Below are 72,089 nucleotides of genomic sequence, written 5' to 3'. Positions count from 1 at the left end.
GTGTTCTCTCATCACCCTGAACTCCAGTACTTAAAAACAAGACTGAAATCACATTTATCAAAAAGCATTCTTCCTTTCACCTGCCATCATCATTATCATCATTATGTATATCCACATCTATCTCATTAAAAGATTTATTTTTGAAATATTTAAGCACATAATTTGGAAAATAAGTAATTTTAAAAAGATCATAATTGTTGGAAAGTTACAGGAGTAAACAGCAAAGTTTAAGTCAAGCGCAATACATTTAGATTTAGAAATTAAGTGTAGTTTATTTTACAATACATTGCTTAAGCAAATAATTATTTATGCTTAAGCAAATAATTATTTATGGATGAGTTTAAAGTAATCCTCTTTTCACTATGATCACGATAGAAATAATTTAGATTTTAGTGTAGCTAAAACTCCCTAATAAGAAAGACAAAGCAAGTAACACATTTTATGAGCAAGCTTTTCTTTTCTAAAGAGCAAGTTTTAGGACCAAATTGTCAAACAGAGGTAAGACCTCAGATCTTCTGTCACACTTGAGTGAGTGATGATGGAGTTCGAAGATTATAGTTCTATAACCAAAACTAGATTCAAGGATATGGATTAAATGGTGGAATTCCATAGAAGCACCAGATTCAGTTTTGTTTCAATGGGACTAAAAGTCCTTTGATCTTTGATAAACTCGTAAGTACTGTTTTACGATTTGATCTTTTAAAGATGTTATAAACGAAGAAGACTTGATTCCTGCTAATAAAAACAGAGTAAAATTTAAATCATGGAATAGAATGGTGGAGCTGAGGTTGAGATACTATATTTTACTAATTGTATGACATTTGAGATCCAGTGCTGCTCACTGAATTTCCCTGTGAGGAGAGTTTGTGGTGGTGACCCAACAATAGACAAGCTACTATCCAAAAAAAGCTATCACAGCAAATCAACTTCCAGTTTCTTCCAAGTTGCAGGAGAAGGCCTAGACCATGATTTTAATCTCTTCTGTGACCTAAGTATTACAAAAAGAAGAAAATCACTACCATTTTCATTTCAGGTATACTAAAAATTTATAACAACTCCTTTTTTAAGAACTTCGCGTTAGGAATACGTTGTTTAGTTTCTCCATGAAAATGATTTATAGAAGGAACACTAAAATTCATTTCTACCCCTAAAACAATAAGATAAAAATGGGTAATCAACATTGAGAATCCAATAGACAGAGATAACAACCAGTTAAACATAAGAAGAAAGAATTAGTGAATTGGAAGATAACTACCCAGAATGAAGCATAAAGAGACCAAGGGATACAAAATATAAGGCTAGAGGGTCAGAGACATTGAAGCTACAATCAGAACAACTAACATACTTCTGGAGTTGTGGAAGATTAGAAGAGAGAAAATGGGGCAGAAGCAATGTGGATGTTTTTCCAAAAGTGATAAAATGTATCAGTTCATATATTTTTAGAAACCATCAAACTTAAGATAACTAGAATCAAATTAACATAAAATGAGAGGACATCAAAGACCAATAGAACACCTGAAAAGTAACTAGAGGAAAAGATAGATTACATGAAAGGGAATAGCAGTCTAAATGACAGCCTGATTTTCAACAGACAAAAATGAAGCTAGAGTTCAGTGGAATCATGTCTTCCGTGTATTTCAAAAGTAGTATACACCTTGATAAACAGGAACTTAACATGATACATTTTCAGATAAAAGAAAAATTATTATTATTTTTGTTGGTAGAGTAAGAGTCTCACTCTGTCGTCCAGGCTGGAGTTCAGTGGTAGGATCATGGCGTACTGCAGTCTGGAACTCCTGGGCTCAAACCATCCTCCCACTTCAGCCTTGTGATTAGCTTCACTATGCCTGGCTGAGATTTTCATTTGTTGTAGAGGGAGTTTTGCTGTGTTGCACGGGCTGGTATTGAAATCCTGGGTGCTCCTGCTCCAGCCTTAGAAAATGTTGAGATTATGGGTGTGAGCCACCCTGCCTGGCCAATAAAGGTACTTACTGAAAATATTCAGTTGAATATTCAAGAAGGAAAACAAATTAATGAAAGTGGTAAATATGTGCATAATTGTAAATGAATGTTTACTGTATAAAATAATAATGTCTTGTTTGGGTAATTATATAATTGATAAGACGTATGCAAATGGCAAAAAATAGACTGGAGGTACAGGTGACAGGAGTAAATTTAGTTAAAGTAGTTTTTGAACTTTTCTATGTCTATGAGGAGACTTTGAACAATGACCCTGTAATTCTATCGAAAAGCATATATACAAAGAAATTGAATCAATGATATATGAAAGAATGCTGTAGCAGAATTATTAATAACTGTTCAAAAAAGAAACTGGCCAAATATATATTAAGGATGGATGAATCATTACAGTAAATCCATTCAATGGAACAATATAGAGAAGTGAAAAAAAATCACACGTACTTGCAACTATGTGACTAAATTTCAGAAACATAATGTTGAGTCCAAGAAGCCACAAACAAGAAAAACATGTAGGATTTCATCTACACACAGTGCAAAGCAGGCCAGACCAAGCTATACAGTTTAGGGTTGCATACCTAGGTGGTAAAGTATGAAGAAAATTAAGGAAATAATCATTATAAATTATGGATATTGCTTATCTCAGGAGGTGTGAAGAAGGGTTTAGTTGCTTGGAAAGTGGCATGGAGGTGGACCTAGGCTGTTTTCAGTGTTCCTTGTCTTGCTCTGCATCATGGTTACTTGAGTGTTTATGATACACTGCGGTATTTCCCATTTTTGTTTTGGTTCATTTCTAAGTGTGCATTATAATTTTAATATAAAAATTTTTAATTAAGAGAAATGTCTTATAGAAATTATCATTACTCACCTCATTATATACTGAGGGGAAAATAAACTACTTGAATACATTCTTATACAACTCTAAGAGAGTTGAAGTGAGAACTTTCTTATTTAGTTGCAACGTGAGGAAATTTGAGACGGTGTTATCTGCCACCCCCAGATTTTTCCGAAGGATTTCTTCTAGCCGTAGTTTTCTACCTCACAGGAACAAATGTTTGCCATTCCCCATCTATTTTTTTCTTTTGGCTCCTGAATTCCTGATACAACAAGGTTGTATGTATTTCCCACACTCTTATTTAGCAGAGTTCTTTTATCAGTTATGTTTCTCTGCAAGAGAAACCCTCCAAAACTACATTAGACGTTTATATATCACATGTTTTGTATTTCATTTTTCTAAATGGGTTTGGTAGATGACTGTGGTGATTTGAGATGGGCCAGATGCTGCATCTTGGAGGTCCTTAGAGTTTGACCAATTTAGTCTGGATCAGGTGGGGACAATCTGCCTTCATTAGTTTCTGATTCTCCTCTGGGAACAGTGTACTAGCCAGGCGATATTCTCATTGTAAATGGAAAGAGGAAGCATCCCCAGTATGGAAGCCATCTCAAATCTCTATGCAAAGTGTAGTAATTTTCTGTTCATGAAAGTAAGTAAATGATTGAACTCCAAGTTCAGGAGAAAGGCAGTCAGTCTTTCTGTGATGGGAGGATGCTGCAAGATTATATATGAAAGGGTCTGGTAGTCAGGAATACTTATAAAATTGCTGAGTATTTTAATTAAATAATAAATATTTAAACATTAGGCTTCAGAGAAACTTTACCAAAGACCTAAGAATTAGAGATATGTTTGATAAATAAATATTATTCATGGGCTGAAAACCCTGAGTGGGAAAATAAGACTAATTTCAGCTGGATAACCTCTTGGAAACTCATTTTTTATTTTGGAAATTATGAGAAAATAATTCATTCCATTCATAGGTGGTGTGCACATGTGTTTGTTTGTGTGTGTATTTATGAGCTTGTGGATAATGAAGTCACACAAAAGTATTAACAGCAACCAGATCTTATGGAGTACTGGCCTGCCTGTGGTTCTCAAGTAAATCTTAGAGGCTTTTGCTAAAAGCAGTTTGGATTCTGTGTATTTAAATCTGGTGTTTAGAAAAGACTGTATAGGTGATGATCTTAGTTATAATCAAGCTCCCTTTAAGAATTTAGACATTTACTATATGATCTCTGTATTGGGTTATAAAACTTCCCTAACAACCAAAGTCACTAAAGACAAATAATGGAGAGGTTACACAAGGAAAAATTGCAAATACTGAAAGTTAATATGTCCTTGTTTGCATACTAGCAAATGAGAATTCAGGTTTCATGTCAACTTCAGTATGAATAATTCCGGCCTATAACAAGAACAGACAGTGAGTGAATGAGTTAATTTGAGATGTTTTGAAAAGAAGAATGTTTTCCATAAAGAGAGCATTGAATTCATCCATTAGCATGCTATGGGTGATTTCTGGCTTTACACTGGTTACGACAATTAAAAGTAAAAAGAATGTCACAGCAGATACACAAATCAGGTGCATATAGAATTTAAGGTCAGGATATTCAAGCAATCACAACCTGTGATGTTACACCAGCATTTTAAAATTTTCTTTCTGTCTGTTCAGACATGATAACTTTTCTATCTATCACTTTTTCCATTCTAATGATGGTTATATTTTTTATTGGAAATTTTGCTAATGGCTTCATAGCATTGGTAAATTCCATTGAGTGGGTCAAGAGACAAAAGATCTCCTTTGCTGACCAAATTCTCACTGCTCTGGCTGTCTCCAGAGTTGGTTTTCTCTGGGCATTATTACTACATTGGTGTGCAACTGAGTTTAATCTAGCTTTTTATAGTGAAGAAGTAAGAATCACTACTTATAATGTCTGGACAGTAACCAACCATTTCAGCAACTGGCTTGCTACTAGCCTCAGCATGTTTTATTTTCTCAAGATTGCCACTTTCTCCAACCTGATTTTTCTTCACTTAAAGAGGAAAGTTAAGAGTGTCATTCTGGTGACACTATTGGGGCCTTTGCTAATTTTGGTTTGTCATCTTTTTGTGATGAACATGAATCAGATTGTGTGGAGAAAAGAATATGAAGGAAACATTACTTGGAGGATCAAATTGAGGAGTGCAATGTACCTTTCAAATGTGACTGTAGGCATGCTAGCAAACCTTATACCCCTCACTCTGACCCTGATATCTTTTCTGCTGTTAATCTTTTCTCTGTGTAAACATCTCAAGAAGATGCAGGCCCATGGCAAAGGATCTCAAGATCCCAGCACCAAGGTCCACATAAAAGCTTTGCAAACTGTGACCTCCTTTCTCCTGTTATGTGCCATTTACTTTCTGTCCATGATCCTATCAGTTTGGAATTTTGAGCTGGAAAGGAAACCTGTCTTCATGTTCTGCCAAGCTATCATATTCAGCTATCCTTCAACCCACCCATTCATCCTGATTTGGGGAAACAAGAAGCTAAAGCAGACTTTTCTTTCAGTTTTGTGGAATGTGAGGTACTGGGTGAAAGGACAGAAGCCTTCATCTCCATAGATTCACGAGAGGGGCATGGTGTGTCTTCTAGCAGAAAACAAACTGGTGGTGTATGAAACATTTTCTATTTCTTACTGGGTTTTCTGTAATGTATGTGTATGAATAATTTCCAAATGTATACCTAGAAAAGTCTTTTACCTAATGATAGTCTAGAAAAGTATATATGTGTGTGTGTGCGTATTTATGTGTGTATGAAAAACTGAAGAACATTGACAATAACATGCTTTTTATTGTTTTTTCAAAAGAACTGCCAAATTACAGAAAGTACGACAAAAATTCCTCAGAATTATGAAGCCGTGTTTATTTTATGCATGTAGTTTTTATTTCATTTGAAGAATTTATGTCTATTTATAATTATTAAGAACTGACAGCTTATCTCCGGAAAAATATTGCTCTTTTTATTGTTATTTGAACCACACAAATATACCACAGTGTGCTTAGAATTCATTGTTTGAACCTATAACTTTTTGGATAATAATGTCATTCAATTCTATCTCAATAATGAGGATGTATCTTCGGGGTTTTATTCCATTATGAATTCCTATTTTATGTTTAGTAAAAAGCAAACAGAATTGTTGTTAGAAAACAATGCACACAATAAAATGTGAGTGACAAGCATATGTAGAGTAAATTTCATCTATGTCTACCATAAACAGTACTGAGGAATATTAGATTTAATACAAGTATGTGAATAGCTTAGAAAAAAAGTCTTCTAATAAGAGGGATGAAAAATCATGATCATGATCTTGATTGCTATTATCAGCTTTCATATGCAGTTTAAAAAGTCATTTCTTCCAACTTTTGATTTAAATAAAAGCTTTTTGTGAAATTGAGCTCTGATGTAAATTATTTTAGTATTTTTTCTAAGGCACTTCTAAGCCCCTGAATTGCTAATGATATCCTTATCTTCCATTTATCAAATTCCTTCTAAACTTCAGATAAGAGAACTCCAACCTTCTCTTTTCTAAAAAAAAACTATCAATGTGAAAATAGTATAGAAATTACGGAAAACAATTCAGTGAAACTTTCTGTAAGTGTGAAATCTATGTATTAATTATAGGATATGCCATAACATTGTAAGCTTGTTGTCAGTGATGAAATGAAAGTGTGTTGACATATTCACATTCATAAAGCATTATTAATAAGTTTATATGAAATAACAGTCATAGAATGAAAAAAGATTAATGTAATTTATTGAAGTAAAAATACATTTTGAATAAGAATAGAAAAGGGCTTGGAAAATTTTGTTTAATAACACTTTATGTAAATACAAAAATGTATATATTAGCCTGACATTACTTATTTTGGAAAGTATATGACACAACGGGAATTTTCATACACTACTCCTGGGAGTGCCATAAATATGTGCCATCATTTCAGCTGAATATGGTATTATCTGATTAAGATGAAGGATTACATCCTAAGATCCAGTATGGACACTCTTATCAGAATGCATATCACTGAGTTTCAGTAGCTAAAGTTGAGAAATCCTCCAAATGTCTACCAGTCCTCTCAATGGATAAACAAACTGTGGCATACTTATACAATGGAATACTATGCAGCAATCAAAATTAACAAACAAGACTGACATGTTTACAACAGAATAATACAACAAAGAAAATGAACAAATTTGAGCTACATAGATATTAATACTCACAGATATGAGAGGAATTATCAAGATGGAAAATACATTTAGTATAATCTCATTTACATAATGCTGAAAAACATTGTTTTTAATACATTGTAATTTTTTACCTTGGTGATAAATCTCTACAGTGAAACATATGAGTATTCATTAAAACAATTGGGATAGTCAGGAGGGAGGAAAATATCAACAAGAAGACTTACATCGGGAGTATCTGGATTGCTGGAAATTTTTTTTTTTTTTTTTTTTTTTTTTTTACCCTTTTATTTGGATCTTATCTGTGTGAAGTATCTATGACTGTGTTGGTCATTGTTGAATCAAATATCTAAATAAACTGAATCTGGAACATCCTAGTCCCCACATCAAAAGCACTGAATACAGTTGGAATGGGGAGTGGTGGTAGTGGTGGTAGAGCAACAGGGTAGCCTAGTTAGGTTGCACAAGCCCATCAAAACGCATGTGATTGTATGATTAGAACCAGGAAACTGGTTACTATAAAAAGTAATTTAGTGGACTGTAGAGAGAAAATATTACATATTCAAGCACCTCACAACAGCTTACCACCAATTTTGTTTGAGGAATTTCTTTAGGTGTTAAAATACAATAAACAACCACAGTTGTCCACTTTTTGATGTGGTTGTTGGATTTTTTCTTGCAAATTTGTTTAAGTTCTTTCTAGATTCTGGATATTAGCCCTTTGTCAGATGGGTAGATTGTAAAAATTTTCTCCCATTCTGTAGGTTGCCTGTTCACTCTGATAGTAGTTTCTTTTGCTGTGCAGAACCTCTTTAGTTTAATTAGATCCCATTTGTCAGTTTTGGCTTTTCTTGCCATTGCTTTCGGTGTTTTAGTCATGAAGTCCTTGCACATGCCTATGTCCTGAATGGTATTTCCTAGGTTTATGTCTAGGGTTTCTATGGTTTTAGGTCTAACATTTAAGTCTTTAATCCATTTGAATTAATTTTTGTATAAGGTGTAAGCTTTCTACATATGGCTAGCCAGTTTTCCCAGCACCATTTATTAAATAGGGAATCCTTTCCCCATTTCTAGTTTTTGCCAGGTTTGTCAAAGATCAGATGGTTGTAGACGTGTGTTATTATTTCTGAGGGCTCTGTTCTGTTCCACCGGTCTATATCTCTGTTTTGGTACAAGTACCATGCTGTTTTGGTTACTATAGCCTTGTAGTATAGCTTGAAGTGAGGTAGCATGACAACTCCAGCTTTGTTCTTTTTGCTAAGGTTTGTCTTGGCAATACGGGCTCTTTTTTGGTTCCATCTGAACTTGAAAGTAGTTTTTTCCAATTCTGTGAAGAAAGTCATTGGTAGCTTGATGGGGATGGCATTGAATCTATGAATTACCTTGGGCAGTATGGCCATTTTCACGATATTGATTCTTCCTAACCATGAGCATGGAATGCTCTTCCATTTGTGTCCTCTTTTATTTCATTGAACAGTGATTTGTGTTTCTCCTTGAAGAGGTCCTTCACATCCCTTGAAAGTTGGATTTCTAGATATTTCATTCTCTTTGAAGCAATTGTAAATGGGAGTGCACTCATGACTTGGCTCTGTGTTTGTCTGTTATTGGTGTATAGGAGTGCTTGTGATTTTTGCACATTGATTTTGTATGCTCAGACTTTACTGAAGTTGCTTACCAGCTTAAGGAGATTTGGGGCTGAGACAATGGGGTTTTCTAAATACACAATGGCAAATGTTATTTCCTTATCAAGGTGTGGTAACATCAATGTTAACCTTAAAATTTTTTCTTACTTTTTATTAGGTGTTATTACTCTGTATATGTATGTTACACGCCACAATAAAAAAAATGTTAAAAATTTCATGTCTAAAACACCAAAAGCAATGGCAGCAAAAGCCAAAATTGACAAATTGGATCTAATTAAACTAAAGAGCTTCTGCACAGCAAAAGAAACTACCATCAGAGTGAACAGTCAACCTACAGAATGGGAGAAAATTTTTGCAATCTACTCATCTGACAAAGGGCTAATATCCAGAACCTGCAAAGAACTCAAACAAATTTACAAGAAACAAACAAACAACCCCATCAAAAAGTGGGCAAAGGATATGAACAGACACTTCTCAAAAGAAGACAGTCATACAGCCAACAGACACATGAAAAAATGCTCATCATCACTCGCCATCAGAGAAATGCAAATCAAAACCACAATGAGATACCATCTCACTCCAGTTAGAATGGCAATCATTAAAAAATCAGGAAATAACAGGTGCTGGAGAGGATGTGGAGAAATAGGAACACTTTTACACTGTTGGTGGGACTGTAAACTAGTTCAACCATTGTGGAAAACAGTATGGCGATTCCTCAAGGATCTAGAACTAGAAATACCATTTGACCCAGTCATCCCATTACTGGGTATATACCCAAAGGATTATAAATCACGCTGCTATAAAGACACATGCACACGTATGTTTATTGCAGCACTATACACAATAGCAAAGACTTGGAATCATCCCAAATGTCCATCAGTGACAGACTGGACTAAGAAAATGTGGCACATATACGCCATGGAATACTACGCAGCCATACCAAAGGATGAGTTTGTGTCCTTTGTAGGGACATGGATGCAGCTTGAAGCCATCATTCTCGGCACACTATTGCAAGAACAGAAAACCAAATACCGCATGTTCTCACTCATAGGTGGGAATTGAACAATGAGACCACTTGGACACAGGAAGGGGGACATCACATACCGGGGCCTATTGTGGGGTGGGGGGAGGGGAGAGGGGGGAGGGATAGCATTAGGAGATATCCCTAATGTAAATGATGAGTTAATGGGTGCAGCACACCAACATAGCACATGTATACATATGTAACGAACCTACACGTTGTGCACATGTACCCTAGAACTTAAAGTGTGTATTAAAAAAAGTTTAAAAAAGCAGAAACATGAAGTACATTTCTAAGTACAAAATTAGGGTGATACAGCAAATTCTCATAGATATCATTGTAATTAGAGTTTTGCTGAATAAAGGAGAATAGAGCATTATGGTACTAAGAAATCCAAGTTAAAATTTAAAACTTTTCTTTTTTAATTTTGAGACAGGATCTCACCGTGTTGTCCAGGCTGGAGTACAGAAGCACAATCTCTGCTCAATGCAACCTCTGCTACCTTGGCTCAAGTGATTCTGCCATCTCAGCCTCCAGAGTAGCTAGGACAACAGGCGTTCACCACCACGCCTTGCTAATTTTTTCTAGTTTTTTTTTTTTTTTGTAGAGACAGGGTTTTGCCGTGTTGCCCAGGCAGGTCTTGAACTCCTGTGCTCAGGCAATCCACCTGGCTCAGCCACCCAAAATGCTGGGATTACAGGTGTGAGCCACCACACCTGTACCAAAACATTACTTAAATTAATTAAAACAAAAGAAAAGATAAGAAAGAACTGTAAATCCACCATCTTAGTGTTAATATGAGTTTGAAACAACAAAATTTGAATATTTATGACTGATAGACACCTTTTCTCTTATTTCCAATTTAATTATTTGTGATACACATTTGAAAGTGTCAGAAATTCATGAATTTACCATAAATAATAGTATGATGATATTAAATATATTAAATATGTTCAAAAATGTGTCTCTAAATGAAATATTTATATTCATATTGTTAGCATTCTAATTTCACAATACTATTCCTGTGTTGGGTAAAATTTTTTGTTACTATACATTTTTTGGCTCTGCATTAGATTAAAAAATATCATAGAAAGGCAAATTTCTTAAGGTATAAAAATATTTAGTGTGATCTTTGAGTATGTCTGTGCATATATAATGCTATATTGACTGTTATAGTAAAATAATCCAGATTTAGTCACCATAGCTAAGAATGTGAAAAAGCATTTGCAAGAATTTGACTTGCTAATGATGCCATTAAAAGATGAAATAAACTTGATATACTGTATTATTGCATAGAGTATTCATCCATGTTCGTGTTGAAAAATGCTCCAAATCCCCAAAATAGAATCCTAATTGTTGGAGGTCACTTTTGTTACAAACTTTTAAAATGCAGTAAAAGAAAAAAAAAGGAAGCAAATAAATCATTGAAAATATGTTGATTTTACATTATTCTTGATGAAATACCATGTGAGAGTATTTGTCTAGGCCTGATGCTGAGAATTACAGAAGTATCATGAGGCCATGAGGAGGAATAATAGTGTTCTCTCATCACCCTGAACTCCAGTACTTAGAAACAAGACTGAAATCACATTTATCAAATAGCATTCTCCCTTTCACCTGCCATCATCATTGTCATCGTCATCATGTATATCTTCATCTATCTCATGGAATGATTTGTTTTTGAAATATTTAAATACATAATATGGAAAATAAGGAATTTTAAAAAGATCATCATTGTGGGAAAGTTACAATAGTAAACAGCAAAGTTCAAGTCAAGCTCAATACATTTAGGTTTAGAAATTAAGTGTAATTTATTTTAGAATACATTGCCTAAGCAAGTAATTATTTATGGATGACCTTAAATGAATCCTCATTTCACTAAGATCACAATAGAAACAATTTAGATTTTAGTGTAAATAGAACTTCCTAATAAGAAAGATAAAGCAAATAACTCATTTTTATAAGCAAGCTTTTATTTCTAAAGAGCGAGTTTTTAGGACCAAATTGTCAAACAGAGGTAAGATCTCAGATCTTCTGTCACACTTGAGTGAGTGATGACGGATTTCAAAGGTTGTAGTTCTATGACCAAAACTATATTCATAGATAGGGATTAAATGGTGGAATTCCATAGAAGCACTAGATTCAGTTTTATTTCCGTGGGACTTCAAGTCTACTTGTATCAGATGTCCTTCAGTTTTTGATAAACTTGTAATTACTGTTTCACTATTTGATCTTTTAAAGATTGTTGTAAACTAAGAAGTCTTGATTTCTGCCAATAAAAACAGCGTAAAATTAAAATCATGGGATAGAATGGTGGAGCTGTTGTTGAGATACTTTGTCTTATTAACTGAAGTGACATTTTGAGATCCAGTACTTCTCACTGAATTTCTCTGTGAGGAGAGTTTGCGATGATGATCCAGAAACAGAAAAGCTACTATCCAAAAAATGCTATCACATCAAATCAATTTTTAATTTCTTCTAAGTTGCAGGAGGATGCCTAGACCTTGCTTTTATCCTCTTCTTTGACCAAAGTATTACAAAAAGAAGAAAATCATTACCATTTTTATGTCAGAAAAATGGCATGGAGATGGACCTCGGCTGTTTTCGATGTTCCCTCTCTTGCCCTGTATAAGTGTTACTTGACCGTTTCTGATACATTCCGGTATTTCCAATTTTTGTTTTGGTTCATTTCTAAGTGTGCATTACAATTTTAACATATAATTTTTAGTCAGGAGAAATGTCTTATAGAAATTATTATTACTCATCTCATTATATACTGAAGGGAAAAATCAATTAGCTGTATATACATTCTTATACAACTCTAAGATAGCTGAAATAGGAACTTTCTTATTTAGTTGCATTATAAGGAAATTTGAGATGATGTTATCTGTCAAGCGCAGATGTTTCCAAAGGATTTATTCTAGCCTTAATTGCCCACCTCACAGGACAAACCTTTGCCATTCCCCATCTATTTTTACTTTCTGCTCCTGATTCCTGACACAACAAAGATATACATACTTCTCACACTCTCGGTTTAGCAGAGTTCTTTCATCAGTTATGTTTTTCTGCAGGAGAAAACCCTCTAAAACTACATTAGACATATATATCTCACATGTCTTTGGATTTCATTTGTGTGTGTGTGTGTGTGTTCTGTTTTTTGAGATGGAGTCTCACTCTCTCGCCCAGGCTGGAGTGCAGTGGCACGATCTTGGCTCACTGCAACCTCTGCCTCCTGGGTTCAAGCAATTCTCCTACCTCAGCCTCCCAAGTAGCTGGGACTACAGGCACATGCCACCAAGCCCGCGCCTAATTTTTGTATTTGTAGTAGGGACGGGGTTTCACCATGTTGGCCAGGATGGTCTCAATCTCTTGACTTCGTGATCTGCCCTCCTTACCCTCCCCCGCGCCTGGCCTGGATTTCACTTTTCTAAGCTGGGTTTGATGAATGGCTCTGGTGATTTGAGATGGGCCAAATTCGGCATCTTGGAGATAGAGTTTGGCCAATTTAGTGTGGATCAGCTGGGGGCAACCTGACTTCATTAGTTTCTCATTCTCCTTCTGGGAACAGTGTACTTTCTAGGTGATGTTCTCATGGTAAATGGAAAGAGGAAGAATCTCCAGTATGGAAGCCATCTCAAATCTCTATGCAAAGTGCAGTAATTTTCTGTTTATGAAAGTAAGTTAAATGATTGAACTCCAAGTTCAGACGCAAGGTAGTCAGTCTTCCTGCAATGGGAGTATGTTGCAAGATTATATATCAAAGAGCCCGGTACTCAGGAATTCTTATAAAATTGCTAAATATTTTATATAATAATAAATATTCAAACATTAGACTTCAGAGAAACTTTACCAAAGTCCTAAGAATTAGATATGTGTTTGATAAATAAATATCATTCATGGGCTGAAAACTCTGAGTGTGAGAATAGGACTAATTTCATCTGGATAACCTCTTGGAAACTCATTTTTTATTTTGGAAGTTACAAGAAAATAATTTGTTCCATTCTTAAGTGGTGTGCCCGTGCGTGCATATGTGTGTGTATTTATGAGCTTGTGACTAATGAAGCTATACAAAAGTATTAGCAGCAACCAGATCTTATGGAGTACTGGCCTGCCTGTGGTTCTCAAGAAAATCTTAGATGCTTTTGCTAAAAGCAGTTTGGATTCTGCATATTTAAATCTGGCATTTAAAATGTCAATATAGGTGATGATTTTAGTTAAGAACAAGCTCCCTTTAAGAATTAAGACATTTACTACATGAACTATGTATTGGATTATAAAACTTCCCTAACAACTGAAGTCGTTAAAGACAAATGATGGATAGCTTACACAAGGAAAAATTGCAAACACTGAAAGAGAATATGCTCCTATTTGTGTACTAGCAAATGAGGATTCAGGTTTCCTGTCAATTTCAGTATGAATAATCCCAGCCTATAAAAGGAACAGACAATGAATGAATGAGTTAATTTGAGTTGTTTGAAAATAAGAATGTTTTCCATAAAGAGATCATTGAACTCATCAATTAACATGCCATGGTGATTTCTGGCTTGACAGTGGTCACAACATTTAAAAGTAAAAAGAATGACCAAGCACATTCACAAATGAGGTGCATATAGAATTTAAGGTCAGGATATTCAAGCAATCACAACCAGTGATATTTCATTGAGAGGTGAAGCCAGCTGGACTTCCTGGGTCCAGTAGGGATTTGGAGAACCATTCTGTAGCCAGCATGGGGATTGTAAAATGCACCAATCAGCACTCTGTAGCTAGCTAGAGGATTGTAAAATGCACCAATCGATCCTCTGTAAAAGGCACCCATCAGCGCTCTGTAAAATGCTCCAATCAGTGCTCTGTAAAAGGCACCAATCAACAGGATCCTGAAAGTAGCCAATCACAGGGATGACTGAAGAAAGGGCACTCTGATAGGACAAAAACTGAACATGGGAAGGGACAAATAAGGGAATAAAAGCTGGCCATTCCAGCCGGCAGGAACAACACACTCAGGTCCCCTTTAACGCTGTGGAAGTGTTGTCCTGTTGTTCTTCACAATAAACCTTGCTACCACTCAATCTTTGGGTCCATGCTATCTTTAAGAGCTGAAACCTGGCTACCACTCAGTCTTTGGGTCCATGCCATCTTTAAGAACTGTAACACTCACTGCAAAGATGCGTGGCTCCATTCTGGAAGTCAGTGAGACCACGAACCCACCTGCAGGAACCGACTCCAGACACAACACCAGCATTTAAAAATTTTCTTTTTGTCTGTTCAGACATGATAACTTTTCTACCCATCATTTTTTCCATTCTAGTAGTGGTTACATTTGTTATTGGAAATTTTGCTAATGGCTTCATAGCATTGGTAAATTCCATTGAGTGGGTCAAGAGACAAAAGATCTCCTTTGCTGACCAAATTCTCACTGCTCTGGCAGTCTCCAGAGTTGGTTTGCTCTGGGTATTATTATTAAATTGGTATGCAACTGTGTTGAATCCAGCTTTTTATAGTGTAGAAGTAAGAACTACCACTTATAATGTCTGGGCAGTAACCAGCCATTTGAGCAACTGGCTTGCTACTAGCCTCAGCATATTTTATTTGCTCAAGATTGCCAATTTCTCCAACCTTATTTTTCTTCACTTAAAGAGGAGAGTTAAGAATGTCATTCTGGTGATGCTGTTGGGGCCTTTGCTAGTTTTGGCTTGTCGTCTTTTTATGGTAAACATGAATGAGATTGTACGGACAAAAGAATATGAAGAACACATGACTTGGAAGATCATATTGAGGAATGCGATTTACTATCCAGATATGACTGTAACCACGCTAGAGAACTTAGTACCTTTCACTCTGACCCTGATATCTTTTCTGCTGTTAATCTGTTCTCTGTGTAAACATCTGAAGAAGATGCAGGTCCTTGGCAAAGGATCTCAAAATCCCAGCACCAAAGTCCACATAAAAGCTTTGCAAATTGTGATCTCCTTCCTCTTGTTATGTGTCGTTTACTTTGTGTCTGTAATTATATCAATTTGGAGTTTTGAGAGTCTGGGAAACAAACCTGTCTTCATGTTCTGCCAAGCTATTAGATTCAGCTATTCTTCAGCCCACCCATTCATCGAGATTTGGGGAAACAAGAAGCTAAAGCAGACCTTTCTTTCATTTTTGTGGAACGTGAGGTACTGGGTGAAAGGACAGAAGCCTTCTTCTCCATAAATTCCCAAGAGGGGCATGGTGTGTCTTCTAGCAGAAAACAAACTGGTGGTGTATGAAACATTTTATATTTCTTACTGGTTTTTCTGTAAAGTATGTGTATGAATAATTTCCAAACATATACCTAGAAAAGTCTTTTACCTAAAATTAGTCAAAAGAAATATACGTGTGTGTGTGTGTGTGTGTAATGTATATGAAAAACTTAAGAACACTGACAATAACATACCCTTTTTTGTTTTTTCACATGAACTGCCAAATTATACAAAATATGACAAAAAATACTCAGAATTCTGAAGCCATGCTTTTCATTCATGTATTTTATATTTAATTTGTAGAATTTACAATGTCTATTTATAATTATTAAGAACTAATAACTTATCTCAGGAAAAATATTGCTGTTTTCCATTGTTATTTGATCCACACAAATATACCACAGTGTGCTTAGAATTTGTTGTTAGAACATCTAACTTTTTGGATGGTAAAGTCATTCAATTCTAAATCAATAATGAGAATGCATCTTTGAGGTTGTATTCCATTATGAACTCCTGTTTTATGTTTAGTAAAAAGCAATCAGAATTATTGATAGAAAACAATGCCCACAAAAAACTTTGTGTGACAAGCATATGTAGAGTAAATTTCGTCTATGTCTACCATAAACAGTACTGAGGAATATTAGATTTAATACAAGTATGTGAATAGCTTAGAAAAAAATCTCTCTGGTAATAAAGGGATGAAAATTCATGATCATGATCTTGATTGCTATTATCATTTTCCATATGCAGTTAGAAACATCATTTCTTCCAGCTTTTGAATTAAAGAAAAACTGTTTTTGAATTGAGATCTGACGCAAATTGTTTTAGTATTTTTTCTAAAGCACTTCTAAGCCCTGATTTGCTAAATATATCCTTATCTTCCATTTATAAAATTCCTTCTAAACTTCAGATAGGAGAACTCAAATCTCTTCCTGAAAAAAAAAAAAATCAATGTAAAAGTAGTATAGCAATGATGGAAAATAATTCAGTGAAACTTTTTGTAAATGTTAAAATAGTATCTATGAAATCTATGTATTAATTAGGGAATGTGCCTTAACATTATAATTTTGTTGTCAATAATGAAAGTGTTTTGACATATTCACTAATAGAAAGTTCTATTATAAGAAAGAAATGTACAGTCTTGTTCACAGCTAAATTGTATATGGAGGTATTAGTTCTTTGTGTTATGAAATTTTAACAATGTTATTTAAACCTCAAGATAAATCATCCCCACAGCTGATTTATGTATTTTTTAATCATATATCTTCCTCAGTACAATGTAAGAACTGTAAAAAAGCAGATCATGTCTGTTTTGCTTTCTGTTGACTCACAGGTTCTAGAACCCAGTACCAAGTGTAGATGGTCAAAAATGATGTTTTAATGAACAAATAAATGAGTGGATAAAACAGATAAGTTGATGTGGTAAACCAATTAAAAAATGAAAAGTAAACTCATCACAAAATCTGCTTGGACCAGAGCCTATATCTTCTGTAGAGCCCTCTTTTATTCTGGGTTCCACTCGAGACCAGTAGCCTTTTGAAACTTCGTTAATGAGTCAGAGCAATATTTTCAAATGTGGAATATGTTGGCTCCAAAATCCCAATAGGCCCCCAAAATATTGTGTCTCTTTTGTAGTGATAGGAAACATATAGAGCAAAATGTTGTTCACTGTAATAAAGATAGTTTTGATGTGTGGACTGGGGATACTGAACGCTTTAAAACATCACCTATGTTGTAGGTCCCTGAATCTCCTCAGGTTTATTTGTTTTGTTCTGGTATTTTCCTTTCCTTCCATTCAACATTAGGGTATTTTACTATATTTAAGAAACTTGCCACTTCCTGATTATTGTACCAACGAATATATTATTATTATTAATTATTATTATTATTGCTATTATTTTGAACAGGTTCTCACTGTGTCCCTGAGACTGGAGTGCAGTGGCAGGATCACAGCTCATTACAGTCTCAACCTTCTGGGCTCAAGTGATTCTTCCACCTCCGCATTGCTAGCAGCTGGGACTGCAGGGGAACAACCCCACGCCTGGTTAATTTTTTATTTTCTGTTGGGGTAGGATTTTACCGTGTTACCCAGGCTGATTTCAAACTCCTAGGTTGAAGTGATGTGCTGTTTTGGCCTCCAAAAGTGCTGGGATTACAGTCATGTGCCACAGGGCCCGGTCTGTAATATTATTAATATATTAAATTAGCACGATGTTTTAAAAAATGTAAATTAAACTGAGAACAGAAGTGACATAGTCCTGATATAAAACAGTGAAGCAGTGCTATTATTCTTACAGTACAAAGCAAATTGTTTTGATTTTCCCTCTCAATGGGTGTAGATTAAGAAATATTGACCAAATCATGAGCCACATTAAAAGTACCAGAAGCTCTGCTCTGCTCAGTGAAGATAGCAAATCCTGGAAAGAATTTGTGAGTGTTGATTTAAGTTTGTGGTTGTCTGCATTCATTCTATAATTCATCTGGTTTTGGTAGAGGCCAGATAGGTTAAGTGAATAGAGGTATAAAGAGACTACTGTCCCCTGTAACTTGCAAGTGTTTTGTCATGGCAGTGACCAATTCCATTCCTTAGGGAATGCAGTTATTATATTTTATACATTGCGTTGCCAGTAGAGGAGAATTTGAGAGGCTTCCCCTTGGTCCTGCTATAATAATGACCTTTACTCTACAGCTTAGGAAGAATGTAACAGTTCTGCCAGCTGCCAGTCATGTCCGTTTCAATTACACATTCAGGAAGAAGTAATAACTGCAAACTGATTAGATCCACCTCGGGATGGACATGAGCCGAAGCTCTAGGTAGCATCTGACCTTCAAGCACTCCCACTGCAGGCTGGATGTGAGGGCTCATGCCTGTAGTCCTAGTACTTTGGGAGACCAAGTTGGGAGGATCCCTTGAGAGCAGTAGTTCCCTGTGCAGCATATGGAGACTCCATCCATACAAAAAATTAAAAAATTAGCTGGCATGGTTGTGCATGCCTATAGTTCCAAATACTTGGGAAGTTAAGGCAGGAGGATTGCTTGAGCCCAGGCATTCAAGGCTGTAGTGGGCTAGATCCTGCCACTGTACTCTAACTTGGGTAACAGAGGGAGACTCTGTCTCAGAAGAAGAAGGAAAAAAAGTGTAAGTTCTCACTGGTATCTTAAATATCAAGTAAAATGGGATCAAATCAATAATTAACAATCTTTGGTTCCTGCCTATAGCAAACAGGTAAAATTGAAAGTAGTTATGTAAAGAATAGATTAACTCCTAACAAAATTAACCAAAGACAATTTTATTTTCATCTCCTTTCTTTGTTGTTTTTTTGAGACAGGCTATTATTCTGTCTCCCTGCTGGAGTGCAGTGGCACGATCTTGACCAATTACAACCTCCATCTCCTGGGTTCAAATGATTCTCCTGCCACAGTCAACTGAGTAGCTGGGATTATAGGTGTGCGTGATCACACTTGGCTAATTTTTGTATTTTTAGTGGGGACAGGGTTTCACCGTGTTGGCCATGCCAGTTTCAAACTCCTGACCTCAGGTGATCCACCTGCCTTGGCCTCCCAAAATGCTGGAATTACAGACCTGGGCCACCATGCCCAATCTATTATCTGCTTTTTATAGGTAATTATACTGAGGCAGGCAGTAGTTGTAAAATGCAGTCTCACATCATAGCTATACGCTAACCAGCAGGGTATCTGGTTTCCTGTCGTCACAGTCTAACTAGAAGATCCCCTCTTAGAAACCATTATACTGTAAAAACTGAAAAGAAATAAAATCCAAGATTGGAGACTGATTTGGTAAATATGTGCATAATTGTAAATGAATGTTTACTGTAAAAAATAATGTCTTATTGCAGTAATTACATAATTGATAATATATATGCAAACGGCAAAAAAGTAGACTGGAGGCAGAGGTGACAGGAGTAAATTTACTTAAAGTATTTTTTGAACTGTTCTATATCTATGAGGAGATTTGGAACAATGACCCTGTACTTCTATCCAAAGGTATATATACAAAGGAATTGTATCAAATGATATATGAGAGAATGCTCTAGTAGAATTATTCATAACTGTTCAAAAAAAAGCTGGCCAAATATATACTAAGGATAGATCAATCATTACAGTAAATCTGTACAACAGAACAACATAGAGAAGTGAAAAAAAAATCATATGTACTTGCAACTCTGTGACTAAATTTCAGAAACACAATGTTGAGACCAAGAAACCACAACCAAGAAGAACATGAGGGATTGTACCTACACACAGTTCAAAGCAGGCCAGACCAGGCTATGCAGTTTAGGGTTGCATACCTAATTGGTAAAGTATAAGGAAAATCAAGGAAATGATCATCATAAATTATGGATATTGATTATCTCCAGAGATGTGAACAAGGGGCTACGGGCTTGGAAAGTGGCATGGAGGTGGACCTAGGCTGTTTTCGGTGTTCCTTGTCTTGCCTGGCATCATGGTTACTTGAGTGCTTATGATACATTGCAGTATTTCCCATTTTTGTTTTGGCTCATTTCTAAGTGTGCATTATAATTTTAACATAAAAATTTTAAATTAGGAGAAATATCTCATATATGTTTATGATTACTCATTATATACTGCAGGAAAAATAAACTATTTGTATACATTCTTATACAACTCTAAGAGAGTTGAAGTAAGAACTTTCTTATTTAGTTGCAACATGAGGAAATTTCAGATGATGTTATCTGTCACCTCCAGATTTTTCCAAAGGATTTCTTCTAGCCTTAATCATCCACCTCATAGGAATAAACCTTTGCCATTCCCCATCTATTTTTTTCTTTTGGCTCCTGAATTCCTGACACAACAAGGTTGTACGTATTTTACACACTCTTGGTAGAGAAGAGTTCTTTTATCGGTTATGTTTTTCTGCAAGAGAAACCCTCCAAAACTACATCATATATTTATATATTATATCTTTAGATTTCATTTTTCTAAGCTGGGTTTGGTGGATGTCTCTGGGGATTTGTGGTGGGCCAAATTCTGCATCTTGGAGGTCGTTAGAGTTTGGCCAATTTAGTCTGGATCAGGTGGGGACAATCTGCCTTCATTAGTTTCTCCTTCTCCTTCTGGGAACACTGTACTAGCCAGGAGATATTCTCATCCTAAATAGAAAGAGGAAGAATCCCCAGCATGGAAGCCATCTCAAATCTCTATGCAAGGTATATTAATTATCTGTTCATCAAAGCAAGCTAAATTATTGAACTACAAGTTCAGGGGAAAAGTAGTCAGTCGTCCTGTGATGGGAGGTTACTGCAAGATTATATATCAAAGGGCCTGGTACCCACGAATACTTATAAAATTGCTGAATATTTTAATTAAATAATAAATATTTAAACTTTAGACTTGAAATAAACTTTACCAAAGACCTAATAATTAGAGACGTGTTTGATAAATAAATATTGTTCATGGGCTGAAAACCCTGAGTTGGAAAATAAGACTAATTTCAGCTGGACAACCTCCTGGAAACTCATTTTATAGTTTGGAAATTACAAGAAAATAATTCATTCCATTCATAGGTGGTGTGCACATGTGTTTGTTTCTGTGTGTATTTATGAGCTTGTGGATAATGAAGTCACACAAAAGTATTAGAAGCAACCAGATCTTATGGAGTACTGGCCTGCCTGTGGTTCTCAAGTAAATCTTAGATGCTTTTGATAAAAGAAGGTTGGATTCTGTGTATTTAAATCTGGCGTTTAAAAAAGACTGTATAGGTGATGATCTTAGTTATGACCAAGCTCCCTTTAAGAATTTAGACATTTACTATATGATCTCTGTATTGGGTTATAAAACTTCCCTAACAACCAAAGTCACTAAAGACAAATAATGGAGAGGTTACACAAGGAAAAATTGCAAACACTGAAAGTTAATATGTCCTTGTTTGCATACTAGCAAATGAGAATTCAGGTTTCATGTCAACTTCAGTATGAATAATTCCGGCCTATAACAAGAACAGACAGTGAGTGAATGAGTAATTTGAGATGTTTTGAAAAGAAGAATGTTTTCCATAAAGAGAGCATTGAACTCATCCATTAGCATGCTGTGGTGATTTCTGGCTTTACACTGGTCACGACAATTAAAAGTAAAAAGAATGTCACAGCAGATACACAAATCAGGTGCATATAGAATTTAAGGTCAGGATATTCAAGCAATCACAACCTGTGATGTTACACCAGCATTTTAAAAATTTCTTTCTGTCTGTTCAGACATGATAACTTTTCTGTCTATCACTTTTTCCATTCTAATAATGGTTATATTTTTTATTGGAAATTTTGCTAATGGCTTCATAGCATTGGTAAATTCCATTGAGTGGGTCAAGAGACAAAAGATCTCCTTTGCTGATCAAATTCTCACTGCTCTGGCTGTCTCCAGAGTTGGTTTTCTCTGGGTATCATTACTACATTGGTGTGCAACTGAGTTTAATCTAGCTTTTTATAGTGTAGAAGTAAGAAATACTGCTTATAATGTCTGGGTAGTGACCAACCATTTCAGCAGCTGGCTTTCTACTAGCCTCAGCATATTTTATTTTCTCAAGATTGCCACTTTCTCCAACCTGATTTTTCTTCACTTAAAGAGGAGAGTTAAGAATGTCATTCTGGTGATGCTGTTGGGGTCTTTGCTATTTTTGGCTTGTCATCTTTTTGTCCTAAACATGAATCAGATTGTACAGACAAAAGAATATGAAGGAAACATGACATGGAAGATCAAATTGAGGAGTACAATGTACTTTTCAAATATGACTGTAACCATGCTAGCAAACTTTGTACCCATCACTCTGACCCTGATATCTTTTCTGCTGTTAATCTGTTCTCTGTGTAAACATCTCAGGAAGATGTAGGTCCATGGCAAAGGATCTCAAGATCCCAGCACCAAGGTCCACATAAAAGCTTTGCAAACTGTGACCTCCTTTCTCCTGTTATGTGCCGTTTACTTTCTGGTCATAATGCTATTAGTTTGGAATTTTGAGAGGCTGGAAAACAGATCTGTCCTCATGTTCTGCCAAGCTACTGTATTCAGCTATCCTTCAACCCACCCATTCATCCTGATTTGGGGAAACAAGAAGTTAAAGCAGATTTTTCTTTCAGCTTTGTGGAATGTGAGGTACTGGGTGAAAGGACAGAAGCCTTCATCTCTGTAGATTCACGAGAGGGGCATTGTGTGTCTTCTAGCAGAAAACAAACTGGTGGTGTATGAAACATTTTATATGCCTTACTGGGTTTTCTGTAATATATGTATATGAATAATTTCCAAATGTATACCTAGAAAAGTCTTTTACCTAATGATAGTCTAAAAAAGTATATACGTGTGTGTGTGTGCGTATTTATGTGTGTATGAAAAACTGAAGAACATTGACAATAACATGCTTTTTATTGTTTTTTCAAAAGAACTGCCAAATTACAGAAAGTACGACAAAAAATTCCTCAGAATTATGAAGCCGTGTTTATTTTATGCATGTAGTTTTTATTTCATTTGAAGAATTTATGTCTATTTATAATTATTAAGAATGGACAGCTTATCTCCGGAAAAACATTGCTCTTTTTATTGTTATTTGAACCACACAAATATACCACAGTGTGCTTAGAATTCGTTGTTTGAACCTATAACTTTTTGGATAATAATGCCATTCAATTCTATCTCAATAATGAGGATGTATCTTCGGAGTTTTATTCCATTATGAATTCCTATTTTATGTTCAGTAAACAGCAAACAAAATTGTTGTTAGAAAACAATGCACACAATAAAATGTGAGTGACAAGCATATGTAGAGTAAATTTCATCTATGTCTACCATAAACAGTACTGAGGAATATTAGATTTCATACAAGTATGTGAATAGCTTAGGAAAAAAGTCTTCTATAAGAGGGATGAAAAATCATGATCATGATCTTGATTGCTATTATCAGCTTTCATATGCAGTTAGAAAAGTCATTTCTTCCAGGTTTTGAATTAAAGAAAAGCTTTTTGTGAAATTGAGCTCTGATGTAAATTATTTTAGTATTTTTTCTAAGGCACTTCTAAGCCCCTGAATTGCTAATGATATCCTTATTTTCCATTTATCAAATTCCTTCTAAACTTCAGATAAGAGAACTCCAACCTTCTCTTTTCTAAAAAAAACTATCAATGTGAAAATAGTATAGAAATTATGGAAAATAATTCAGTGAAACTTTTTGTAAGTGTTAAAATAGCATCTATGAAATCTATGTATTAATTATAGGATGTGCCTTAACATTGTAAGTTTCTTGTCAGTGATGAAATGAAAGTGTGTTGACATATTCGCTAACAGGAAGCTGTGTTATAAGAAGGAAATGTGCAGTCTCGTTCACAGCTAAATTCTATATGACTGTGTTAATTCTTGGTATTATAATATTTTAACAATTTTTTTTAAACCTTAAGATAAATCATCCCCACACCTGATTTATGTTTTTTTTACAATCACGCGTCCTCCTCAGAACAATGTAAGAGCCAAAAAAGAAGAAATTGTTTCTGTCTTGCTTTCTGTTGACTCCCAGTACCTAAAACCCAGCACAAAGAAGAGGTGGTCAAAAATGATATTTTAATGAGCAAATAAATGGGTGGATAAAGTGGATGAGTTGATATGGTAAACCAAAGAAAAGGAAACTCATCACAGTATCAGCAGTTGCATGAATTCTCCTGTTCTCGTCTCAGGTTGAGGTTGCATGCTTATTCAGCAAAATGATTCCTCAGAGGAAAAGTTTGGCTATTCCACAATTTTAGGAGAAATATCACAATAATATAGTCTTGATGCAGCTGTGTCAGGTGTCTGAATTGGAGACAAGGTAGAACATCAAAATTAGATGGCACCTATTACAATATTTTTAAAAAGCATATAAAGTACTTTGGTCTATTTGCATATGTATTTTTTCTATTGTGAATTATGTATTTGTATTATGATATTTTATAATTATCATATAAAAATGGCATTTCCTTTCTAAAAATTGAGTTAGTAACCAGCTACTTTACTAAAATGTTTTTAATGTAATACCTGATATTAAAGTGATGACATTTATTTGGAAGGCAAGTTCAAGACAAAAATGGCAAGGACATGTGGAAATTGAGACAGGAACAAACGTGCAACAATGTGTGGTGATGTCTGGTGTGACTCTGCTGGCAGCCACTTCACGGTGAGGTGAGAGAGACAGCATGGTGGTCATCAGATGCGTGCACTTGGCTCCAAGCACTTTTCCAGAAGGGTTACAAGGGGAAACCACAGCCGGCATTAGTCCATGGAAGAGAAAGAGGAAGGAGAATGTATCTGTTCAGCTGTCATTAGTCTTGTATTTCCCATTGACTGTGGTATCCCTGAGGCAGAACCACCTTCTCTGTTGTTCTGTCTTATATCTAGTCCCTAGGTGGAGGTTATGAAAGTCAGACCTCATGCCCACAGTGTGGTGATTCATTCAAGTTCCAAATGGAGCGATGATCTGGAGCAGGCAAGGTGCTGGTCTGGGGAATAGGAGATAGTGAAGGGAATCTAAGAAAGCAGACGTCTGTGTCCAGTGCAGTCCGATCCTTTTGCCACTCAGATGTGCTCATGCCCTCCAGTCATGGCTGGCTTTAGGAGCACATGACTTGCAGAGTTGCACAGAGTTTTGTGCCTAGAGGGGCTTGTGCTTAGATGAACTCTATGCTTGGATTAATGTTCTGCATTTGCTGTTTTGTTTGTCAGACAGAGGTTACTCCTCCGCTGAAGAGGGAATGGTTTTGCACTAATTCCACAGGGATTTGCTCTCCCCTCTCCTACAGGCTTATCAGAGACGTGCACAGAGTCCTATAATGTCCACTATGCATGCCTCTAGCAGCTTTGAATTCTGCTGGATCATCTGGCACAGTGGCCAGAGCAGCTTGGACCAGAGTCTGTATCTGCTGTAGAGCCCTCTTTTGTTCTGGCTTCCACCTGAGACCAGTAGCCTTTGGAAACTTTGTTAATGAGTCAGAGCAATATTCTCAAATGTGGAATATGCTGGCTCCGAAATCCCAATAGGCTCCCAAAACATTGTGCCCCTTTTGTAGGGATAGGAAATACATGGAGAGAGCAACATGCCTTTTTCTTTAAAAAAGATTGTTTCAACATGTGGACTAGGGACACTGAAAACCTTAAAACATCTCCTATGTTTGTGTCTCTGAATCTTCTCGAATTTCTCTCTTTCCTTCTGGTATTTTACTTCTGCTCAATGTTATAGTATTTTACTATATTTAAGAAACTTGCCACTTCCTGATTATTGTATCAACTAATATATTATTATTATTGCTATTATTTTGAGACAGGGTCACATTCTGTCCCCAAGGCCGGAGTGCAGTGACAGGATCACAGCTCATTGCAGCCTCAATCTTCTGGGCTCAAGTGATTCTCCTGCTTTGGCATTCCTAGAGTTGGGACTGTAGGGGCACAACACCATGCCTGGCTATTTCTTGTATTTTTTGTTGGGCTGGGATGTCACCATGTTACCCAGGCTGGTCTCAAACTCCTGGGCTCAGGTGATCTGCCTGTGTCAGCCTCCTAAATTGTTGAGATTCCAGTTATGTGCCACAGGGCCTGGTCTGTTATATTATTCATACGTTAAATTAGCACAATGTTTTAAAGAAATGTAAATTAAACTGAGAACAGAAGTGACATAGCCTGACATAAAATAGGGAAGCAGTGCTATTGTTCTTACAAGGCAGACTTTTTTGATTTTTCCCTCATAATGGGTGTAGATGAAGAAACATTCACCAAATCACGAGTCCTATAAGAAGTGCCAGAAGCTCTGCTCTGCTCCGTGAGGACAGCACATCCTGGAAAGCACTTGTGAGTGTTGATTTAAGTTGATCGTAATCTGCATTCATTCTATAACCCATCTTGTTTGGTAGAGGCCAGATTACTTAACTGAATAGGAATTTAAAGAGACTACCATCCCCTGTAACTTTTAAGTGTTTTGTCATGGCAGTGACCAATGCCATTCCTTATCGAACGTGGGTATTATATTTTATGCATTGTGTTGACAGTAGAGAATTTCAGAGGCTTCCCCTTCGTCCTGCTGTAATAATGTCCCTTACTCTATAGTTCAGGAAGTATGTGACAGTTCTGCCAGCTGCCATATATATCCATTTCAATTACACATTCAGGAAGAGTTATTATTACAAACTGATTAGATGCACCTTGGGATGGACATGAGCCGAACGAAGCTCTAGGTAGCATCTGACCTTCAAAACTCCCACTGCAGGCTGAATGTGATGGCTCATGCCTGTAGTCCTAGTACTTTAGGAGGCCAAGGTGGGAGGATCCCTTGAGAGCAGGAATTCCCTGTGCAGAATATGGAAACTCCATCACTATAAAAAATTTAAAAATTAGCAGGCATGGTGGTGCATGTCTATAGTTCCAAATACTTGAGAAGCTGAGGCAGGAGGATTGCTTGAGCCCAGGTGTTCAAGGCTGCAGTGGGCTATGATCCTGCCACTGTACTCCAGTTTGGGTAGCAAAGGGCAACTCTGTCTCAGAAGAAAAAGATAAATAAATAAATAAGTGTAAATTCTCACTGATATGTTAAATATCAAGAAAAACAGGATCAAATCAATAATTAACAATCTTGATTCCTGCCTATAGCAAACAGGTAAAATTGAAAGTAGTTACACAAATAGTATATTAACTCCAAGGAAAACTAACCAAAGAAAGTTTTATTAACATCTCCTTTTTGTTGTTGTTGTTATTTTGAGACGGAGTCTCACTCTTTCTCTCAGGCTAGAGTGCAGTGGTGTGATCTTGACTAACTATACCCTCTGCCTTCTCGTTTCAAACGATTCTTTTGCTGCAGCCACCAAGTAGCTGGGATTATAGGCGGGTGCCACCACACCTGGCTGATACTTGTATTTTTAATGGAGACAGGCAGGTTTCACCATGTTGGCCATGCTAGTCTCGAAATCCTGACCTCAGCTGATCCACCTGCCTCGGCGCCCCAAAGTGCTTGGATTACAGGCATGAGCCACCGTGCCTGCTTTTTATAAGTGATTATACTGACTCAAGGATTAGTAGGAAAATGGAGTCTCAGATCATAGCTATACCAAGGAGGGAATCTGGTTTCCTGTTCAGGCAGTCAGACTCCAAGATCCCCTCTTAGAAACCATTATACTATAAACACTGAAAAGAAATAAAATCCAGGATGGGACACTGATTTTAACATCTATTCATTGTAAACCATTAAGTAATCAAAAATAAATTAAATAGAGAAAAATAAAACTGAATATTTATACATAGGGAAGTGTAGACTCTTCTATGGAAAACATGTTTTTTTAAGTGCTCAAGGAATAGTTATAAAATTGTTGAATATTTTAATTAAATAATTAATATTTAAGTATTAGGCTCAAGAGAATAACTTAGAGGCCTAACTATGAGAGGTTAAGTTTGATAAACATTGAAATTGGGCTGAAAAGCCCAAGTAAGAAAATGAATTTTTCATTTTACAAATTACAGGACAGTAATTTTTCCAAGCCATGAGAGGTATGTGTGTGTGTGTGTGTGTGAATGTGTTTGTGTTAATGAGCGTGTTAACAATAAGTTATCCAATTATTATTAGTTAGCAGCAACTAGATTTTAAGGAATATTGGCCTTCCTGGGTTTCCCAAAAACACCTTGGATGCTTTTTGTAGGAAAAGTTGGGATTCACTCTCCATAAATCTGGCATTGAAAAAATGGATCAACAGTGGTCATGATTCTAGTTTTGACCAAGCTACATATAACAGTGTAGGAATCCAATGCATGATTTATGTATTAGTTTGGAAAATTTCCCCAACAATTGACATTACTGAATGCAAATTATGAAAAGATTAAACAAGGAAAAAATTGCAAAATGATGAGTAAGTGTATGACTTGATTTGCATGCTGGCAAATGAGAATTCAGCTTTCACATCAACATCAGTATGAAAAATTTTATCTTATAACAAGGACATAGTATTTGAGTAGGAGTTAATTTGAGCTGCTTTTGAAATTATCATGTTTTCCATTAAGGCAGGCTTGAACTCATTCAATAGCATGCCCTGGTGCTTTCCTGCTTGACATTAGTCAGAGAATTTAAAAGGAACAAGAACATTACTGCGCAATTAGAAATCAGGTGCACATAGAGTTTAAGGTCAGGACCTTAAAGGGAATCTTGTCCATTGATATTAGGCCTGCCTTAAAAAATTTGGACATGGTATGTTTACTACTACTCATTTTTTTTCCATAGCAGTAATGGTCGAATTCATATTTTCCCATGGGTACCTTCTTTAGGCTTATAGACTATTTTGATATTTCAACATATTATTTTCTTTGAATCCTTTTAAGGAGTTGTTAAGCAATGCTGAAATTTACCTTACAGTGTGCTGTTAACTAACCATATTTCTCAAAGTCATTTGACATAATGTTTAGTTAAAGGAAATATATCTAGTATAATTACACTTGTTCATTACAAAAGAATATTTAAAAATTTAAGAAAAAATATTAGAAAAACTAATAAAGGAATATGAATGAATATGTAAAATGTATAGCTCATTATTAATAAATGTGCATGAAATCATGGTCATAAAAAGTAACAATTTTAAAATTAAGGATCCATTCTCAATTATAATAGAAAAAGGCTTATAAAATGTTAGGTTTAATGATATTTTATACAACTATAAAAGTGTAAAATGTAGTCTGATGTTACTTATTTTGGAAACATATGTAGTAATGGGAATTTTCATACATTATAGTTCTAGTATTGTAATCCTAGAATTGTAAATCAGTGTAATTACTTTGAGTTTGGCATTATCTGATTAAGATGGTGGATCACATCTGAATATCCAGTATTGCACTCTTATCAGAATACATATACACACACATGCATATCACTGAGTTCTAATAGCTAAAGTTTAGAAGTCCATCGGTGACAAAATGGATAAATGAATTACAGCATACTTGTACAATAGAATACTATACAGCAATCAAAATGAATCAAGTAGAGAGACATTTGCAAAGAATATTAATAAACAGGAAAATGAACAAACTTGAACTACATAGATATGAGATATTAAGATGGAAAAAAGATTCAGTATAATTCCATTTATATAAAGTTTACAAAGATATATTTTTAATGAATTGCAATTTATTTCATTGTTGTCAAAGTTCTAAAGTGAAGCATATGAGTGATTATCATAACAATTGGGACAATAGGGATGGAGGAAACAAAAGAGAAATGATATCAACAGGAAGCATATATGGGGAGTGTCTGGATTGCTGGCGAATTTTACTTCATGACCAAGATGTGGTAACATGATTCTTAATGCTATAATTTTTTTCTTTGCTGTACATCTAGGCTTTATTACTTTATATATATGTTATGTTTGACAGTAATGAAAATACTTAAAAAGCAGAAACATATAATAAATGAATGAATATAAAATAGGCTGAAGAAACATGTTCCTATAGACACCATGATAATTAGAATTTTTGCTGAATAAAGAAGAATAGAGCATTATGACAGTAATAAATTCAAGGTAAAATTTTAAACTTTAAATTAATTTTAAAAAGGAAAAGGTAAGAAGGAAGTCTACCTCCACATTCTTAATGTTATTCTTACTTTGAAACATTAGATTTTGCACCTCTGTCTTTTACTAGATACCTTTTTTTCTTATTTTCAGTTTAAATATTTATGATAACAATGTTTCAAAGCGGCAGAGATTAGTGAATTTCCAATGTATTTTATTAGTATAGATATTAAATATAAAGAACAATTTTCTAAATTTATCCCTAAATGAAGTAATTATACACATATTTTTACCATTCAAATATTATAATACCATGCATGTGTACACATGTATAAGGAAAAATATTTTGATGCTACAAATTTTTTGAATATTAGAAATAATTAGTAGAAAGATAATTTTGTTAAAGCATAAAACGTATGTAGTGTAACTACTCTGACTGCTATAATAAAATCACCCAGATTTTGTGACAGTAGCTGAGAATGTAAATAAGCAGTAGAGAGAATTTCACTTGTTAATGATGCTATTAAAAGATGAAATGAAGTTTATTCACTCTCTAATTGCACAGAGTATTTGTGTAAGTTCATATGAAAGTGGAACAAAGTTAAACAGCAAAAAAAAAAAATAGTATTATTTGCTGGAGGTCACTTTTACTGTAATTTTTAGAATGTGGTAAAAGAAAAAATAATAGCAAGAACAACTTTGGAAATATGTTGGTTTTATGTTATTTCTGATGAAATACAATGTGAAGATATTTGTCTAGGCCTGATGCTGAGAATAATATAAGAATCGTGCAGGGCATGGTGGCTCATGCCTCTAATCCCAGCACTCTGGGAGGCCGAGGCTGGTGGATCACCTGACGTCAGGAGTTCCAGATCAGCCTGGCCAATATAGTGCAACCACATCTCTACTAAAAATACAAAAATTAGCTGGGCGTGGTGGTGGGCAAGTGTAATCCCACCTATATGGGGGCTGAGGAAGGAAAATTGATTGTACCAGGGAGGCAGAGGTTGTAATGAGCAGAGATTGCGCCATTGCACTCCAGCCTGGGTGACATGAGTGAAACTCCATGTTAAAAATACAATAAAATAAGGCTTCAATATGAGAGATAAGTTTGATAAATACTGAAAATGGATTGAAAAGCCCAAATGGGAAAATAGGGCTATGTCTATCTGGATGATCTCCCTGAAATTAATTTTCCATTTTAGAAATTATAGGACAGCAATTCCTTCTATCCATGAGGGGGTGTATATGTGTGTGAGTGTGTTTCTGTTAACGAGCTTGTTAACAATAAATTATACAAAAGTATTCATAGCAACCAGGCTTTAAGAATTATGGGCCTCTCAGAGGTTCCCAAGAAAATCTTGAATGCTTTTGGTAGGAAAAGTTGGGATTCACTCAACTTATTACTGGCATTGAAAAATTAAATCTATTTTGGTGATGATCCTAGTTATTCCCAAGTTCCCTTTACTGGGTTACACAACCAATGTGTCATCTACGTAATGGGCTGTAAAATTTCTCTAACAACTGAAGTTGCTGAACACAAATTATGGAGAAGTGAAACAAGGAAAAAATTGCAGAACAATTAAAAAACTCTTCCTTGGCATGCTAGTAGATGGGAATTCACCTTTCACTTCAACACCTGTATGGAAAATTTTATCTTACAGCAAGGACATTGTGTTTGAATAAGAGTTAATTTGAGCTATTTTGGAAATTATCATGTTTTCCATAAAGACAGCATTGATTTCATCCATTAGCATATTGAGATGCTTTCCTGTTTGACATTGGTCACAAAATTTAAAAGGAACGAGAATGTTACTGCATATTCAGGAATCAGGTACACACAGAAGTTAAGGTCAGGACCTTAAAGGGAATCTTGACCAGTGATATCAGGCCTGACTTTAAAAAAATTCAGATATGATACATTTATTACCAATCTTTTTTTTACTAACAACAATAATATATTTGCATTTTCCCATGGACACCTACATTAAGCTTGTGCACTAGTTTTATATTTCAACATGTTTTTTTCTTTGAGTCATTTTAACAGTTGTTAAACAATCCTGAAATTTCCCTTACCGTATGCTGTTAACTAATTATATTTTTTCAAAGTCATTTGACATAATGGTTGATTAACGGAAATATCTCCAGTGTAATTACACTTGCTTATTACAAGAGAGTATTTGAAACTTGAAGAAAAAAGGTTAGACAAATTTATAATGAAATATAAATAAATATGTATAATATATAAGGCATTATTAATAAGTGTATATGAAATAACAGTCATAGAATGAAAAAGATTAATGTAACTTTTTGAAGTAAAAATACATTCTGAATAAGAATAGAAAAGGGTTTGGAAATTATTGTTTAATAATATTTTATACAAATTCAAAAGTGTAAATATTAGCCTGACATTACTTATTTTGGAAAGGATATGAAAACATGGAAATTTTCATACACTATTCCCAGAATTATAAATCTGTGACTTCATTTCGGCTGAGTATGGCATATCTGATTAAGATAAAGAGTCGGCCGGGCGCGGTGGCTCAAGCCTGTAATCCCAGCACTTTGGGAGGCCGAGACGGGCGGATCACGAGGTCAGGAGATTGAGACCATCCTGGCTAACACGGTGAAACCCCGTCTCTACTAAAAAATACAAAAAACTAGCCGGGCGAGGTGGCGGGCGCCTGTAGTCCCAGCTACTCGGGAGGTTGAGGCAGGAGAATGGCGTAAACCCGGGAGGCGGAGCGGAGCTTGTAGTGAGCTGAGATCCAGCCACTGCACTCCAGCCTGGGCGTCAGAGCGAGACTCCGTCTCAAAAAAAAAAAAAAAAAGATAAAGAGTCACATCCTAAGACCCAGTATTTTCACTCTTATCAGAAAACATATACGTACACATGCATGTCACTGAGTTTTAATAGCTAAAGTTGAGAAGTCCTCCAAATGTCTATCAGTCCTACAAATGGATGAAGTAGTGGCATAGCTTATACAATTGAATACTATACAGTGAACAAAATTAACAAACAAAATTGACATGTTTACAACAGAATAATACAAGGAAAATGAACAAATCTGAGCTACATAGAAAATAATACAGATATGAGAGGAATTACCAAGATGGAAAAATGCATTTAGTATAATCTCATTTACATGAAGTTTGGAAAACATTATTTTTAATATATTGTAATTTATTACATTGTTGATAAAACTCTACAGTGAAATATGAGTGATTATCATAACAATTGGGATAGTCAGAAGGGTGGAAAATACCAACAAGAAGATATATATTGGGATTATCTGGATTGCTGGCAAATTCAATTTTCTGACAAAGGTGTGGTAACATCGATGTTAATGTAATTTTTTCTTTTTCTGTTTATTAGGTGTTATTACTCTCTGTATGTATGTTATGCTCCACAATAAAAATCTTAAAAAAGCAGAAACATAAAGTACATTTCAAAGTATAAAGTTAGGGTGATATAGCATATTCTCATAGATAACATTGTAATTAGAGTGTATGCTGAATAAAGGAGAAGAGAGCATTATGGTACTAAGAAATACAAGTTAAAATTTAAAACTTTTCCTTTTTTATTTTGAGACGGGATCTCACTCTGTTGCCCAGGCTGGAGTGCACAAGCACAATCTCGGCTCAATGCAACCTCTGCCACCTTGGCTCAAGTGATTCTCCCATCTCAGACTCCTGAGTAGCTAGGACAACAGGTGTGAACCACCACACCTTGCTATTTTTTTCTATTATTTTTAGAGACAGTGTTTTGCCATGTTACCCAGGCTGATCTTGAACTCCTGTTCTCAGGGAATCCTCCTGCCTCAGCCTCCCAAAATGCTGGGATTACAGGTGTAAGCCACCACACCTGGCCCAAAACTTCTATTACATTAGTTAAAACAAAAGAAGAGATAAGCAAGAACTGTAAATCCACCTTCTTAAGGCTAATATGAATTTGAAACATTGAAATTTGCATATTTATGATTGATAGACACCTTTTTCCTTATTTACAATTAAATAACTTATGATCCACATTTGAAAGGGTCAGAAATTCATGAATTTCCAATAAATTATCGTATGATGGATATTAACTATATTAAACTAAATATATTTAAAAATGTGTCTCTAAATGAAATGTTTATATTCATATTGTTAGCATTCTAATTTCACAATACCATTCCTGTGTACACTGATGTGTTGGGTAAAGTGTTTTGTTACTATAAATTTTTTGGCTCTGCATTAGAAAAAAAAATCATAGAAAGGCAAATTTGTAAGGGTATAAAACATATTTAGCATGATCTTTGAGTATGTTTGTGCTTGTATAATGCTACTTTGACTACTATAGTAAAATAATCCAGATTTAGTCACCAAAACTAAGAATGGGAAAAAGCATTTGCAAGAATTTGGCTTGCTAATGATGCTATTAAAAGATGAAATAAAGTTGATATACTGTATTATTGCATAGAGTATGTGTCCATGTTCATATTAAAAAATGTGCAAAATCCCCAAAATAGAATCCTAATTGTTAAAGGTCACTTTTCTTATTAATTTGTAAAATGTAGTAAAAGAAAAAAAGCAAATAAATCATGAAAATATGTTGGTTTTACATTATTCTTGATGAAATGCCATGTGAGGGTATTCGTCCAGCCTGATGCTGAGAGTAATAGAAAAATCATGAGGCCATGAGGAAAACTAATAGTGTTCTGTCATCACCCTGAACTCCAGTAGGTAGAAACAAGAGTGAAATCACATTTATCAAATAGTATTCTCCCTTTCACCTGCCGTCATCATTATCATCATCATCTATGTCTTCATCTATCTCATGAAATGATTTGTTTTTGAAATATTTAATGACATAAATTGGAAAATAAGGAATTTTAAAAAGATCATCATTGTGGGAAAGTTACAGTAGTCAACAGCAAAGTTCAAGTCAAGCTCAATACATCCCCAGTATCGAAGCCATCTCAAATCTCTATGGAAAGTCTTGTAATTTTCTGTTTATCAAAGCAAGTTAAATGATTGAACTCAAAGTTCAGGGGCAAGGTAGTCAGTCTTCCTCTGATGGGCGGATACTGGGACATTGTATATCAAAGTGTCTGTAGTTTAATTTTACAATACATTGCTTAAGCAAATAATTATTTATGGATGACTTTAAAGGAATCCTCCTTTCCCTATGATCAGTATAGAAACAATGTAGATTTTAGTGTAAATAAAACTCCCTAATAAGAAAGATAAAGCAAATAACACATTTTATGAGCAAGCTTTTATTTCTAAAGAGCGGGCTTTAGCACCAAATTTTCAAACAGAGGTTAAGACCTCAGATCTTCTGTCACACTTGAGTGAGTGATGATGGAGTTCAAAGGTTATAGTTCTATAACCAAAACCATATTCACGAATAGGGAATAAATGTTGGAATTCCATAGATGCACCAGATTCGGTTTTGTTTCCGTGGGACTTCGAGTCTACTTATATCAGATGTCCTTCATGTTTTGATAAACGTGTAAGTACTCTTTTACTATTTGATCTTTTAAAGATTGTTATAAACTAAGAAGTCTTGATTTCTGCTAATAAAAACAGCATAAAATTAAAATTATGGGATAGAATGGTGGAGCTGTCGTTGAGATACTTTATCTTATTAATTGAAATGACATTTTGAGATCCAGTACTGCTCATTGAATTTCCCTGTGAGGAGAGTTTGTGATGACCCAGAAAGAGACAAGCTATTATCCAAAAAAAGCTATTCACATCAAATCAATTTCTAGTTTCTTCCAACTTGCAGGAAGATGCCTAGACCTTTATTTTATTCTCTTCTTTGACAAAAGTATTACAAAGAAAACAAAATCATTATCATTTTCATGTCAGGAAAGTGGCATGGAGACGGACCTAGGCTGTTTTCAGTGTTCCTTCCCTTGCCCTGCATCAGGGTTACTTGAGTGTTTTTGATACATTGTGATATTTCCCATTTTTGTATTGTTTCATTTCTAAGTGTACATTATAACTTTAATAATACAAATTTGTAATTAGGAGAAATGTCTCCTAGAAATTATTATTACTAGTCTCATTACATACTGAGGGTAAATATCGACAATTTGTATACATTCTTATACAGCTCTAAGATAGTTGAAATAGGAACTTTCTTATTTAGTTGCAACATGAGGAAATTTGAGATGACGTTATCTGCTACCCCCAGATCTTTCCAAAGGATTTCTTCTAGCCTTAATTATTCACCTCACAGGACAAACTTTTGCCATTCCCCATCTATTTTTTCTTTTGGCTCCTGAATTCCTGACACAAGGTTGTGCATATTTCCCACACTCTTGGTTTAGCAGTGTTCTTTTATCAGTTGTTTTTCTGCAGTAGAAAACCCTACAAAACTACATTAGACATGTATGTCTCACATGTCTTTGGATTTTATTTTTTTGTTTGTTTGTCCATAAAGAGATGATTGAACTCATCAATTAACATGCTATGGTGATTTCTGGCTTGACAGTGGTCACGACATTTAAAAGTAAAAAGAATGACCCAGCACATTCACAAATTAGGTGTGTATAGAGTTTAAGGTCAGGATACTCAAACAATCACAACCAGTGATATTACATTGAGAGGTGAAGCCAGCTGGACTTTCTGGGTCCAGTGGGGAATTGGAGAACTATTCTGTAGATAGCAAGGGTATTGTAAAATGCACCAATCAGCACTCTGTAAAAACGCACCAATCAGCACTCTGTGGCTGGCTAGAGGATTGTAATGCACCAGTCAGTGCTCTGTAAAATGCACCAATCATTGCTCTGTAAAATGCACCAATCAGCACTCTGTAAAATGTACCAATCAGTGGGATCCTAAAAGTAGCCAGTCGCAGGGAGGATTGACAAAAGGACACTCTGATATGACAAAAGTGGAACATGGGAGGGGACAAATAAGGGAATGCACCTGGCCATCCCAGCCTGCAGCAACAACCCGCTCAGGTCCCCTCCCATGTTGGCTCCAAAATCTCAATAGGCCCCCAAAACGCTGTGTTTCTTTTGTAGTGATAGGACATATAGAGAGAGCGCAAAATGCTCTTCACTTTAAAAAAGATTGTTTGGACATGTGGACTGGGGACACTGAACGCTTTAAAACACCACCTATGTTGTAGGTCCCTGAATCTCCTCAGGTTTATTTCTTTTCTTTTGGTATTTTCCTTCCATTCAACATTAGGATATTTTACTGTATTTAAGAAACTTGTCATTTCCTGATTATTGTACCAACTAATACATTATTATTATTGTTATTATTTTGAACAGGTTCTCATTCTGTCCCTGAGGCTGGAGTGCAGTGGCAGGATCACAGCTCCTTACAGCCTCAACCTTCTGGGCTCACGTGATTCTCCCACCTCCACATAGCTAGCAGCTGGGAAAGCAGGGTCGCACCACCATGCCTGGCTAATTTTTGTATTTTCTGGAGGGCTAGGATTTCACCATGTTTCCCAGGCTGGTCTCAAACTCCTGGCCTCAAGTGATCTGCACATGTCAGCCTCCAAAAGTGCTGGCATTACAGTCATGTGCCTCAGGGCCTGGGCTGCAATATTATTAACATATTAAATTAGCACGATGTTTAAAAAATGTAAATTAAACTGAGAACAGAAGTGACATAGCTTTGACATAAAACAGTGAAGCAGTGTTATTATTCTTAATACAAGGCAAACTGTTTTGATTTTCCCTCTTAATGGGTGTAGATTAAGAAACATTCACCAAATCACGAGCCCCGTATAAAGTACCAGAAGCTCTGTTCTGCTCCATGAAGATAGCACATCCTGAAAAGCATTTGTGAGTGCTGATTTAAGTTTATGGTAGTCTGCATTCATTCTATAATCCGTCTGGTTTTGATAGAGGTCAGATAGGTTAAATGCATTGGGTTATAGAAAGGACTACCATCCCCTGTAATTTTTCAAGTGTTTTGTCATGGCAGTGATCAATTCCCTTCCTTAGGGAATGCGGTTATTATATTTTGTACATTGTGTTGCCAGTAGTGGAGAATATCAGAGGCTTCCCCTTGGTCCCGCTATAATAATGTCCCTTACTTTACAGTTCAAGAAGAATGTGACAGTTCTGCTAGCTGTCATATGTATCCATTTCAATTACACATCCAGGAAGAGGTAATAGCTACAAACTGATCAGATCACCTTGGGATGGGCATGAGCCGAAGCTCTAGGTAGCATCTGACCTTCAAGCACTCCCACTGCAGGCTGGATGTGATGGCTCGTGCCTGTCGTGCTAGTACTTCGAGAGGCCAAAGTGCGAGGATCCTTTGAGAGCAGGAGTTCCCTGTGCAGCATATGGAAACTCCGTCTTAGAAAAAATTAAAAAGTTTGCTGGAGTGGTTGTGCATGCCTATAGCTCCAAATACTTGGGAAACTGAGGCAGGAGGATTGTTTGAGCCCAGGCGTTCAAGGCTGCAGTGGGCTATGATCGTGCCACTGTACTCCAGCTTGGGTAACAGAGGGAGACTCTGTCTCGGGAGAAGAAAAAAAACGAAGTGTGAGTTCTCACTGGCGTCTTAAATATCAAGATAAACAGGATCAAATCAATAATTAACAATCTTTGGTTCCTGCCTATAGCAAACAGGTAAAATGGAAAGTAGTTACACAAATAGTATATTGACTCCTAAGAAAACTAACCAAAGACAGTTTTATTATCATCTTTTTGTTGTTGTTTTTTGAGTTGGGGTCTTGCCCTGTCTCCCAGGCTGAAGTGTAGTGGTGTGATCTCAACTAACTACAACCTCCACCTCCTGGGTTCAAATTATTCTCCCGGTGCAGCCACCTGAGTAGCTGGGATTATAGGCGTGCACCACCACACCTGGCTAATTTTTGCATTTCTAGTGGATACAGTGTTTCACCGTGTTGGCCATGCTGCTTTCGAACTCCTGACCTCAGGTGATCCACCTGCCTTGGCCTTCCAAAGTGCTGGGGTAACAAGTGTGAGCCACTGCAACTGGCCTATCATCTGCTTTTTATAGGTGATTATACTGAGGTAGGGAGTAATTGTAAAATGGAGTCTCAGGTCACAGATGTAGCAAGCAGGGAATCTGGTTTCTTGTCTTGGCAGTGTAACTGCAAGATCCCCGCTTAGAAACCATTATACTATAAAAAATGAAAAGAAATAAAATCCAAGATTGGAGACTGATTTTAATAACCATTCTTCTTAAAACATTAGGTAATCAAAAATAAATTAAATATAGGAAAACAAAACTGAATATTTATACACAGAGAAGTGTGGACTCTTCAATGAGAAACATTTTTTTCAGTGCCCAAGGAACAGTTATAAAATTAGTGAGTATTTTAATTAAATAACTAGTATTGAAGTTTAAGGCTCAAGAGAATAACTTAGTCAAAGGCCTAAACATGAGAGATTAAGTTTGATAAATATTGAAAATGCACTGAAAAGCCCAAGAAAATTAATTTTTCATTTCAGTAATTATAGGACAGTAATTTTTCCCAACCATGAGTGGTGTGTATGTGTGCGCACGTGTGTGTGTGTGTGTGAATGTGCTTGTGTTCATGAGCATGTTAACAACGAGTTATACAAAATTATTAGTTAGCGGCAACCAGATTTTAAGGAACATTGGCCTTACTGGGCTTCTCAGGAAAATTTTGTATGCTTTTGGTAGGAAAAGCTGGGATTCACTAAATCTGGCATTGAAAAAGTGAAGATTCAACAGTGGTCATGATTCTAGTTTTGACCTAGCTGTATATAACAGTGTAGGCATCCGATGTATGATTTATGTATTAGGTTAGAAAATTTCCCTAACAACTGCCATTGCTTAACACCAATTATGGAGGGTTAAAGAAGGAATAAATTGCAAACTTATGAATAGGAATATGAACTGATTTACATGCTAGCAAATGAGAATTCATCTTTCAGTTCAACATCAGTATGAAACATTTTATCTTATAACAAGGGCATAGTATTTGAATAGGAGTTAATTAGAGCTGTTTTGGAAATTATCATGTTTTCCATTAAGACAACCTTAAACTCATTCAATAGCATGCCCCGATGCTTTCCATTTTGACATTAGAGATTTTTTTTTTTTAGAGGGCCTCTGGCCTGGTGGCCCAGGTTGGAGTGCAGTGACATAATCTCAGCTTACTAGAAGCTCTGCCTCCCAGGTTCAAGCCATTCTCCTGCCTCAGTCTCTCCAGTAGCTGGGACTAACGAGTCCGCCGCCACGCCCGGCTAATTTCTTTTTGTATTTTTAGGAGAGAGGGGGTTTCACCGTGTTAACCAGGATGGTCTGGATCTCCCGACTTCCTGATCCGCCCGCCTCGGCTTCCCAAAGTGCTGGGATTACAGGCGTGAGCCACCGCGCCCGGCCAGTCAGAGAATTTGAAAGGAACAAAAACATTACTGCACAACCAGAAATCAGGTGCGCATAAAAATTAAGGTCAGGACCTTAAAGGGAATCTTGTCCATTGATATTAGGCCTGCCTTAAAAAATTCGGACATGGTATCATTTTTACTAATCATTTTTTTTCCATAACAGTAATGGTAGAATTCGTATTTTCCCATGGACAACTTCGTTACGTTTATAGACTATTTTTATATTTCAACATTTCTTTTTCTTTGAGTCCTTTTAATGAGTTGTTAAACAATGCTGAAATTTGCCTTTCAGTATGCTGTTAACTAATAATATTTTCTCAAAGTAATTTGACATAATGTTTAATTAAAAGAAATATGTCTAGTATAATTACACTTGTTCATAACAAGAGTATTTAAAACTTTAAGAAAAAATATTAGAAAAACTAATAAGAAATATGAATAAATAAATATATAATTCATTATTAATAAATGTGCATGAAATCATAGTCATAGAATTTAAAAAGAATAACAATTTTTGAATAAATGATACATTCTAAATTATAATAGAAAAAGGCTTATAAAATGTTAGGTTTAATGTTTTCTATATATATAAAGGTATAAAAACTAGTCTGATGTTACTTATTTTGGAGAGCATATGAAGTAATGGGAATTTTCATACGCTGCTCCCAGAATTGTAAATCAGTGCAATTACATTGAGTATGGCATTATCTGATTAAGATAATGGATCACATTCGAAGACCCAGAATTTGCACTCTTATCAGAATACACACGCACACACATGCATATCACTGAGGTTTAATAGCTAAAGTTGAATAGTCCTTCAAATGTCTATCAGTGCTCCAAATGTATAAAGAAATTGTGGCATACTTATATCATGGAATACTACACAGTGATCAAAATTAACAAACAAGACTCACAGTTTACAACAGAATAATACAACAAAGGAAATGAACAAATTTGAGCTACATAGATAATAATACAGATGTGAGAGGAATTGTCAAGATGGAAAATACATTTAGTATAATCTCATTTACATAAAGTTTCAAAAACATTTTTAATAATTGTAATTTGTTACATTGGTCATAAAACTCTACAGTGAAATATATGAGTGATCGTCATAACAATTGGAATAGCCAGAAGGGAGGAAAATGTCAACAGCGAGACATATACTGGGAGTATCTGGATTGCTGGCAAATTATATTTTCTTACCAAGGTGTGGTAGCATCAATGTTAACCTTATAATTTTTTCTCTTACTGTTTATGAGGTGTTATTACTCTATATGTATGCTATGCTCCACAATAAAAAAAAATTTTTAAAAAGCAGAAACATAAAGTACATTTCTAAGTATAAAATTAAGATAATACAGCATATTCTCATAGATACCATTGAAATTAGAACTTTTGCTGAATAAAGGAGAATAGAGCATTATGGTCCTAATAAATCCAAATTAAAATTTAAAACTTTTCTTCTTTTATTTTGAGACAGGTTCTCGCTCTGTTGTCCAGGCTGGAGTGCACAACCGCAATCTTGGCTCAGTGCAATCTCTGCTACCTGGGCTCAAGTGATTCTCCCATGTTAGCCTCCTGAGTAACTAGGACCTTAGGCGTGTGCCCCCAAGCCCTGCTAATTTTTTCTATTTTTTGTAGAGACAGGGTTTTACCATGTTGCCCTGGCTGGGCTTGAACACTTGTGCTTAGGCAATCCACCTGCCTCAACCTCACAAAATGCTGGCACTACAGGTGTGAGCCACCAGACCTGGCCCAAAACTTTTCTTAAATTAATTTTAAAAAGGGAAATATAAGAAAGAACTGTAAATCCACATTCTTAATGCTAATATGAATTTGAAACATCAAAATTTGAATATTCATTATTGATAGACACTTTTTATTTCCAATTTAATTATTTATGATACACATTTGAAAGTGTTAGAAATTCGTGAATTTCCAATAAATTATAGTACAATGGATATTAAATATATTAAATTAAATATATCCAAAAATGGGTCTCTAAAGGAAATATTTATGTTCATATTGTTAGCATTCTAATTTCACAATACTACTCCTGTGTACATGGGTGTGTTGGGTAAATATTTTGTTACTATAAATTTTTTGGCTCTACATTAGAGAAAGAAACATAGAAAGGCAAATTTGTTAAGGTATAAAACATATTTAGTGTGATCTTTGAGTATGTGTGTGCATATATAATGTTACTTTGACTGTTATAGTAAAATAATCCAGATTTAGTCACCATAACTAAGAATGTGAAAAAGCATTTGCAAGAATTTGGCTTGCTAATGATGCTATTAAAAGATGAAATGAGGTTGATATACTGTATTATTACATAGAATATTTGTCCATGTTTGTATTCAAAAATGCCAAAGAAAAACAAATCCCAAAATAGAATCCTAGTTGTTGGAGGTCACTTATGTTATCAACTTTCAAAATGTAGTCAATGAAAAAAAAAAACAAATAAATCATTGAAAATATGTTGGTTTTACATCATTCTTGATGAAATACCATGTGAGGGTATTTGTCTAGGCCTGATGTTGAGAATAAGAGAAGAATTATGAAGCCATGAGGAAGAATGATAGTGTTCTCTCATCAACCTGAACTTCAGCACTTAGAAACAAGACTGAAATCACTTTTATCAAATAGCATTCTCCCTTTCATCTGCCATCATCATTTCATCATCATCTATATCTTCAGCTATCTCATGAAATGATTTGTTTTTGAGATATTTAAATACATAATTTGGAAAATAAGGAATTTTAAAAACATCATTAATGTGGGAAAGTTACAATAGTAAACAGCAAATTTCAAGTCAAGCTCAATACATTTAGATTTAGAAATTAAGTGTAGTTCATTTTACAATACATTGCTTAAGCAAATAATTATTTATGGATGACCTTCAATGAATCCTCCTTTCACTGTGATGTTACAGAAACAATTTAGATTTTCATGTAAATAAAATTACCTTATAAGAAAGATAAAGCAAATAACACATTTTATGGCAAGCTTTTATTTCTAAAGAGAGAGTTTTAGGACCAAATTGTCAAACAGAGGTAAGACCTCAGATCTTCTGTCACACTTGAGTGAGTGATGATGGAGTTGGAAGTTTATAGTTCTATAACCAAAACTATATTCACAGATAGGGATTAAATGGTGGAATTCCACAGAAGCACCAGATTCAGTTTTGTTTCCTTGGGACCTCAAGTCTACTTCTATCAGATGTCCTTCATTTTTGTATAAACTCACAAGTATTGTTTTACTATTTGATCTTTTAGGTTGTTATAAACTAAGAAGTCTTGATTTCTGCTAATAAAAATAGCAAAATTTAAATCATGGAATCGAATGGTGGAGCTGTGGTTGAGATAGTGTATTTTATTAATTTTAATGACATGTTGAGATCTACTACTGCTCACTGAATTTCCCTGTGGGGAGAGTTTGTGGTGATGACCCAGCAACAGATAAGCTACTATCCCAAAAAAAGCTATTCACATCAAATCAATTTCCAGTTTCTTACAAGTTGCAGGAGGATGCCTAGACCTTGCTTTTATTCTACTTTGACCAAAGTATTACAAAAAGAAAAATCATTACCGTTTTCATGTCAGGTATACTAAAAGTTTAAAAAGCTCTTTTTTTAAGAATTTGGTTTTAGGAATACTTGGTTTAGTTTCTCCATTAGAAAAATGATTTATATAAGGAGAACAAAAGTTCATTTCCACTTCTAAAACAATCAGATAAAAAAAAGAGTAATCAGTTTTGAGAATCCAATAGACAGAGTTAACAACCAGTTAAACACAAGAAAGAATTAGTGAATTGGAAGATAACTACCCATAATGAAGCATAAGGAGACCAAGAGATAGAAAATATAAGGCTAGAGGGTCAGAGACATTGAAGCTACAATCAGAACAACTAACATACTTCTGCAGTTACGGAATATTTGAAGAGAGAAAATGGGGCAGAAGCAACGTGGAGATTTTCCCAAAAGTGATAAAAAGTATCAGTTCATATATTTTTAGAAACCATCAGACTTCAGACAAGATAACTAAAACCAAATTAACACAAAATGACAGGACATCAAAGACCAATAGAAAATTTGAAAAGTAACTCAAGGAAAAGATAAAGATTATGTTAAAGGGAATAACTGTCTAAATGATAACCTGAGTTTTAATGGGCAAAAATGAAGCTCGAGTTCAATAGAATCATGTCTTCAGTGTATTTCAAAAGTAAAATAGATCTTGATAAACAGACATTTAAAATATATCTTTTCAGGTAAAAGAAAAATTATTGTTATTACTATTTTTATTTGTAGAGTTGGAGTCTCACTCTGTCGTCCAGGCTGGAGTTCAGTGGTAGGATCATGGCGTACTGCAGTCTGGAACTCCTGGGCTCAAACCATGCTCCCACCTCAGCCTTGTGAGTAGCTTCACTATGCCTGGCTAACTTTTTCATTTATTGTAGAGGCCGTTTTGCTGTGTTGCACAGACTGATCTTGAACTCCTGGGTGCTCCTGACCTAACCTTACAAAATGTTGGGATTACGGGTGTGAACCACCCTGACTAGCCAGTAAAGGGTCTTATTTAAACTATTAAGTTGAATATGCAAGAAGGAATACAAGTTAATGAAACTGGTAAATAAGTGCATAATTCTAAATGAATGTTTACTTTAAAAATAATAATGTCTTATTGGGTGATTATGTAATTGATAAGATATATGCAAATGGCAAAATATAGACTGGAGGTAAAGGTGACAGGAGTAAGTTTAGTTAAATTACTTTTTGAAATCTTCTATGTCTATGAGGAGATTTTGAACAATGACAATGTAATTCTACTCAAAGGTATATATACAAAGGAATTGTATCAAATGATATAGGAAAGAATGTTCTAGTAGAATTACTCATAACTGTTCAAAAAAGAAGCTGGCCAAATATATATTACGGTTGGATGAAACATTAATTCCATACAATGGAACAATATAGAGAAGTGAAAAAAAATCACATGTACTTGCAACTATGTGACTAAATTTCAGAAACACAATGTTGAGTCCAAGAAGCCACAAACAAGAAGAACATGTAGGATTGCACCTACACACAGTGCAAAGCAGGCCAGACCAAGCTATGCAGTTTAGAGTTGCATACCTAGATGGTAAAGTATAAAGAAATGTAAGGAAATATTCATCATGAATTACAGATATTGCTTACTCAGGAGATGCAAAGAAGGGTTGAGGGGCTTGGAAAGTGGCCTGGAGGTGGACCAGGGCTGTTTTCAATGTTCCTTGTATTGCCCTGCATCATGGTTACTTGAGTGTTTATGGTGAATTGCGGTATGTCCCATTTTTGTATTGGTTCATTTCTAAGTGTGCATTATAACTTCAATATACAAATTTGTAATTAGGAGCAATGCCTCATGGAAATTATTATTACTCGTCTCATTATATACTGAGGAGAAATATCAACTACTTGTATACCTCCTTATACAACTCTAAGATAGTTGAAATAGGAACTTTTATTTAGTTGCAGCATGAGGAAATGTGAGATGATGTTATCTGCCGCCCCCAGACCTTTCCAAAGGATTTCTTCCAGCCTTAATTATCGATCTCACAGGAACAAACCTTTGCCATTCCCCACATATTTTTTCTTTTGGCTCCTGAATTCCTCACACAACAAGGTTGTACGTGTTTCCCACGCTCTTGGTTTAGCAGTTTTTTAATCAGTTATGTTTTTCTGCGGGAGAAAACCCTCCAAACTATCTCACATGTTGTTTGATGTCTTGTTTTTTTTCTTTTTCTTTTCTGAGACAGGGTCTCACTCTGTTGCCCAGGCTGCAGTGCAGTGGCACCATCTCGACTCACTGCAACCTCCACCTCCAGGGTTCAGGCCGTTATCCTGCCTCAGCCTCCTGAGTAGCTAGGACTTCAGGCACATGCCACCACTCTCGGCTAATTTTTGTATTTTTAGTGGAGACAGTGTTTCTCCATATTGGCCAGGATGGTCTCCATCTCTTGACCTCGTGATCCACCCACCTCGGCCTTGCCTGTGCTCTGCCCAGATTTCATTTTTCTAAGTTGGGTTTGGTGGATGGTTGTGGGGATTTGAGATGGGCCAATTTCTGCATCTTGGAGGACGTTAGAGTTTTGTCAATTTAGTCTGAAGCAGGTGGCGGCAATCTGACGTCATTAGTTTCTCATTCTCCTTCTGGGAACAGTGTACTAGCTAGGCGATGTTCTCATAGGAAATGGAAAGAGGAAGAATCCCCAGCATGGAAGCTATCTCAAATCTCTATGCAAAGTGTAGTAATTTTGTTTATCAAAGTAAGCTAAATGATTGAACGCCAAATTCAGGGGCAAGGTAGTCAGTCTTCCAGTGATAGGAAGATACTGCAAGATTATATATCAAAGGGTCTGCTTCTCAGGCATTCTTATAAAATTTCTAAATATTTGATATAATAATAAATATTTAAGCATTAGACTTGAAAGAAACCTTACCAAAGTCCTAAGAATTAGAGATATGTTTGGTAAATAAATATCATTCATGGGCTGAAAGCCCTGAGTGGGAAAATAGAACTAATTTCATCTGGACAACAACTTGGAAACTCATTTTTTATTTTGGAAATTACAAGAAAGTTATTTGCTCCATTCATAAGTGGTATGCACATGTGTGTATTTTTGTGCACATTTATGAGCTTGTGAATAATGAAGTTATAAAAAAGTATTAGCAGCAACCAGATCTTATGGAACATTAGTCTGCCTGTGGTTCTCAAGAAAATCTTAGATGCTTTTGATAAAAGAAGTTTGGATTCTGTGTATTTAAATCTGGCATTTAAAAAAGGCCATATTGGTGATGATCTTAGTTATGACAAAGCTTCCTTTGAGAATTCAGAAATTTACTATATGATCTTTGTATTAGGTTATAAAACTTCCCTAACAACTGAAATTGCTAAAGATAAATGATGGAGAGGTTACACAAGGAAAAATTGCAAACACTGAAAGTGAATATGTCCTTATTTGCACACTAGCAAATGAGGATTCAGGTTTCATGTCAATTTCAGTGTGAATAATTCCAGCCTAGAACAAGAACAGACAGTGAATGAATGAGTTAATTTTAGTTGTTTGAAAATAAGAATATTTTCCATAAGAGATCATTGAACTCATCCATTAGCATGCTATGGTGATTTCCGGCTTGACCCTGGTCACAACAATTAAAAGTAAAAAGAATGTCACAACACATACACAAATCAGGTGCATATAGAATTTAAGGTCAGGATATTCAGGCAATTACAACCGGTGATATTACACTGAGAAGTAAAGCCAGCTATATTTCCTCAATCCAGTGCAGAGTTGGAGAAAGTTTCTGTAGCTAGCAAGGGGATTGTAAAATGCACCAATCAGCACTGTGTAAAACCACACCAATCAGCGCTCAGTAGCTAGCCAGAGGATTGTAAAATGCACCAATCAGCGCTCTGTAAAATGCACCAATCAGTGTTCTAAAATGCACCAATCAGCGGGATCCTAAAAGTAGTCAATCACAGGGAAGACTGAAAAAAGGTCACTCTGATAGGACAGAAAAGAAAAATGGGAGGAGACAAATAAGGGAATAAAAGCTCGCCACTTCAGCCACCACCAGCAACCTGCCTGGGTGTGGAAATTTCTCAATAAACCTTGCTACCACTCACTCTTTGGGTCTGTGCCATCTTTAAGAGAAGTAACACTCACTGTGAAGATCTACAGCTCCATTCTTGAAGTCAGCGAGACCACGAACCCACCTGCAGGAACCAGCTCCAGATACAACACCAGCATTTTAAAATTTTCTTTTTGTCTGTTCAGACATGATAACTTTTCTACCCATCATTTTTTCCATTCTAGTAGTGGTTACATTTGTTATTGGAAATTTTACTAATGGCTTCATAGCATTGGTAAATTCCGTTGAGCTGGTCAAGAGACAAAAGATCTCCTTTGCTGACCAAATTCTCACTGCTCTGGCAGTCTCCAGAGTTGGTTTGCTCTGGGTATTATTATTAAATTGGTATTCAACTGTGTTGAATCCAGCTTTTTATAGTGTAGATGTAAGAACTACTACTTATAACCTCTGGGCAGTAACCAGCCATTTGAGCAACTGGCTTGCTACTAGCCTCAGCATATTTTATTTGCTCAAGATTGCCAATTTCTCCAACCTTATGTTTCTTCACTTAAAGAGGAGAGTTAAGAGTGTCATTCTGGTTATACTGTTGGGGCCTTTGCTATTTTTGGCTTGTCATCTTTTTGTCATAAACATGAATGAGATTGTACGAACAAAAGAATATGAAGGAAACATGACTTGGAAGATCAAATTGATGAGTGCAATGTACCTTTCAAATGCGACTGTAACCATGCTAGCAAACTTAGTACCCTTCACTTTGACCCTACTATCTTTTGTGCTGTTAATCTGTTCTTTGTGTAAACATCTCAAGAAGATGCAGCTTCATGGTAAAGGGTGTCAAGATCCCAGCACCAAGGTCCACATAAAAGCTTTGCAAACTGTGATCTCCTTCCTCTTGTTATGTGCCATTTACTTTCTGTCCATAATGATATCAGTTTGGAGTTCAGAGAGGCTGGAAAATAAACCTTTCTTCCTGTTCTGCAAAGCTATTAGAATCATGTATCCTTCAGCCCACGCATTCTTCCTGATTTGGGGAAACAAGAAGCTAAAGCAGACTTTTCTTTCAGTTTTGTGGCAAGTGAGGTACTGGGTGAAAGGACAGAAGCCTTCATCTCCATAGATGCACGAGAGGAGCATTGTATGTCTTCTAGCAGAAAACAAACTGGTGGTGTATGAAACATTTTCTATTTCTTACTGGTTTTTCTGTAAAGTATGTGTATGAATAATTTCCAAACATATACCTAGAAAAGTCTTTGACCTAAAATTATCTTATATATATATGTGTGTGTGTATGTGTGTGTGTTTATGAGTGTATGAAAACTTAGGAGCAAGGACACTAACATGTTCTTTTTTTCATACAAACTGCCAAATTATACAAAATATGACAAAAATTCCTCAGAATTATGAAGCTATGTGTATTTCATTCATGTATTTTATATTTCATTTGTAGAATTTATGATGTCTATTTATAATTATTAAGAACTAGCAGCTTATTCCATGAAAAATATTCTTCTTTTCTATTGTTATTTGAACCACACAAATATATCACAGTGAGCTTAGAATTCATTGTTTGAACCTGTAACTTATTGGATGGTAAGGTCATTCAATTCGATATCAATAATGAGGATGTATCTTTGGGGTTTTAATCCATTATGAATTTCTATTTTCTGTTTAGTAAAAGGCAATCAGAATTATTGTTAGAAAACAATGCACACAATGGAATTCGAGTGACAAGCCTATGCACAGTAAATTTCGTGTATGTCTGCCATAAGCAGTACTGAGGAATATTAGATTTCATACAAGTATGTGAATAACTAAAAATAATCTCTTTGGTAATAAAGGGTTGAAAAATCATGGTGATGATCTCCATTGCTATTATCCATCTCCACATGCAGTTAGAAACATCATTTCTTCCAGCTTTTGAATTAAAGAAAAGCTGTTTTAGAAGTTGAGATGTTATGTAAATTATTTTAGTATTTTTTCAAAAGCAGTCTTAAGCCCCTGAATTGCTAATTATATCCTTATCTTCCATTTAGAATATTCCTTGTAAACTTCAGATAAGAGAAATCAAATCTTCTCTTTTCCAAAAAAACTATCAATATTAAAATAGAAATTATGAAAAATAATTCAGTGAAACATTTTGTAAATGTTAAAATAGTATGTATGAAATCTATGTATTAATTATGAGATGTGCCTTAACGTTGTAATTTTGTTGTCAATGATGAAATGAAAATGTGTTGACATATTCATTCATATAATGTTCTATTATAAGAAAGAAACGTACACTCTTGTTCACAGCTAAATTCTACCTGACTGTTTTAAGTCTTGGTGTTATGAAATTTTAACAATGTCATTTAAACCTTAAGATAAATCATCCCCACACCTGATTTATGTATTTTTTAAAATTATGTATCTTCCTCAGTACAATATAAGAACTGTAAAAAAGAGATTGTGTCTGTCCGGCTTTCTGTTGACCCCAGGAACTAGAACGCAGCACCAAGAATAGAAGATCAAAAATGATCATTTAAATGAACAAATAAATGGGTGGATAAAATGGGTAAGTTGATGTGGTAAACCAATGAAAAGGAAACAAATCACAAAATCTGCAGTTGCGTGAATTCCCCCGTTCTGGTTTCAGGTTAAGGTTACAGGCTTATCCAAGGAGAATCTTTCATCAAAGGAAAAGTTTGGCTCTTCCACAGTTTTAGGGGAAATATCACAATAATATAGTCTTGATGCAGCTGTATCAGGTGTCTGAATTGGAAACAAAGTAGAACATCAAAATCATATGGCACCTATTACAATATTTTAAAAAACATGTAAACAACTTTGGTCTATTTGAATATGTGTTTTTTTATTGTGAATTACATATGTATATTATGATATTTTCTAGTTGATTATTATTTAAACACAAATGGCATGTTATTTCAAAAAATGGAGTTAGTAACCAGCTACTTTACTAAAATGTTTTCAATTTAATACCTGTTATTAAAGTGATGACATTTATTTAGAAGTCAAGTTCAAGACAAAAGTGGTAAGGACATGCGGAAATTGAGACAGAAACAAACGTGAAACAATGTGTGGTGATGTCTGGTGTGACTCTGCTGGCAGCCACTTCACGGTGAGGTGAGAGACAGCATGGTGGTCATTAGATACATGCACTTGGCTCCCAGCATTTTTCCAGAAGGGCTACAAGGGGAAACCACAGCCAACATTAGTCCATGGAAGAGAGAGAGGAGGGAGAATGTTTCTGCTCAGCTGTCATTGGACTTCTATATCCTATTGGCCAGGGTTTACCTGAGGCGGAACTACCATCTCTGTTGTTCTGTCTTACATCATCTAGTCCCTTGGTGAAGGTTTTGAAAGTCAGACTTCATGCCCACAGTGTGGTGATGCATTCAAGTTCCAAACGGAAGGTTGATCTGGTTCAGGCAAGGTGCTGATGAGGGGAATGGTAGATAGTGAAGGGAATCTAAGAAAGCACACGTCTGTGTCCAGTGCAGTCCAATCCTTTTGCCACTCAGATGTGCTCATGGTCTCCAGTCATGGCTGGTTTTAGGAGCATATGACTTGCAGAGCTGCACAGGGTTTTGTGCCTAGAGGGGCTTGTGCTTAGGTGAACTCTATGCTTGGATTAATGTTCTACACTTGCTGCTTTTTTTTTTTTTTTTTTTTTTTTTGTCAGGCAGAGGATACTCCTCCACTGAAGAGGGAATGGTCTTGCACTAATTCCATAGGGATTTGCTCTCCCTTCACCTACAGGCTTGTCAGAGACGTGCACAGAGTCCTATAATGCCCTCTATGCATGCCGCTGGATCATCTGGCACAGTGGCCAGAGCAGCTTGGACCAGAGTCTATATCTGCTCTGGTCCCTATACCATGCGTGTATAGGACAGACTTCATGTAGCCCAGCTAAAATAATTAAATTGAGATTTCAGTTATCATGAAGCACAGTGAAGACAGAGATAACAACAAAACACGTTACTTTAGGCAGAGATACTCTTTTCTTGAAAACCCAAACCACATTCCATCGCCTTACATAACAGTCCTATTCCTTATCCATTCTTGTTTCTAGCATGGTTCTAACTCCTACTTTTACTAATTAATCAAAGTAATTCATAAAGAAAACTGGAAGTTACGTGATTCAGGACTCTTAAAAATAACTATTTTGGCAGATGTGCAAAATTCTCAAGCACATATATTACAAATTTCTAAGGTCATATACATCCTTTTTACACTTGCTTGAATTAGCCTACAAAACTCCCATGTTTGTTAACATAATCCAAACAAATAGCCACTCCATAAACATAAAATAAGAATAAAAGTTACATTTATTTATTTATTTATTTATTTATTTATTTATTCATGTAACCTGTGATTGGTGACCACATTTCAGTATTCCATCTTACCTAGAAATTATGGAAAGATTTTCATGAAGCCACTGAATTTAATATTTGTCTGAGGTCTTAAATTGAACTAGGAATCTTGGAAATTAAATTTAAGTTGATAGACTACAAAAAATAATTACTGTTAATATGTGGAATTTTTCATAATTTGTATTCAGTTTATTTGAAAACATTATTTTATATTTTTTGCTATTTTCACATTATGTGGGCATATTAGCTTACCTTATCAGTAAACAGATATAGGAAATTTAGGTATTTCTTTTATTAAAATGTATTTTTAAGTTTTGTGGATACATCATAGGTGTGTATATTTATTGGGTACATGGGATGTTTTGATACAGGCATGCGAAGTGTAATAATCACATAATGAAGAATGGGGTAGCCTCAAACATTTACCCTCTTTTGTTACAAACAACCTAGTTATACTCCTTTAGTTATTTAAAAATGTACAACTAAATTATCGTTCACTATAGTTACCCTGCCGTGCTATCAAATAGTAGGTCTTATTCATTCTTTCTATTTTTTTTATTGATAACCATTAACCAGCCACACCTTCCCTTTAACCCCCACTGCCTTTGCAATTCTGTGCAAATTCTGTGCAAAAAATAAGTCAGTTATTTCTGACTTATTCAACTTAACATAATAATCTCCAATTCCATCCATATTGTTGCAAATGACAGGATCTCATTTCTTAAATGGCTGAATAGTGCTTTATTGTGTATATGTACCACATTCTCTTTATCTATTCATCTGTTGCTGGACACTGAGGTTGCTTCCAAATCTTGGCTATTGTGAACAGTGCTACAGTAAACATGGGAGTGTAGATACCTGTTTGATACACTTATTTCCTTTCTTTTGGGTATATACCCACCAGTGAGATTGCTGGATCATACGGTAGCTCTAATGTTAGTCTTTTGAGAAACCTTTCACTGTTTTCCATAGTGGTTGTACTCATTTATATTCCCACCTGCAATGTACAATGGTTCCCATTTCTCCACATCCTCACCAGCGTTTGTTACTTCCTGTCTTTGGATATAAGCTGTTTTCACTGGGATGAGATGATATCTCAGTTTTGATTTGCATTTCTCTGATGATCAATGATGTTGAGCACCTTTTCATATGTCTGTTTAGCATTTGTATATCTTCCTTTGAGAAACGCCTATTCAAATCTTTCACTCAGTTTTTTGATCAGATTGTTAGATTTTTTTTCCTATAGAGTTGTTAAAGCTCCTTTTATATTCTGATTATTAATCCCTTGTCAGATGAGTAGTTTGCAAATATTTTCCCCCATTCTGTGGGTTGTCTCTTCACTCTTCTTTCATTTATGTTATTCTCTAAACAGGTTATTCTAGTTAGCAATTGCTCTAAACTTTTTTTCAAGGTTCTTGGCTCCCTTGCATTGGGTTAGACCTTGCTGCTTTAGCTCAGTTGAGTTTATTACTCACTTCTGAAGCCTACTTCTGTCAATTCATCAAACTCATTCTCTGTCCAGTTTTGTTCCCTTCCTGGTGAGGAATTGTGATCCTTTGGAAGAGAAGAGGCATTCTGGTTTTTGGAATATTCAGCCTTTTTTGTGCTGCTTTTTCTTCCTCACCGTGGATTTATCTACCTTTGGCCTTTGATGTTGGTGACCTTCAGATGGGGTTTCTGTGTGTACATCCTTTTTGTTGATGTTGATGTTATTCATTTCTGTTTGTTATTTTTTCTTCTAACAGGCCCCTCTGGGGCTGGTCTGCTGGAGTTTGCAGGAGGTCCACTCCAGACCTTGTTTTCCTGGGCATCACCAGCAGAGGCCACAAAACAGCAAAGGTTGATGCCTGTTCCTTCTTCTGGAAACTTTGTCCCAGAGGGTTACCCACCAGATGTCAAGCAGAGCTCTCCTGTGTGAGATGTCTGTCAACCCCTGCTGGGAGGTGTCTTCCAGTCAGCAGGCACGGAGGTCGATGACCCAACTGAGAAGTCAGTCTGTCTCTTGGCAGAGGTCAAGCACTGTGCTGGGAGATCTGCTGCTCTTTTCAGAGCTGGCAGGCAGGAACGTTTATGTCTACTGATTCTGTGCCCACAGCTGCCCTGTCCCCCAGGTGCTCTCTCCTAAGGAGATGGGAGTTCTATCTGTAAGCCCCTGACTGCGGCTGCTGCCCGTCTTTCAGAGATGCCCTGACCAGAGAGGAGGAGTCTAGAGAGGCAGTCTGGCAACAGTGGCTGTGCAGAGCTGTGGTGGGCTCCACACACTACAAACTTCCTGGTGGCTTTGTTCTCACTGGGAGAGGATTATTGCCTACTCAAGCCTCATTAATGGCAGACATCCCTCCTTTGACCAAGCTCAAGTGTCCCAGGTTGACTTCAGACTGCTGTACTGGCAGTGAGAATTTCAAGCCAGTGGATCTTAGCTTGCTGGGCTCCAAAGGGATGGAATCCACTGAGCTAGACCACTTGGATTCCTGGCTTCAGCCCCCTTTCCAGAGGAGTGAATGGTTCTGTCTCGCTGGCATTCCAGGCACCACTGGGTTATGAAAAAAAAAACTTGTGCAGCTAGCTTGGTGTCTGCCCAAATGGTCACCCACTTTTATGCTTGAAACCCAGGGCCCTCGTGGTGTAGGCACTGGAGCAAATCTCCTGGTTTGTGAGTTACAAAGACCATGGGAAAAGCATAGTATCTGGGCTGGAATGCACTGTCTCTCATTGCATTGTCCCTCACTGCTTCCCTTGGCTAGGGGAGGGAGTTTCCCAACCCCATGCACTTCCTGGGTGAGGCAGTGTCCCACCCTCCTTCAGTTTGCCCTCCATGGGTTGCACCCACTGTCTAACGAGTCCCAGTGAGATGAGCCATATAACTCAGTTAGAAATGCAGAAATCACCCAACTTCTGCATTGATCTCACTGGGAGTTGCAGACCGCAACTCTTCCTATTCAGCCATCTGACCAGCCACTCTGCTATTTTTTTTTTATTGGTTCATAATTTAGTTTTTCTACTTAAGCAAGTTTTATGCACCACATTTACAGTGTTATACTAGTCTGTGTTTGTCTCCTTACTATTACCAGTGAGTGTTGTAGCTTCAAGTGATTATTGTTCATTAATGTCCTTTTCTTTCTGACTGAAGTAATCCCTTCAACATTTCTTATAGGACAGATCTGATGCTGATGAAATCCCTCAGCTTTTGTTGGTCTGGAAAACTCTTTATTTTTGTTTCATGTTTGAAGAATATTTTCTCCAGTTACACTATTCTAGGCTAAAACATTTTTTCCTTCAGCACTTTTAATATGTATGCCACTCTCTCCTGGCCTTTTTCGACTGAAAAGGCTGCTGCCAAATGTAGTGGAGCTCCATTGTACATTATTTGTTTCTTTTCTTTTCCTGCTTTCAGAATCCTTTCTCTACCCTTGACCTTAGGGAAATTGTTTATTAAATTCTTTGAGGTAGTCTTCTATAATTTTTTTACCAGCAATGTTTGTTGAGAAAAAGGAATAATTCCTATTGAATTGCAATAGTTCCTTTTTTGAAATCAATTGACCATGAATGTTGGTGTTAATTTCTGGATTGTCAGTTGTGTTTCATTGTTCTTTGTGTCTACCATAATGTGAGTACCATAGAATCCTGATTAGTGCAGCTTTGAAGTCAGCTTTGAAATCAGAAAGTGTAATCCGCCAAATTTGTTATTTTTTTAACAATTTCCTTTGGTGTTCTGATCATTTGGCATTTCCAGATATATTTTAGGAGTAGTTTTCCACTTTCTGTGATTAAACATCTGCTGGGTTTTGATAGGGATTGCATGGAATGTATAACTGCAATCTATAAAGACTATGCCTGTGCTGGATTTCAGTTCAGCTGGTCATCCTTGCTTGTACAACTCGGTGATTAATTGAAAATATAATTTTGGCCTTTTATTTCTCTTATCTTAGTTGTAGCAGAAGCTACATCTGAGCTATGTGTGTTCTGCTCAAAAATGGAAGTTCTCAGGCAGTTGCGGTTGTTCATGCCTGTATCCAAGCACTTTGGGAGGCCAAGATGAGGGGAACGCTTGAGAACAGGAGTGGAAGGCCAGTCTGGGCAACAAAGGGAGACTCTGTCTCTACAAAAAAATAAAAAAAATTAGCTGGGTGTTGTGGTGCATTCCTGTAGACACAGCTACTCCTGAAGCTGAGGTGGGAGGACCACTTGCGTCCAAAAGTTTGAGGCTGCAATCAGCTGTGATCAAGCCACTGAATTCCAACCTTGGTGACACAGCAAGACCCTGTCTTCCTTGCCCCACCACCCCCCTAAAAGAGGAAGTTCTCACTGGTATTTTTTATGTATCAAGTAACGAAAGATCATATGAAAAAATATTAATTGTTCCTGCCTGTACTAGACAGGTAAAATTGAAAGCAGTTATACAAATAGTATACTAACTCCTCATAAAGACTACCCAAAGATAATATTCTTATCATCTGAGTTTTACAGATGATTATATTGAGGGAGAGAATAGTTGTAAAATGAAGTCTCAGACCATAGTTATATGAAACAGAAAATCTGGTTTCCTATCTTGGCAGTCTGACTCCTAAATCATCTCTTAGAAACAATTATACTAAAAAATGGAAAAGAAATAAAATCCAAGATTGGAGACTGATTTTATTTTATTTTTTATTTTATTTATTTTATTTTATTTTATTTTATTATTTTTTTACCCATCAATTCGTCATTTATATCAGGTATAACTCCCAATGCAATCCCTCCCCCCTCCCCCCTCCCCATGATAGGCCCCAACGTGTGATGTTCCCCTTCCCAAGTCCAAGTGATGTCATTGTTCAGTTCACACCTATGAGTGAGAACATGCGGTGTTTGATTTTCTGTTCTTGTGATAGTTTGCTAAGAATGATGGTTTCCAGCTGCATCCATGTCCCTACAAAGGATGCAAACTCATCCTTTTTTATGGCTGCATAATATTCCATGGTGTATATGTGCCACATTTTCTTAATCCAGTCTGTCACAGATGGACATTTGGGTTGATTCCAAGTCTTTGCTATTGTGAATAGTGCCGCAATAAACATACGTGTGCATGTGTGGAGACTGATTTTAACATCTATTCCTCTTAAACCATTAATTAGTCAATAAATTAAATAGAGAAAAATAAAGCCAAATATTCATATATGAAGAAATCTAGACTCTTCAATGGAAAACATGTGTTTTTCAAGTAACCTACAATAGTGACACAATTGCTGAGTATTTTAATTAAAAAATTAATATTTAAAAATTAGACTCAAGAGAAAAACTTATTCAAAGGCCTCAGCATGAGAGATAAGTTTGATAAATATTGAAAATGGGTTGAAAAGCCCAAATGGGAAAATAGGGCTACGTCTACTTGGATGATCTCCCTGAAATTAATTTTCTGTCTTAGAAATTATAGGACAATAATTTCTTCTATCCATGAGCGGATGGGTATGCGTGTATGTGTGTGGCTGTGTTTGTATTAATGAGCGTGTTAACAGTAAGTTATATAAAAGTATTACTAGCCGCCAGGTTTTAAGAATTATTGGCTTTTCTGAGGTTCCCAAGAAAACCTTGAATGCTTTTGGTAGGGAAAGTTGGGATTCACTCTACATGTTACTGGTGTTGAAAAATTAAATCTAATTTGGTGATGATCCTAGTTATGTCCAAGCTCCCTTTACTGAGTAATACAACCCATGTGTCATCTATGTATTGGGTTGTAAAATTTCTTTTTTTTTTTTTATTTTTTATTTTTTTATTTTCTATTATACTTTAAGTTCTAGGGTACATGTGCATAACGTGCAGGTTTGTTACATATGTATACTTATGCCATGTTGGTGTGCTGCACCCATCAACTCGTCAGCACCCATCAATTCATCATTTATATCATGTATAACTCCCCAATGCAATCCCTCCCTCCTCCCCCCTCCCCATGATAGGCCCCAGTGTGTGATGTTCCCCTTCCCGAGTCCAAGTGATCTCATTGTTCAGTTCCCACCTATGAGTGAGAACATGCGGTGTTTGGTTTTCTGTTCTTGTGATAGTTTGCTAAGAATGATGGTTTCCAGCTGCATCCATGTCCCTACAAAGGACGCAAACTCATCCTTTTTTATGGCTGCATAGTATTCCATGGTGTATATGTGCCACATTACTTTAACAACTGAAGTTGCTGAACACAAATTATGGAGAGGTTAAACAAGGAAAAAATTGTAGAACAACATGCCAATCCTTGGTATGCTAGTAGATGAGAATTCACCTTTCACTTCAACACCTATATGGAAAATTTTATCTTACAGCAAGGACATTGTGTTTGAATAGGAGTTAATTTGAGCTGTCTTGGAAATTATCATGTTTTCCATAAAGGCAGCATTGATTTCACCCATTAGCATATTGAGATGCTTTCCTGTTTGACATCGGTCACAGAATTTAAAAGGAACAAGAACATTACTGCACATTCAGGAATCAGGTACACATAGAAGTTAAGGTCTGGACTTTAAAGGGAATCTTGACCAGTGATATCAGGCCTGCCTTTTAAAAAACTTCAGATATGATAAACTTACTACCAATCATTTTTTCACTAACAACAATAATATATTTGTATTTTCCTATGGATGCCTACATTAAACTTTTAGACTATTTTTATATTTCAAGATTTTTTCTTTGAGTCCTTTTAAGAGTTCTTAATCCTGAAATTTCCCTTACAGTATGCTGTTAACTGATTATATTTTTTCAAAATCATTTGACATAATGATTGATTAAAGGAAGTATCTCCAGTGTAATTATGCTTCCTTATAACAAAAGATTATTTGAAATTGAAGAAAACATGTTAGACAAATTTATAATGAAATATAAATAAATATGTATAATATATAATTATATATTATATATTATATTAATAAGTGTATGTGAAATAACAGTCATAGAATAAAAACTAATTTTTTGAAGTAAAAATGCATCCTGATTGAGAATAGAAAAGGGCTTGGAAAATATTGTTTAATAGTATTTTATATAAATACAAAACTGTAAATATTACCCTGACATTACTTATTTTGGAAAGGATTTGACATAATGGGAATTTTCATACATTACTCCTGGAATTATAAATCTGTGCCATCATTTCAGCTGAGCCTGGTGTTATCTGATTAAGAAGAAGGATCACATCCTAAGACCAAGTATTTTCACTCTTATCAGAATACATATACATACACATGCATGTCACTGAGTTTTAATAGCTAAGGTTGAGAAGTCCTCCAAATGTCTATCAGTCCTACAAATGGATAAAAAAATTGTGGCATATCTTATACAGTGGAATACTATACAGTGAGCAAAATTAACAAACAAGACTGAAATGTTTACAACAGAATAATACAACAAAGAAAATGAACAAATTGGAGCTACATAGATAATAATACTCACAGATGTGAGAGGAATTATCAAGATGGAAAAATACATTTACTATAATCTCATTTACATAAAGTTTGGAAAACCTTATTTTTAATACATTGTAATTTATTACATTGGTGATCAAGCTCGACAGTGAAACATGAGTAATGATCATAACAATTGGGATAGTCAGGATGGAAGAAAATATCATCAAGAAAACACATATTGGGATTATCTGCATTGCTGGCAAATTCTATTTCTGATGAAGTTGTGGTAACATTGATGTCAACGTTATAATTTTTTCTTTTTCTGTTTATGAAGTGTTAGTACTCTCTGTATGTATGTTATGCTCCACAATAAAAAATGTTAAAAAAGCAGAAACATAAAATACATTTCTAAGTATACAATTAGGATGACACAGCATATTCTCATAGATACCATTGTAATTAGAGTTTTGCTGAATCAAGGAGAATAGAGCATTATGGTACTGAGAAATCCAAGTTAAAATTTAAAACTTTTCTTTTTTTATTTTGAACAGGGTCTCACTCTGTTGCCCAGGCTGGAGTGCACAAGCACAATTTTGGCTCAATACAACCTCTGCCACCTTGGCTTAAGTGATTCTCCCATCTTAGTCTCCTGAGTAGCTAGGACAACAGGCGTGCACCACCATGCCCTGATACGTTTTCTTCTACTTTTTGTAGAGACAGGGTTTTGCCATGTTGCCCAGGCTGGGCTTGAACTCCTGTGCTCAGACAATCTACCTGCCTCAGCCTCCCAAAATGCTAGGATTACAGGTGTGAGCCACCACACCTGGTCCAAAACTTTTATTACATTAATTAAAACAAAAGAAGACATAAGCAGGAACTGTAAATCCACCTTCTTAATGATAATATGAGTTTGAAACATCAAAATTTGAGTATTTATGATTGATAGACACCTTTTTGTAATTTACAATTTAACTACTTATGATACACATTTGAAAGTGTCAGAAACTAATGAATTTCCAATAAAGTACAGTATGATGAATATTAAATATATGAAATTAAATATATTAAAATGTGTCTGTAAAAGAAATATTTATATTTGTGTTGTTAGCATTCTAATTTCACAATAGTATTCCTGTGTACACTGGTGTGTTGGGTAAAGTATTTTGTTACTCTAAGTTTTTTGGCTCTGCATTAGAAAAAAAAATCATAGAAAGGCAAATTTGTTAAGGTAAAAACATATTTAGCATGACTTTTTAGTATATTTGTGCATATATAATGCTACTTTGATTGCTATAGTAAAATAATCCAGATTTAGTCACCATAGCTAAGATGGGAAAAAGCATTTGCAAGAATTTGGCTTGCTAATGATGCTATTAAAAGGAGAAATAAAGTTGATGTACTGTATTATTGCATACCTGTATGTGTCCATGTTCGTATTGAAAAATGCTCCAAATCCCCAAAATAGAATCTTAATTCTTGGAGGTCACTTTTGTTATCAACTTTTAAAATGTAGTGAAAGAGAATAAAAGCAAATAAATCATGAAAATATGTTGGTTTTACATTATTCTTGATGAAGTACCATGTGAGGGTATTTGTCTAGGCCTGATGCTGAGAATCAGAGAAGAATCACGAGCCCATGAGGAAGAATAATAGTGTTCATTACCCTGAACTCCAGTACATAGAATCAAGACTGAAATCACATTTGTCAAATAGCATTCTCCCTTTCACCTGCCGGCATCATTATCATCATGATCTATGTCTTCATCTATCTCATTAAATGATTTGTTTTTGAAATATTTAAATACATAAATCGGAAAATAAGTAATTTAAAAACGATCACTATTGTGGGACAGGTACAGTAGTAAACAGACAAATTTAAGTCAAGCTCAACACTTTAGATTTAGAAATTAAGTGTATTTTATTTTAGAATACATTACTTAAGCAAATAATTATTTATGCACGACCTTAAATGAATCTGCCTTTCTCTATGATCACGATATAAACAATTTAGATTTTAGTGTAAACAGAACTCCCTAATAAGAAAGATAAAGCAAATAACACATTTTATGAGCAAGCTTTTATTTCTAAAGAGGGGTTTTGGGAGCAAATTGTCAAACAGAGGTAAGACCTCAGATCTTGTCACACTTGAGTGAGTGATGATGGAGTTCGAAGGTTATAGTTCTGTAACAAAAACTATATTCATGGATAGCGAATAAATGGTGGAATTCCATAGATGCACTAGATTCAGTTTTGCTTCCATGAGACTGACTTAAAGTCTACTTATATCAGGTGTCCTTCATGTTTTGATAAACTTGTAAGTATTGTTTTACTATTTGATATTTGAAAGACTGTTAAAAACTAATAAGTCTTGATTTCTGCTATTAAAAACAGTGTAAAATTACAATCATGGAATAGAATGGTGGAGCTGTGGTTGAGATACTTTATCTTATTAATTTTAATGAGATTTTGAGATCCAGTACTGCTCACTGAATTTCCCTGTGAGGAGAGTTTGTGATGACGACCCAGAAACAGACAAGTTACTATCCAAAACGCTAATCACATCAAATGAATTTCCAGCTTCTTCCAAGTTGCAGGAGGATGCCTAGACCTTGCTTTTATTCTCTTATTTAACAAAAGTATTACAAAAAGAAGAAAATCATTACCACTTTCATGTCAGGAAACTGACATGGAGATGGACCTAGGCTGTTTTTACTGTTCCTTCTCTTGCCCTGCATCATGGTTACTTGAGGGTTTATGATACATTGTGGAATTTCCCATTTTTGTATTGGTTCATTTTTAAGTGTGCATTATAACTTCAATAATACAAACTTGTAATTCAGAGAAATGTCTCATAGAAATTATTATTACTCATCTCATTATATACTGAGGGTAAATATCAACTATTTGTATACATTCTTATACAACAATGAGATAGTTGAAATAGGAACTTTCTTATTTAGTTGCAACATGAGAAAATTTGAGATGATATTATCTTCTAAGCCCAGATCTTTCCAAAGGATTTCTTCTAGCCTTAATTATCCCCCTCACAGGACAAACCATTGCCATTCCCCACCCATTTTTTTCTTTTGACTCCTGAATTCCTGACACAACAAGGTTGTGCACATTTCCCACACTCTTGGTTTAGCAAAGTTCTTTTATCAGTTATGTTTTTCTGCAGGAGAATACCCTCCAAAACTACATTAGACATAAATGTCTCACATGTCTTTGGATTTCATCTTTTTGTTTCCTTGTTTGTGTGCTTTTGAGATGAAGTCTCACACTGTTGCCCAGGCTAGAGTGCAGTGGGGTGATCTCGGCTCACTGCAACCTCCACTTCCCGGGTTCAAGCAATTCTCCTGCCTCAGCCTCCTGAGTAGCTGGGTCTACAGTTGCGTGTCACCATCCTCGGCTAATTTTTGTATTTTTAGTAGAGACAGAGTTTCACCATGTTGGCCAGGATGGTCTCCATCGCTTGATCTCGTGATCTGCCCTCCTCGGCCTCCCCGAGTTTGGCCTGGATTTCATTTTTCTAAGCTCGGTATGGTGGATGGCTCTGGTGATTTGAGATGGGCCTGATTCTGCATCTTGGAGACAGAGTTTGGCCAGTTTATTCTGGATCAGGTGGGGGCAATCTGAGTTCACTAGTTTCTCATTCTCCTTCTGGGAACAGTGTAATAGCCAGGTGATATTTTCATGGTAAATGGAAAGAGGAAGAATCCCCAGTATGGAAGCCATCTCAAATCTCTATGCAAGGTGTTGTAATTTTCTCTTTATCAAAGCAAGTTAAAAGACTGAACTCCAAGTTTAGGGGCAAGGTAGTCAGTCTTCCTTTGATGGGTGGATACTGCAAGATTATATATCAAAGGGTCTGGTACTTAGGAATACTTATAAAATTGCTAAATATTTTATATAATAATAAATATTTAAGCATTAGACTTGAGAGAAACTTTACCAAAGTCCTAAGAATTAGAGATATGTTTGATAATAAATATTATTCATGGGCTGAAAATTCTGAGTGGGAAAATAGGACTAATTTCATCTGCACAACCTCTTGGAAACTAATTTTCTATTTTGGAAATTATGAGAAAATAATTTGTTCCATTCATAAGTGGTGTGCACGTGTGTGTATTTGTATGCATATTTATGAGCTTGTGAATAATGAAGTTATACAAAAGTATTAGCAGCAACCAGATCTTATAGGGTATTGGCCTGCCTGTGGTTCTCAAGAAAACCTTAGATGCTTTTGATAAAAGCAGTTTGGATTCTGTGTTTTTAAATCTGGCATTTAAAAAAGTCCATAATGGTGATGATCTTAGTTATGACTAAGCTCCTTTTAAGGATTCAGACATTTACTATATGATCTATGTGTTGGGTTATAAAACTTCCCTAGGAACTGAAGTTGCTAAAGACAAATGATGGAGAGGTTTCACAATGAAAACCTGCAAACACTGAAAGTGAATATGTCCTTATTTGTGTACTAGCAAATGAGGATTCAGGTTTCCTGTTAATTTCAGTATGAATAATTCCAGCCCATAACAAGAACAGACAGTGAATGAATGAGTTAATTTGAGTTGTTTGAAAATAAGAATGTTTTCCATAAGGAGATGATTGAACTCCTCAATTAATATGCCATGGTGATTTCTGGCTTGATGCTGGTCACAACATTTAAAAGTAAAAAGAATAACCCAGCACATTCACAAATTAGGTTTGCATAGAATTTAAGGTCAGGATATTCAAGCAATCACAACCAGTGACATTACATTGAGTGGTGAAGCCAGCTGGACTTCCTGGGTGGAGTAAAGAATTGGAGAACTTCTCTCTAGTTAGCAAGGGGATTGTAAAATGCACCAATCAACACTCTGTAAAAACGCACCAATCAGCACTCTGTAGCTGGCCAGAGGATTGTAATGCACCAATCAGTGCTCTGTAAAACTCACCAATCATTGCTCTGTAAAATGCACCAATCAGTGCTCTGCAAAATGCACCAATCAGTGGGATCCTAAAAGTAGCCAATTGCTGGGAGAATTGAAAAAAGGGCACTCTGATAGGACAGAAATGGAACATGGGAGGGGACAAATAAGGGAATAAACCGGGCCTCCAGAGCCTGCAGCAACAATTCCCTCAGGTCCCCTCCCATGCTGTGGAATCTTTGTCCTTTTGCTCTTCATGATAAACCTTGCTACTGCTCACTCTTTGGGTCCCTGCTGTCTTTAAGAGCTGTAACACTCACTGCAAAGGTCCGCAGCTCCATTCTTGAAGTCAGCGAGATCACGAACCCACCTGCAGGAACCAACTCTGGACACAACACCAGCGTTTTAAAAATTTCTTTTTGTCTGTTCGGACATGATAACTTTTCTACCCATCATTTTTTGCATTCTAGTAGTGGTTACATTTGTTATTGGAAATTTTGCTAATGGCTTCATAGCATTGGTAAATTGCACTGAGTGGGTCAAGAGACAAAAGATCTCCTTTGCTGACCAAATTCTCACTGCTCTGGCTGTCTCCAGAATTGGTTTGCTCTGGGTGTTATTATTACATTGGTATTCAATTGTGTTGAATCCAGCTTTTTATAGTGTAGAGGTAAGAACTACCACTTATAATGTCTGGGCAGTAACCAGCCATTTGAGCAACTGGCTTGCTACTAGCCTCAGCATATTTTATCTGCTTAAGATTGCCAATTTCTCCAACCTTATTTTTCTTCACTTAAAGAGGAGAGTTAAGAATGTCATTCTGGTGATGCTGTTGGGGAATTTGCTATTTTTGCCTTGTCATCTTTTTGTGATAAATATGAATCAGAGTGTACAGGCAAAAGAATATGAAGGAAACATGACTTGGAAGATCAAATTGATGAGGACAATGTTCCTTTCAGGTACGACTGTAACCATGCTAGTAAACTTAGTACCCTTTACTCTGACCCTGATATCTTTTCTGCTGTTAATCTCTTCTCTGTGTAAACATCTCAAGAAGATGCAGCTTCATGGGAAAGGATCTCAAGATCCCAATACCAAGGTCCACATAAAAGCTTTGCAAACTGTGATTGCCTTCCTCTTGTTATGTGGCATTTACTTTGTGTTCGTAACCATATCAGTTTGGAATCTTCAGACTCTGGATAATAACCCTGTCTTCATGTTCTGCCAAGCTATTACATTCAGCTATCCTTCAGCCCACCCATTCATCCTGATTTGGGGAAACAAGAAGCTAAAGCAGACTTTTCTTTCAGTTTTGTGGCAAGTGAGGTACTGGGTGAAAGGACAGAAGCCTTTATCTCCATAGATTCAAGAGAGGGGCATTGTGTGTCTTCTAGCAGAAAACAAACTGGTGGTATATGAAACATTTTCTATTTCTTACTGTGTTTTCTGTAATGTATGTGTATGAATAATTTCCAAACCTATACCTAGAAAAGTCTTTTACCTAAAGTTAGTCTAAAAAAGTATATATATGTGTAACTGTGTTTATGTATGTATGAAAAACTTAAGAACATTGACAATAACATACTCTTTTTTGTTTTTTCACACGAACTGCCAAAGTATGCAAAATATGATAAAAAATCTTCAGAATTATGAAGCCATGTTTATTTCATGAATGTGTTTTATGTTTCATTTGTAGAATTTATGTTTGATTTTAATTGTTAGGAACTAATAGCTTATCTCGGGAAAAATGTTGCTGTTTTCTATTGTTATTTGAGCCACAAAAATATACCACAGTGTGCTTAGAATTCATTGTTTGAACCTCTAACTTATTGGATGGTAATGTCATTCAATTCTAAATCAATAATGAGGATGTCTCCTCGGGGTTTTAGTCCATTATGAATTCCTATTTTATGTTTAGTAAAAAGTAAACAATTATTATTAGAAAACAACGCACCCAATAAAATTCGAGTACAAGCATATGCAGAGTAAATTTTGTCTATATCTACCATAAGCTGTACTGAGGAATATTAGATGTCATACAAGTATGCGAATAGCTTAGATAAAAATCTCTTTGATAATAAAAGGATTAAAAATCATGATCATGATCTTGATTGCTATTATCGGTTTCCATATGCAGTTAGAAACCTCATTTCGTTCAGCTTTTGAATTGAAGAAAAGATCTTTTTGAAGTCGAGATGTGATGTAAATTATTTTACTATTTTTTCTAAAGCACTTCTAAGCCCCTGAATTGCTAATTATATCCTTATCTTCCATTTATAAAATTCCTTCTAAACTTCACATGAGAGAACTCAAATTTTCTCTTTTCTAAAAAAAAACCAATCAATGAAAAAACAGTATAGAAATTATGGAAAATAATTCAGTGAAACTTTTTGTAAATGTTTAAATAGTATCTATGAAATCTATGTATTCATTATGGGATGTGCCTTTAAGTTGTACTTTTGTTGTCAATGATGAAAGTGTTTTGACATATTCATTACTAGAAAGTACTATTATAAGAAAGAAATGCAGAGTCTTGTTCACAGCTAAATCCTACCTGACTGTATTAATTCCTGGTGTTATGAAATTTTAACAATGTTATTTAAACCTTAAGATAAATCATCCCCACACCTGATTTATGTATTTTTTAATCATATATCTTCCTCAGTTCCCTGTAAGAACTGTAAAATGACAGATCATGTTTGTCTTGTTTTCTGTTGACTCCCAGGAACTAGAACCCAGCACCAAGAATAGATGGTCAAAAATGATATTTTAATGAACAAATAAATGGGAGGATAAAGTGGATAAGTTAATGTGGTAAACCAATGAAAAGAAAACTCATCACAAAATCTGCAGTTGCGTGAATTCCGCTGTTCTGGTCTTAGGTTGAGGTTACAGGCTTATCCAATTAGAATCTTTCCTCAAAGTAAAAGTTTGGCTATTCCAGAATTTTAGGGGAACTATCACAATAATATAATCTTGATGCAGCTGTATCAGGTGTCTGAATTGGAGGCAAGGTAGAACATGAAAATTAGATGGCACCTATTACAATGTTATTAAAAAAGCATATACAAGACTTTGTTCTATTCACATACGTATTTTTTATTGCCAATTATATGTTTGTATTATGATATTTTCTAGTTGATTATTATATAAACAAAAATGGCATTTCATTTCAAAAAATTGAGTTAGTAACCAGCTACTTCACAGGGAGGGGCTCTGCTGTTCTGCCCTATGTCAATTGTTTCTTGGCGGAGGTTATGAAAGTCTCACATCATGCCCACAGTGTGATGATACATTCAAGTCCCAAATGGAAAGATGATCTGGATCAGGCAAGGTGCTGGCCAGGAGAGTAGGACATAGTAAGGGAATCTGAGACATCACATGTTTGTATGCAATACCGCCCCTCCTTGTGCCACTCAGATGTGCTCATGTTCTCCAATCATGGCTGCTTTATGAGCATATGACTTGTACAGAGTTGTACGGGTTTTGTGCTTATAGGGGCTTGTGTTTACAGGGACTCTATGCTTTCATCAATGTTCTGCACTTGCTGTTTTGTTTTTCAGACGGAGGATACTCCTCTGCTGAAGATGGAAGGGTCTTGCACTAATTCCATAGGGATTTGCTCTCCCCTTTCCTACAGGCTTCTCAGTGGCATGCACAGAGTCCTATAATGCCGACTCTGTATGCCTCTAGCAGCTTTGAATTCTGCTAGATCATCTAGCACAGTGGCCAGAGCAGCTTGGACCAGAGCCTATTAACTTCTGTAGAGCCCTCTTTTTTCTGGGTTCCACTTGAGACCAGTAGCCTTTGGAAATTTCGTTAATGAGTCAGAGCAATATTTTCAAATGTAGAATATGTTGGCTCCAAAATCCCAGTAGACGCCCAAAACATTGTGTCTCTTTTGTAGTAATAGGAAATATATGGAGACAGCAACATGCCATTTACTTTAAAAAAAAGATTGTTTGGACATGTGGACTGGGGACACTGAACGCTTTAAAACATCACCTATGTTGTAGGTCCCTGAATCTTCTCAGGCTTTTTTATTTTCTTTTGGTATTTTCCTTCCATTCAACATTAGGGTATTTTATTGTATTTAAGAAACTTGTCATTTCCTCATTATTGTACCAACTAATATATTATTATTATTGTCATTAATTTGAACAGGTTCTCATTCTGTCCTTGAGGCTGGAGTGCAGTGGCAGGATCAAAGCTCATTACAGCCTCAACCTTCTGGCTCCAGTGATTCTCCCACCTCCGCATTGCTAGCAGCTGGGACTGCAGGGGAACACCACCATGCCTGGCTAATTTTTGTATTTTCTGGAGGGTTAGGATTTCACCATGTTTCCCATGCTGGTCTCAAACTCCTGGCCTCAAGTGATCCACCCATGTTGGCCTCCAGAAGTGCTTGGATTACAGTCATGTGCCACAGGGCCTAGTCTTAATATTATTAATATATTAAATTAGGTCGATGTTTTAAAAATTGTAAATTAAACTGAGAACAGAAGGACAGAGCTCTGACATAAAACAGTGAAGCAGTGCTGTTATTCTTAATACAAGGCAAATTGTTTTGATTTTCCATCCTACTAGGTGTAGATTAAGAAACATTCACCACATCACGAGCCCCGTAAAAAGTACCAAAAGCTAAGCTCTGCTCAGTGAAGATAGCATATCCTGGAAAGCATTTGTGAGTGTTGTTTTAAGTTTATGGTAATCTGCATGTATTTTATAATCCATCTAGTTTTGGTAGAGGCCAGATAGGTTAAGTGAATAGGGATATAAAGAGACTACCATCCCTGTAACTTGCAAGTGTTTTGTCATGGCAGTGACCAATTCCATTCCTTAGGGAATGCGGTTATTATATACTATATATTGTGTTGCCAGTAGTGGAGAATTTCAGAGGCTTCCTGTTGGTCCTGCTATAATAATGTCCCTTACTCTACAGTTCAGGAAGAATGTGACAGTCCTGCTAGCTGCCTTAGATATCCACTTCAGTTACACATTCAGGAAGAGGTAATAACTACAAACTGATTACATCCGCCTTGGGATGGACATGAGCTGAAGCTCTAGGTAGCTTCTGACCTTCAAGCACTCCCACTGCAGGCTGGATGTGATGGCTCCTGCCTGTAGTGCTAGTTCTTTGGGAGGCCAATGTGGGAGAATCAGTTGAGAGCAGGAGTTCCCTGTGCTGCATATGGAAACTCCATCTCCACAAAATATTTTTTAAAAAATTTGCTAGCATGGTGGTGCATGCCTATAGTTCCAAATACTTGGGAAGCTGAGGCAGGAGGAATGCTTGAGCCCAGGCACCTAAGGCTGCAGTGGACTATGATCTTGCCACTGTACTCCAGGTTGGGTAACAGAGGGAGATTCTGACTCAGAAGAAGAAGAAAAAAGAAGTGTAAGTTCTCTCTGGTGTCTTAAATATCAAGTAAAATGGGATTAAATCAAAAACTAACAATCTTTGGTTCCTGCCTAGAGCAAACAGGTCAAATGGAAAGTAGTTATACGAATAGTATATTAACTCCTAAGAAAACTAACCAAAGACAGTTTTATTATTATCTTTTTTGGTTGTTGTTTCTTTTTTGAGATGGAGTCTTGCTCTGTCTCCCAGGCTGAAGTGCAGTGGTGTGATTTCGATTACCTACAAGCTTCACCTCCTGGGTTCCAATGATTCTCCTGGTACAGCCACCTGAGTAGCTGGGATTATAGGCGTGCACCACCACACCTGGCTAATTTTTGCATTTCTAGTGGATACAGGGTTTCATCGTATTGGCCATGCTGGTTTCGAACTCTTGACCTCATGTGATCCACCTGCCTCGACCTTCCAAAGTGCTGGGATCACAGACCTGAGCCACTCCACTGGCCTACCATCTGCTTTTTATAGGTGAGTGCACTGAGGCAGGGAGTAGTTGTAAAATGAAGTCTCAGATCATAGGTTTACCAAGCCAGGAATCTGGTTTCCTGTCCTGGCAGTGTGACTCCAAGATCCCCTCTTAGAAACCATTATACTATAAAAACTGAAAAGAAATAAAATCCAAGATGGGAGACTGATTTTAACATTTATTCATCTTAAACCATTAAGTAATCAAAAATAAATTATATAGAGGAAAATAAAACTGAATATTTATACACAGAGAAATGTGGACTCTTCAATGGAAAACATTTTTAAGTGCCCAAGGAATAGTTATAAAATTGCTGGATATTTTAATTAAATAATATTGAAGTATTAGGCTCAAGAGAATAACTTAGTAAAAGGCATAAGTATGAGAGATTAAGTTTTATAAACATTGAAAATGCACTGAAAAGCCCAAGTAACAAAACTATTTTTTCATTTTAGTAATTATACGACAGTAATTTTTCCCAACCATGAGTGGTATGTACGTGTGTGTGTGTGTGTGTACGTGTTTGTGTTAATAAGCATGTTAACAATAAGTTATACAAAAGTATTAGATAGCAGCAACCAGATTTTAAGGAATATTGGCCTTCCTGGGCTTCCCAAGAAAACTTTGCATGCTTTTGGTAGGAAAAGTTGGGATTCACTAAATCTGGCATTGAAAAAATGAATCAACAGTGGTCATGATTCTAGTTTTGACCAAGCTACATGTAACAGTGTAGGCATCTGATGTACGGTTTATGTATTAGAATAGAAAATTTCCTTAACAACTGCTGTTGTGAATACAAATTATGGAGAGTTTAAACAAGGAAAAAATTACGAAATGATGAATAAGAATATGATCTGATTTACATGCTAGCAAATGAGAATTCAGCTTTCATTTCAACATCAGTATGAAACATTTTGTCTTATGACAAGGGCATATTATTTGAATAGGAGTTAATTTGAACTGTTTTGGAAATTATCTTGTTTTCCATTAAGACAGCCTGGAACTCATTCAATAGAATGCCCCAGTGCTTTCCATTTTGACATTAGTCAGAGAATTTTTTTTCTTTCTTCTCAGCTCACTGCAAGCTCCTCCTCCTGGGTTCACACCATTCTCCTGCCTCAGTCCCTC

The 72,089-nt window shown here is 35.9% G+C and overlaps 5 protein-coding genes across 5 annotated transcripts; all 5 read left to right on the top strand.

Moving 5' to 3' along the window:
• The first annotated feature begins 4,483 nt into the window (after nucleotides 1–4,483).
• Nucleotides 4,484–5,675, top strand: LOC104674193 (taste receptor type 2 member 46). Its single transcript, XM_010378453.2, has one exon. It carries the CDS (start codon nucleotides 4,484–4,486, stop codon nucleotides 5,408–5,410), a length of 927 nt encoding a protein of 308 aa, XP_010376755.2. The 3' UTR covers nucleotides 5,411–5,675.
• Nucleotides 5,676–14,963: 9,288 nt separating this feature from the next.
• Nucleotides 14,964–15,893, top strand: LOC104674192 (taste receptor type 2 member 31). Its single transcript, XM_010378452.2, has one exon. It carries the CDS (start codon nucleotides 14,964–14,966, stop codon nucleotides 15,891–15,893), a length of 930 nt encoding a protein of 309 aa, XP_010376754.2.
• Nucleotides 15,894–22,157: 6,264 nt separating this feature from the next.
• On the top strand, nucleotides 22,158–23,087 carry LOC104674199 (taste receptor type 2 member 46-like). Its single transcript, XM_010378461.2, is given in 1 exon segment — nucleotides 22,158–23,087. A coding segment is annotated over 1 exon segment (930 nt).
• A 24,297-nt stretch (nucleotides 23,088–47,384) lies between these two features.
• Nucleotides 47,385–50,910, top strand: LOC104674191 (taste receptor type 2 member 43). Its single transcript, XM_030939151.1, has one exon. It carries the CDS (start codon nucleotides 48,623–48,625, stop codon nucleotides 49,550–49,552), a length of 930 nt encoding a protein of 309 aa, XP_030795011.1. The 5' UTR covers nucleotides 47,385–48,622; the 3' UTR covers nucleotides 49,553–50,910.
• Nucleotides 50,911–65,512: 14,602 nt separating this feature from the next.
• On the top strand, nucleotides 65,513–66,484 carry LOC104674190 (taste receptor type 2 member 45-like). Its single transcript, XM_010378450.2, has one exon. It carries the CDS (start codon nucleotides 65,513–65,515, stop codon nucleotides 66,440–66,442), a length of 930 nt encoding a protein of 309 aa, XP_010376752.2. The 3' UTR covers nucleotides 66,443–66,484.
• The last annotated feature ends 5,605 nt before the right edge of the window (nucleotides 66,485–72,089 follow it).

The sequence above is a fragment of the Rhinopithecus roxellana genome, chromosome 10 (genome assembly GCF_007565055.1).
Source record: "Rhinopithecus roxellana isolate Shanxi Qingling chromosome 10, ASM756505v1, whole genome shotgun sequence".
Classification (NCBI taxonomy): Eukaryota; Metazoa; Chordata; class Mammalia; order Primates; family Cercopithecidae; genus Rhinopithecus; species Rhinopithecus roxellana.
This window is presented reverse-complemented; position numbering and strand designations above follow the sequence as displayed.

Bases quoted from the DNA above. Each gene is read 5' to 3' on its own strand.
- LOC104674193 (XM_010378453.2), top strand. From the start codon at position 4,484: ATGATAACTTTTCTATCTATCACTTTTTCCATTCTAATGATGGTTATA.
- LOC104674192 (XM_010378452.2), top strand. From the start codon at position 14,964: ATGATAACTTTTCTACCCATCATTTTTTCCATTCTAGTAGTGGTTACA.
- LOC104674191 (XM_030939151.1), top strand. From the start codon at position 48,623: ATGATAACTTTTCTACCCATCATTTTTTCCATTCTAGTAGTGGTTACA.
- LOC104674190 (XM_010378450.2), top strand. From the start codon at position 65,513: ATGATAACTTTTCTACCCATCATTTTTTGCATTCTAGTAGTGGTTACA.